The following is a 72,089-nucleotide window of genomic DNA, read 5'->3' as shown; positions in this document are numbered from 1 at the left end:
AGACTGGGGGGGAGAGACACTGGGAGAGAGACACTGGGGGAGAGATACACTGGGGGAGAGAGACACTGGGGGAGAGAGACACTGGGGGAGAGAGACACTGGGGGAGAGAGACACTGGAGGAGAGAGACACTGGGAGAGAGACACTGGGAGAGAGACACTGGGGGAGAGACACTGGGGGAGAGACACTGGGGGAGAGACACTGGGATAGAGACACTGTGAGAGAGAGACACTGGGAGAGAGACATTGGGGGAGAGAGACACTGGGGGAGAGAAACTGGGGGAGAGAGACTGGGGGGGAGAGACACTGGGAGAGAGACACTGGGGGAGAGAGACACTGGGGGAGAGAGACACTGGGGGAGAGAGACACTGGGGGAGAGAGACACTGGAGGAGAGAGACACTGGGGGAGAGAGACACTGGAGGAGAGAGACACTGGGCGAGAGAGACACTGGGGGAGAGACACTGGGAGAGAGACACTGGGGGAGAGAGACGCTGGAGGCGAGAGACACTGGGGGAGAGAGACACTGGAGGAGAGAGACACTGGGGGAGAGACACTGGGGGACAGAGACACTGGGGGAGAGATACACTGGGAGAGAGACACTGGGAGAGAGACACTGGAGGAGAGAGACACTGGGGGAGAGACACTGGGGGACAAAGACACTGGGGGAGAGATACACTGGGAGAGAGAGACACTGGGGGAGAGAGACACTGGGAGAGAGACACTGGGGGAGAGACACTGGAGGAGAGACACTGGGAGAGAGACACTGGGGGAGAGACACTGGGAGAGACATTGGGGGAGAGAGACACTGGAGGAGAGAGACACTGGGGGAGAGACACTGGGAGAGAGATATTGGGGTGGAGAGACACTGGGAGAGAGACACTGGGGGAGAGACACTGGGGGAGAGAGACACTGGGGGAGAGAGACACTGGGGGAGAGACACTGGGGGAGAGAGACACTGGGGGAGAGAGACACTGGGAGAGAGACGCTGGGGGAGGGAGACACTGGGGGAGAGAGATACTGGGGGAGAGAGACACTGGGGGAGAGAGACACTGGGGGAGAGACACTGGGAGAGAGACACTGGGGGAGAGAGACACTGGGGTAGAGAGACACTGGGGGAGAGAGACACTGGGGGAGAGACACTGGGAGAGAGACACTGGGAGAGAGACACTGGGAGAGAGACACTGGGGGAGAGAGACACTGGGAGAGAGACACTGGAGGAGAGACACTGTGGGAGAGAGACACTTGGGGAGAGAGACACTGGGGGAGAGAGACACTGGGGAGAGACACTGGGAGAGAGACACTGGGAGAGAGACACTGGGGGAGAGAGACACTGGGGGAGAGACACTGCGGGAGAGAGACACTGGGGGAGAGAGACACTGGGGGAGAGACACTGGGGGAGAGAGACACTGAGGGAGAGAGATACTGGGAGAGAGACGCTGGGAGAGAGACACTGGGAGAGAGATACTGGGAGAGAGACACTGGGGGAGAGAGACACTGGGGGAGAGACACTGGGGGAGAGACACTGGGGGAGAGAGACACTGGGAGAGAGACGCTGGGGGAGAGATACACTGGGGGAGAGAGACACTGGGAGAGAGACGCTGGGGGAGAGACACTGGGGGAGAGACACTGGGAGAGAGACACTGGGGGAGAGAGACACTGGGGGAGAGACACTGGGAGAGAGACACTGGGGGGGAGAGACACTGGGAGAGAGACACTGGGGGAGAGACACTGGGGGAGAGAGACACTGGGGGAGAGAGACACTGGGGGAGAGACACTGGGGGAGAGAGACACTGGGAGAGAGACGCTGGGGGAGAGATACACTGGGGGAGAGAGACACTGGGGGAGAGAGACACTGGGGGAGAGAGACACTGGGGGAGAGACACTGGGGGAGAGAGACACTGGGGGAGAGAGACACTTGGGGAGAGAGACACTGGGGGAGAGACACTGGGAGAGAGAGACACTGGGAGAGAGACACTGGGGGAGAGAGACACTGGGGGAGAGAGACACTGGGGAAGAGAGACACTGGGGGAGAGAGACACTGGGGGAGAGACACTGGGAGAGAGACACTGGGAGAGAGACACTGGGGGAGAGAGACACTGGGGGAGAGACACTGGGGGAGAGAGACACTGGGGGAGAGAGACACTGGGGGAGAGTCACTGGGGGAGAGAGACACTGGGGGAGAGAGACACTGGGAGAAAGACGCTGGGAGAGAGACACTGGGAGAGAGATACTGGGAGAGAGACACTGGGGGAGAGAGACGCTGGGAGAGAGACACTGGGGGAGAGAGACACTGGGGAAGAGAGACACTGGGGGAGAGAGACACTGAGGGAGAGACACTGGGAGAGAGACACTGGGAGAGAGACACTGGGAGAGAGACACTGGGGGAGAGAGACACTGGGAGAGAGACACTGGAAGAGAGACACTGGGGGAGAGAGACACTTGGGGAGAGAGACACTGGGGGAGAGAGACACTGGGGGAGAGACACTGGGAGAGAGAGACACTGGGGGAGAGACACTGGGGGAGAGACACTGCGGGAGAGAGACACTGGGAGAGCGACGCTGGGGGAGAGAGACACTGGGGGAGAGAGACACTGGGGGAGAGACACTGGGGGAGAGAGACACTGGGAGAGAGACGCTGGGGGAGAGAGACACTGGGGGAGAGAGACACTGGGGGAGAGACACTGGGGGAGAGAGACACTGGGAGAGAGACACTGGGGGAGAGAGACACTGGGGGAGAGACACTGGGGGAGAGAGACACTGGGGGAGAGAGACACTGGGAGAGAGACACTGGGGGAGAGAGACACTGGGGGAGAGACACTGGGGGAGAGAGACACTGGGGGAGAGAGACACTGGGGGAGAGTCACTGGGGGAGAGAGACACTGGGGGAGAGAGACACTGGGAGAGAGACGCTGGGAGAGAGACACTGGGAGAGAGACGCTGGGGGAGAGAGACACTGGGGGAGAGAGACGCTGGGAGAGAGACACTGGGGGAGGGAGACACTGGGGAAGAGAGACACTGGGGGAGAGAGACACTGGGGGAGAGACACTGGGAGAGAGACACTGGGAGAGAGACACTGGGAGAGAGACACTGGGGGAGAGAGACACTGGGAGAGAGACACTGGAAGAGAGACACTGGGGGAGAGAGACACTTGGGGAGAGAGACACTGGGGGAGAGAGACACTGGGGGAGAGACACTGGGAGAGAGAGGCACTGGGGGAGAGACACTGGGGGAGAGACACTGGGGGAGAGACACTGGGAGAGAGACGTTGGGGGAGAGAGACACTGGGGGAGAGAGACACTGGGGGAGAGACACTGGGGGAGAGAGACACTGGGAGAGAGACGCTGGGGGAGAGAGACACTGGAGGAGAGAGACACTGGGGGAGAGACACTGGGGGAGAGAGACACTGGGAGAGAGACACTGGGGGAGAGAGACACTGGGGGAGAGACACTAGGGGAGAGAGACACTGGGGGAGAGAGACACTGGGAGAGAGACGCTGGGAGAGAGACACTGGGGGAGAGAGACACTGGGGGAGAGAGACATTGGGAGAGAGACGCTGGGGGAGAGACACTGACCCCCCCTCAAATGTGACGTCACAAAGCTCTGCCCCTTCTCCCAAAACCATAAAACATGCTTCAAATCGCTTTAAACTATTGTCATTGTAGTGCGTATTTAATGTGGCGCTGCACTCCGCTCCGAGCGACTCAGCACCCAGCTTAGTCGCCCTCAGCGTCTTCTCCACACAAGAGGCTTGCACGCAGCTTCTCACACTCCCTCAGAGCCACTCACTCGCCTGTCCCGGGGCGAGGGGATCAACCATCGCCCGCCCGGCGACTCGTGAGGGTTGAGGTCCGTCGGCGGCTTGAGTCGCAGCGGCGAGAATTTCTTCGCTCTTGTCCTCAGCTGCAGAGGTCAGTGTAAAGGAGATCGGTATTACCTCCCCTGCTGTCACATCTCCCAATGCCAAACGAATTTTGTTCAGGGCTGCATTGGCCCCGATCTCAGGGAGAATTAGACTGCTCCGTACTGAACTAGATCATGTGGACAAGGCATTCTTGAAATCACACGTAACATTGACGGGAAAAATATCTGCATCTAATTGGGAACATGTAGATGACATGACTGCTTCATCAGCCTCTACAATGTCAGCTCAATGTAAAGATAACCTGATGTCCAAGTTCAACCTCCTTTCCAAGAAGAAACCAGATCCACACGTTAAAAGGTTGTTATTAATCTGAGTAACAGTCCAATTTCGGATGGTCTAAAATCAGTTCTGGCTAAAGGGCTGAACTTCGCAGTCACCCCCAAACACATACCCGTGGATGACATTATTGCCTAGGTCGATGTAGCCCTTAAGGGTTTGGGACACCTCACCGCAGACGTAACAACATCTGAAATCGCTGCAACCCTCAAAAGCGCTAAGATACCAGTCAGCAACATCTGTAAGGATGAGCGTTTTGAGTTATTTCAATTGAAAAAAAGGGATGATATCGTCATCCTCTCAGCCGACAAGGGCAACGCCACGGTCATCATGGACAAAACCGTGTACAACAACAACATTCAGGACCTACTTAATGATGGTAGCTACACAAAAATAAAAATATATCCCACCAACAACCTCGTTACAAAAACGAACAGTATCATCACTGAATCAGCTTCATTAATTGAACAGACCAAACGGGGTTCCTTAAAACCTTCTGCTGATAGACCACCCAGACTGTATGGCTTACCAAAAATCCATAAAGAAGGTACACCCGTTCGTCACATCGTCTCCACCATCGGCTCACCCACCTACAAACTGGCCCGATATCTGTCTGAGACCTTACAGCCATTCACTGGTAAGACCACCACTTCTGTACTTAACTCAGCTCACCTGGTATTGTCAATTAAGGAAATCTCACTGTCCCCAGGTGATTTGCTCGTTAGTTTCGATGTAGTTTCTATGTTCACCAAAGTCCCTGTGCCCGATACCATTGCAATCATTGAAGATTTGGTCCAACAGTGATTGAATGTTCATGTACTGGCCTTGGTGAGACACTGCCTCACCAATACATACTTCACCTGGAATGGAACATTCTACAAACAAACTGATGGCACCCCAAAGGGTTCTCCCTTATCTCCGGTTGTAGCCAATGTTTTCATGGAAAAATTTGAGACGGATGCCATCCAGGCATCCACTCTACGCTCGTCCTTGGTGAACAGAGAAACTACATCAAAGCTGATGAGAAAATAATCTGGGGACAGTGAAATGTCCTTGATTAGAGAGACCAAGTGAGCTGAGTTAAGTACTGCTGAGGTAGTCTTGCCAGTGAATGGAAGCAAGGTATCAGACAGAAAGCGGGCCAGCTTGTAGGTAGGTGAGTTGATAGTGGAAACGATGGGCCGAAGTGGAGTACCTTCTTTATGGATCTTAGGAAGAATATAGAATCTGGGTGGTCGAGTAGCAGGTTTTAGGGAGAGCCGTTTGACTGGTTCGATAACAGAAGTCTAACTGGTAATGATATTGTTGGTTTTCGTAGCCAGGCTGTTAGTAGGATCTTTGTTGATTTTGGTGTAGCTGCCATCATTAAGAAGGTCCTGGATTTTGTTGTTGTATGTGGTTTTATCCATGATGACAGTGGCATTGCCCTTGTCAGTCAAGTAACTGGAGATGCGGATATGAAGGCAAACTATAAAACAGTTAAGGTTTCTCCAACCATGGAGAAACAACCCCTTGAGACGCTGATCAAAACCATCACGTTACCATACATAGCAGGCGTTACCAAAAAGATTGCCAAAATCTTAAACAAACACAAGATCCAGGTCCGATTCAGTACAGTACACAAAATCTGTGATCTAATCCCATCTGTGAAGGATGTCATTCCTGACATGCAATATCCGGGAGTCTACAAACTAAGTTGCTCCTCTGGTGATTGTTACATGGACCGTGTTCGCGAGCACAAGGCAGATCTGAAACACGGCAGAACTAATACCGCTGCCGTGGCTGACCATTGCTATAACGCTGTGGGCTCTAATGATAGTTTTTTTCCGAGACCAAGGTGCTCTGCAAACCTTCCGGCTACTATGAAAGGTTTGTTCATGAAGCCATCCAGATATATAAACACAGACATAACTTCAACCGAGAAAATGGATATTAATTGAGCAATCATTGGAAGGATGTTATTAACCAGGTAAAAACTTAACTGCTTCATAGTTTGCCTTCATATCCGCATCTCCAGTTTGTTCAGCATCCTACCCCCCCAGCCCCGCTCACTTCCCAGCCCCGGCATTGTGTTGTACTCGGTGTTGGAGCATGTACTTCTCCAGCCCCCCTACCCCACACCCCCCCCCCCCCCGCCTCTTACTGATGTAGAGGTGTTACGGGAGGGTGACACGCGGTTGTATAACGGTGGCCACAAACACGTCCGCTACGGCCACCCACCCTGGAGGGCTGTGGGGGGATGCTGTGATCCCTCCCAGCCCCGCCCCTCAGTGAGGGACAGTATAAAAGGTGGAACCCGGGGAGCTGAGGGGGAAGTTCGACTCAGTCAAGATGAAGAGCCAGTGAAGAACGAAGACCGACTAGCCAGACCCTGGAACTCCTTTAGGCCCGCTGCCCTTCTGAGGGCCGGGCAAGGCAACCCAGGGGGTGCGACACCGGAGCCGCGAGGGCCGATGTCCTTCTGAGGGCCGGTCTCGTGGGGCTGGTGGTCGAGACCTGTGCCGAAGCTGGGCCAGGCCAGAGGGCCTCTCCAGAGAGGACAGAGGGTTAGAGGGAAGTAGGGAGCTAGCGGGGGCTGAAGCTCGGGGAACGTTTCCCTCTGCGAAGAACGGGCGAAGAGGCCGTTACCTCTTCGAGTGTCAGGGTCGCGACTGTAATCGAGATGTCTGTAATAAATACGTGTTGCCTCAAGTCAACAGTCTCCGTCGTCAATAACGCCACGGCACTTATATAGCCTCTTGTTACAAGCAGCCCGATTCAGCAAATGTTTCTTGCTGTGGTTGTTCCACCTGATGACGGGCACGTGTGTTGCGCCCGAAACGTCGTGATTTAATTTATTTTCTCACCTACGTGACTTTACCGAAAGAACCAAAGAGTATTGATCCCTGCAGTCACGAAAGCTTCAAATCGAAATGTTCGTCAGTACCACCGTGTGGCTCTAACACACAAAAGAAGCAATGAATGCTCGAAAGAGTGCAACGTTAGGCACAGGCCAGGGTTTGAGATGCAAATGGGCGAGATGCTACATTCTCTCTGTGGAGAGACACGCTCACTCTGTGTGGAGAGACACGCTCACTCTGTGTGGAGAGACACACTCACTCTGTGTGTGGAGAGACACACTCACTCTGTGTGGAGAGACACACTCACTCTGTGTGAAGAGACACACTCACTCTGTGTAGAGACACACTCACTCTGTGTGGAGAGACACACTCACTGTGTGTGAAGAGACACACTCACTCTGTGTGGAGAGACACACTCACTCTGTGTGGAGAGACACACTCACTCTGTGTGAAGAGACACACTCACTCTGTGTGGAGAGACACGCTCACTCTGTGTGGAGAGACACACTCACTCTGTGTGAAGAGACACACTCACTCTGTGTGGAGAGACACGCTCACTCTGTGTGGAGAGACACGCTCACTCTGTGTGGAGAGACACACTCACTCTGTGTGTGAAGAGACACACTCACTCTGTGTGGAGAGACACGCTCACTCTGTGTGGAGAGACACACTCACTCTCTGAGGCATGCGCGCTCCCGGGCCGCGCTTCCAGCAGCGGCTGGCGGGGTCGTTTGTGAGGGGGCTGAGGGAGCCGATGGAGCCGACGGGGCCGACGGAGCCGGGGGGGCCGACGGGGCCGGGGGAGCAGGGGGGGCCGACGGGGCCGGGGCTGACGGAGCGAGGGGGGGGCCGACGGAGCCAGGGGGGGGCCGACGGAGCCGGGGGGGGGCGATGGAGCTGAGGGGGAGCCGACGGAGCTGGGGGGGGGGGTGACGGTACCAGGGGGGGGCCGATGGAGCTGGGGGGGGCGACAGAGCCGGGGGAGGGCGACGGAGCCAGGGGGGGCCGAAGGAGTCGGGGGGGCGACGGAGCAAGGGGGGGGGGGGCGACGGAGCCGGGGGGGCGATGGCGCAAGCAGAGGGAGCCGACACTGACTCACTCACACATCATACACTGACTCACACATCATACACTGACTCACTCACACATCATACACTGACTCACTCACACATCATACACTGACTCACTCACACATCATACACTGACTCACTCACACATCATACACTGACTCACTCACACATCATACACTGACTCACTCACACATCATACACTGACTCACTCACACATCATACACTGACTCACTCACACATCATACACTGACTCACTCACACATCATACACTGACTCACTCACACATCATACCCTGACTCACACATCATACACTGACTCACTCACACATCATACACTGACTCACTCACACATCATACAGTGACTCACTCACACATCATACACTGACTCACTCACACATCATACACTGACTCACTCACACATCATACACTGACTCACTCACACATCATACACTGACTCACTCACATATCATACACTGACTCACTCACACATCATACACTGACTCACTCACACATCATGCACTGACTCACTCACACATCATACACTGACTCACTCACACATCATACACTGACTCACACATCATACACTGACTCACTCACACATCATACACTGACTCACTCACACATCATACACTGACTCACTCACACATCATACACTGACTCACACATCATACACTGACTCACTCACACATCATACACTGACTCACTCACACATCATACACTGACTCACTCACACATTCATGCACTGACTCACTCACACATCATACACTGACTCACTCACACATCATACACTGACTCACTCACACCATGCACTGACTCACTCACACATCATACACTGACTTACTCACACCATGCACTGACTCACTCACACATCATACACTGACTCACTCACACATCATACACTGACTCACTTACACATCATACACTGACTCACTCACACATTATACACTGACTCGATCACACCATGCACTGACTCACTCACACATCATACACTGACTCACTCACACATCATACACTGACTCACTCACACATCATACACTGGCTCACTCACACATCATACACTGACTCAATCACACCATGCACTGACTCACTCACACATCATACACTGACTCACTCACACATCATACACTGACTCACTCACACATCATACACTGACTCACTCACACATCATACACTGACTCACTCACACATCATACACTGACTCACTCACACATCATACACTGACTCACTCACACATCATACACTGACTCACTCACACATCATACACTGACTCACTCACACATCATACACTGACTCACTCACACATCATACACTGACTCACTCACACATCATACACTGACTCACTCACACATCATACACTGACTCACTCACACATCATACCCTGACTCACACATCATACACTGACTCACTCACACATCATACACTGACTCACTCACACATCATACAGTGACTCACTCACACATCATACACTGACTCACTCACACCATACACTGACTCACTCACACATCATACACTGACTCACTCACACATCATACACTGACTCACTCACACATCATACACTGACTCACTCACACATCATACACTGACTCACTCACACATCATACACTGACTCACTCACACATCATGCACTGACTCACTCACACATCATACACTGACTCACTCACACATCATACACTGACTCACACATCATACACTGACTCACTCACACATCATACACTGACTCACTCACACATCATACACTGACTCACTCACACATCATACACTGACTCACACATCATACACTGACTCACTCACACATCATACACTGACTCACTCACACATCATACACTGACTCACTCACACATTCATGCACTGACTCACTCACACATCATACACTGACTCACTCACACATCATACACTGACTCACTCACACCATGCACTGACTCACTCACACATCATACACTGACTTACTCACACCATGCACTGACTCACTCACACATCATACACTGACTCACTCACACATCATACACTGACTCACTTACACATCATACACTGACTCACTCACACATTATACACTGACTCAATCACACCATGCACTGACTCACTCACACATCATACACTGACTCACTCACACATCATACACTGACTCACTCACACATCATACACTGGCTCACTCACACATCATACACTGACTCAATCACACCATGCACTGACTCACTCACACATCATACACTGACTCACTCACACATCATACACTGACTCACTCACACATCATACACTGACTCACTCACACATGATACACTGACTCAATCACACCATGCACTGACTCACTCACACATCATACACTGACTCACTCACACATCATACACTGACTCACTCACACATCATACACTGGCTCACTCACACATCATACACTGACTCACTCACACCATGCACTGACTCACTCACACATCATACACTGACTCACACATCATACACTGACTCACTCACACATCATACACTGACTCACTCACACATCATACACTGACTCACTCACACATCATACACTGGCTCACTCACACATCATACACTGACTCACTCACACATCATACACTGACTCACTCACACCATGCACTGACTCACTCACACATCATACACTGACTCTCTCACACATCATGCACTGACTCACACATCATGCACCGACTCAATCACACATCATGCACTGACTCACTCGCACATCATACACTGACTCACTCACACATCATACACTGACTCACTCACACATCATACACTTACTCACATCATACACTGACTCACTCATCATGTGCTTACTCACTCACACATCATACACTCGCATATCCACTGACCCATTCACTCATCATACACAGGTTCACTCATCGTGTGCTGGCTCACTCACACATTATACACTCACACTGCCGCTGACTCGCTCACACATCATGCACCGACTCGCACATCATACACTCACTAACGCTGCTGCTGACTCACTCACACATCATACACTGGGAGTGTCGTGCTGCCAGCTATGGCTGCAGTTTTTTGTCGTCCGTGTTATATATGTCGTTTATTGTTAAATTTAAAATCACAGTTCCTATGATTACTGTTGTTACATTGTTTTCTTAGCTTCATTTTGGTGATTCGAAAACATATGGTTAATCCAAATTGTCTTATGGTTGTTGTTGTTGGCTTGCACCACATTGATTTTTGCACACAGCGTTTTAATACGTTTTTTTTGTGTGGAATATTTGCTGGTTTATTCCAGAATGTTTCTGTTACGCGTTGTCGCTTTAAGATGTTCTGTGTTCAAATTTTGTTTGTTGCGGTTGCACCCGACTTAAGAGCCGCATGGCTCACAGGGCTATACCTAATAAATGAAACTTGAATGAAACTTGAAACTCTGTGTGGAGAGACACGCTCACACTGTGTGGAGAGACACTCACTCTGTGTGGAGAGACACACTCACTCTCTGTGTGGAGAGACACGCTCACTCTGTGTGGAGAGACACTCACTCTGTGTGGAGAGACACACTCACTCTGTGTGGAGAGACACGCTCACTGTGTGTGGAGAGACACGCTCACTCTGTGGAGAGACACACTCACTGTGTGTGGAGAGACATACTCACTCTGTGTGTGGAGAGACACACTCACTCTCTGTGTGTGGAGAGACACGCTCACTCTGTGTGTGGAGAGACACGCTCACTGTGTGTGGAGAGACACACTCACTCTCTGTGTGTGGAGAGACACGCTCACTCTGTGTGTGGAGAGACACCCTCACTCTGTGTGGAGAGACACACTCTGTGTGTGGAGAGACACACTCACTGTGTGGAGAGACACACTCACTCTCTGTGTGGAGAGACACGCTCACTCTCTGTGTGGAGAGACACGCTCACTCTGTGTGAAGAGACACGCTCACTCTGTGTGTGGAGAGACACACTCACTCTGTGTGTGGAGAGACACACTCACTCTGTGTGGAGAGACACACTCTGTGTGTGGAGAGACACACTCTGTGTGTGGAGAGACACACTCACTGTGTGGAGAGACACACTCACTCTCTGTGTGGAGAGACACGCTCACTCTCTGTGTGGAGAGACACGCTCACTCTGTGTGAAGAGACACGCTCACTCTGTGTGTGGAGAGACACACTCACTCTGTGTGTGGAGAGACACACTCACTCTGTGTGGAGAGACACACTTACTCTCTGTGTGGAGAGACACGCTCACTCTGCGTGGAGAGACACGCTCACTCTGTGTGGAGAGACACACTCACTGTGTGTGGAGAGACACACTCACTCTGTGGAGAGACACACTCACTCTCTGTGTGGAGAGACACACTCACACTGTGTGGAGAGACACGCTCACTCTGTGTGGAGAGACACGCTCACTGTGTGTGTGGAGAGACACACTCACACTGTGTGGAGAGACACACTCACACTGTGTGGAGAGACACACTCACTCTGTGTGGAGAGACACACTCACACTGTGTGGAGAGACACTCACTCTCTGTTTGGAGAGACACACTCACTGTGTGTGGAGAGACACACTCACTCTGTGTGCGGAGAGACACGCTCACTCTGCGTGGAGAGACACGCTCACTCTGTGTGAAGAGACACGCTCATTGTGTGGAGAGACGCTCACTCTCTGTGTGGACAGACACACTCACTCTGTGTGTGGAGAGACACGCTCACTCTGTGTGGAGAGACACACTCACTCTGTGTGGAGAGACACACTCACTCTGTGTGGAGAGACACTCACTGTGTGGAGAGACACACTCACACTGCGTGGAGAGACACGCTCACTGTGTGGAGAGACACGCTCACTCTGTGTGGAGAGACACGCTCACTGTGTGGAGAGACACGCTCACTGTGTGGAGAGACACTCAGTGTGGAGAGACAAGCTCACTGTGTAGAGAGACACACTTACTCTGTGTGGAGAGACACACTCACTCTGTGTGGAGAGACACGCTCACTCTCTGCGTGGAGAGACACTCACTCTGTGTGGAGAGACACGCTCACTCTCTGCGTGGAGAGACACACTCACTCTGTGTGGAGAGACACGCTCACTCTCTGCGTGGAGAGACACACTTACTCTGTGTGGAGAGACACGCTCACTCTCTGCGTGGAGAGACACACTCACTCTGTGTGGAGAGACACGCTCACTCTCTGCGTGGAGAGACACACTCACTCTGTGTGGAGAGACACGCTCACTCTCTGCGTGGAGAGACACACTCACTGTGTGGAGAGACACGCTCACTCTCTGCGTGGAGAGACACACTCACTCTGTGTGGAGAGACACGCTCACTCTGTGTGGAGAGACACGCTCACTCTCTGCGTGGAGAGACACACTCACTGTGTGGAGAGACAAGCTCACTCTCTGTGAAGAGAGACACACTCACTCTGCGTGGAGAGACACACTCACTCTGTGTGGAGAGACACGCTCACTCTCTGCGTGGAGAGACACACTCACTGTGTGGAGAGACACGCTCACTCTCTGCGTGGAGAGACACACTCACTGTGTGGAGAGACACACTCACTCTGTGTGGAGAGACACTCACTCTGTGTGGAGAGACACGTTCACTCTCTGCGTGGAGAGACACACTCACTCTGTGTAGAGAGACACACTCACTCTGTGTGGAGAGACACACTCACTCTGTGTAGAGAGACACGCTCACTCTGTGTGGAGAGACACACTCACTGTGTGGAGAGACACACTCACTCTGCGTGGAGAGACACACTCACTCTGTGTGGAGACACACTCACTCTGTGTGGAGAGACACATTCACTCTCTGCGTGGAGACACGCTCACTCTGTGTGGAGACACACTCACTCTGTGTAGAGACACACTCACTCTGTGTGGAGAGACACACTCACTCTGTGTGTGGAGAGACACTCAACTCTGTGTGGAGAGACACACTCACTGTGTGGAGAGACACACTCACTCTGTGTATAAATATGAACAGCGGAGCACGACCATAAAGTGCTTTGGAGGCACGCGACTCGCAATGCCTCATCAATGCGTGCCCCCCCGCCCCCCCCGCAGAGAGTTACCTCCGAACTATCATCCGCAACACCACCACCGGCAGGGCACGACGACATTTTGATGCACTTTATTTTACAAAGTCCCGCCAAGTAACCTCGCAACAAACCACGATCCCTACAGATCAACAGCTCCACACCAAAAGGCAATCGCCGTCGTACGGAATTGGGATTCACCCCCCCTCCTCCTCCTCCTCCCGAAGGTACGCCGCTCGTCCGCTTCTCGTCCAGTGGCCGTTCATCTTCGTCGGCAAGGAGCCATGATCAGCGCAGAGTTGGGAGCGGTGGGGGGGGGTGGTGGTTCAGCGGATTTACTCCCCACCCCACCCCCGGCACCTCGCTTGCTCAACGCTTCATTCAAAGCGAGGTCACAGAGGTCAGCCGAAGGCCTCCTCCGATCCTCCACGACCTGTGATCTCCCCCCCCCACCAACCACCACCAACCACCACGGCTTCATTAACACCGCGCACATGTGTTTTGGGTGCAAGGGTGAGGGGCATTGTGTGCGCGCGCAGTCATCCACGGTGGGGGCCCGTCCATCCCCGGCAGCCGATGACCGGTCCCCTGCCAAAACGGGTGGGGGTGGAAACCTGCAGCTTCCCCCAAACAAACTGAACCACCAGTTTGGAATAAGTCCCACAGTGTGAAACAGAAATAGCATTTACAATACTTGACAAGATGCTCCACACTCCCTACTCGAACCCCACACGTCAGCCCCTTCATAGAAAACCGAACATCTTGCACATCTATATTCCTGTGGATGTGTGTGTTTTGTTTTAACGAGTCGCTGTGGGTACTGTATGCGTCACAATGTCGACCGATCTCGCGCCCATCTCAAACACCGACACTTGGGGAGAACTGTCTTTTGCTATTTAAACGCGCCTTTAAAGGTTACTTTGTAAAGATTACAACAGGTTCAAGTAATTTTCATCAATTAACAAAATACACAAGTTAAAGTTGGGAAGGGCGGCACGGGGAGCGGTGCGCGCTGACGATTCCTGTCGGCATGAACTGCCAGTGAGACGCTGAGAGAGGTAAGGGGATGATCGTCTTCATCACCTCCAAGAGTCGTAGTAGTATCATCACAGAGACGTACGATACAAATCAATCGGCAATTGCACGTCGGCAGGATTTAAACCGTCAGCAGCTCAACCCCCCCCACCCCCAATCCCGTGCGTGAATTTGGGCAATATGGGTCCTCGACAAAGGATCACAAAGACATTGGTGGACGTAACAAAAAAAATACTGGGACACCTCGCCAGGGAAAACGGCGGAGAGGGGGAACGGGTAATAATCCAGACAGGGAGCCAACGCGCCAGATGGCATGAGGAGTGAGAGAGCAAAGGCCGGGGCAGGGAGAAATATGAACACAAAAATACGGAACAGAAACTGATCGAGTAAACCTCCACGTCAAAGGCATAAAATCCAACATACATGTGCTTACAAATAAAAAAAATGACATCGCCATCAAGAGATTCAAAATATAAATGGTTTCAAGTAGAGCTGGACGGAGTCAATGCCACAGCCTCGCAGCTCCCTCCTCGGTCTCGTCATCATCATCATCATCGTCGTCGTCTCCACCAACGCCTCCAGGTTTCAACCACAGCCGCGGTCCCACAACTTCTTCAGACACGGCCGTCATTACGGCAAATGTAACATTAACATTTGACGAGACTTATAAAAAAGGCGATAGAATGGGTACACTCTTGTGGAGCCAGAGAGATCAAGGGGCAATTTGAATTCAAAGGGTCGACTATTTGAATAGGCCTAATGAATGACCCAGCCGTACGCCTGCTTGTTAACGAGGAATTGCATTGTCCCATTCCAGCGGCTGAAAATATTTGACGCCTTCTACTTTTCAAACGCAGGATTCGCATAATCTCCACGCTCTGTAATGCCGACATCTGGAAAGGCTCGAGCTATCCCACCTGGCCACCGGTGTGGGGAGGTTGCACGCACATATTGGACACTCGCTGGGTTTACATTACGAGTCACTTCGCGTGAACGCAGACGGCAGTCCGTAGCGCAGGCGACCCACGCGAGGCAGCTTCACTTTCTGCACGTGCAGTTAAAGATTGAAACAAATATTTCACCCAACAGCCGCCACGAGCCTACTTGAATCCGCAAAGTGCCAATGAGAATCTCTGTCGGAATATGAATGTGTGCGAGTGGCCAGATTAAAATGCGCGCGGTCGATTGCGGACAGCGAGACACGGGGGGGGGGGGGGGGGTTGCAGTCAATAATACAAATGTGGACTTAGGAATGTGGAATGGCCAATGAAGCTATGTACGTGGATGGCAAGGATTTAAAGTGTGATTAGGTGTAAGGGGCTCGGGCCAGGGCAGAGAGATGTGGCACACGCGCAAAAAAACAAAAATCACACACCGCAGCCCCTATTTCGATTCAGAAGGCGACGTGGCCGTCAGGGCAACGTAGCTGCGGCGTTGTTCGTTTAAAGAGGCAGCACATGGTCAGCCAAGTCGCAGCGTGGTCACACTCTACGAGAGCAGTCGGGCGTGATTGGATCAAGAGCCACTGAGCAGTCAACGTGAAGGAGGAGGATCCGTGCATATATTAGACATCCGACTGCCGGCAAACCCAACGAAGCCGCTCCCATTTTCAAAAACCACTGCGGTGCACAGCCCCAGTGGGGGGAGGGGGGTCATTGTAATGTGAGGGGCATTGTCCTCACTGCCCAATCGTCCCAGTGAAGCCGTGAGTCTGGCAGAGGGGGCGATGCGACTCAACGGTGCGACAAACCAAACGCCGAGGGGTTTCTTAGGCGCGTGCGTGTTTATCCACACGCTGACGTGAGCTCCATGAATTAGATGCAAAATGCAATCAATTTCTCGTCCCAATAGCACATGAAGCTTTTGCGCAAAGAATCGTAGCGGTAAATTCACGACTCTTTTTTTTCCCCCCTCTCAGTGAGAAAATAATTGTGTTTCTTTTCTTCACCTGTTACATGGCCATGAATGCCAGCCGCTATCCGGACAGGATCACTTATGGACACACACTTTGGTTTGCTTGGCATTCACCGGTAGAGAAGTAACCATGTTTTATGTGGCCTTGCAGAGAAGACTCTCATTCGAAGGTGTACTCAAGTAACATGATTGCAAAATCAAACTTTGGGATGGTCTCAACGAAATAAAAAAAACGTTTATTTCTGGTGGCAGAAAAGTGGATGTGCAATTGCAGGGATTCTCGCAATGGCACATCCACTTACAAACCCTTTCCTCCCTCGAACAGACGTGTCCCTCACCAAAACTCGCTTCCCTCCGCCCTAAAGGCAAGAACGCTCCACCCACCCTTCAATTTTGACTTCACCAAACTCATCCCCCTGGACCAATAATACCACTCAAACTGTGGCTCGAGCAGCCTTGGGGGAGCTGCCCACCGGTTGTAAAGCGCTCTGGCACCAGAGGTACTCTCCCGCGTGGGACTTGCGACCTGGTGCAGCTGTTCCCCACTGCTCTGATAGGAGTCGATATGTTAGTGCAGTCATATGTGGCATCATTTACATCTTAGTGCACACCTGAAAATCAAAGCCTACGACGATGCAAGTCTGCGCATGTCAGTGGTCAGAGACTGCACACATCACTCCAATGTTCAAAGGGAAACATTTTGGTTACATCCCAGCGGCTAAGCTGCTCAAACCAAACACTGCGAATCCATGTGCGGCGCCATCACGGTAATCGGTTATGAGCAATGTCAGTGTAAGACGTCCTCTGATCGGCTGTTGGCGGTCCGGTCCGATGCCTCCCGACGGAGTTGCATAACGTTTGTGCCCCCTCGCGAATAACCAGGTCGGCTGTATCGTCTTCACGAGCGGAGCCGTGTCCCGGTTCACGAGCGGAGCCGTGTCCAGGTTCACGAGTGGAGCCGTGTCCAGGTTCACGAGTGAAGCCGTGTCCAGGTTCACGAGTGAAGCTTGTGTCCAGGTTCACGAGTGAAGCTCGTGTCCAGGTTCACGAGTGAAGCTCGTGTCCAGGTTCACGAGTGAAGCTCGTGTCCAGGTTCACGAGCGGAGCTTGTGTCCAGGTTCACGAGCGGAACTTGGGTCCAGGTTCACGAGTGAAGCTCGTGTCCAGGTTCACGAGTGGAGCTTGTGTTCAGGTTCACGAGGGGAACTTGTGTTCAGGTTCACGAGGGGAACTTGTGTCCCGCTTCACGAGCGGAACTCATGTCCCGCTTCCCGAGTGGAGCTTGTGTCCAGGTTCACGAGCGGAACTCGTGTCCAAGTTCACGAGTGAAGCTCGTGTCCAGGTTCACGAGCGGAACTCATGTCCAGGTTCACGAACGGAGCCGTGTCCAGGTTCACGACTGGAGCTTGTGTCCCGGTTCACGAGTGGAGCTCGTGAACCTGGACACGACCAGAGCTCGTGTCCCGGTTCACGAGTGGAGCTCGTGTCCCGGTTCACGAGCGGAGCCGTGTCCAGGTTCACGACCGGAGCTTGTGTCCAGGTTCACGAGCGGATCTCATGTCCCGGTTCCACAGACTCCGTTGGCCGTCACTCGCAAATCAAAAGAGGTTTTCTTCAAATGTTGCCATGAGGTCCTTTTGGAAATTCATATCAATGGTTCCTGCCAGCTGCATGCACACACAAACACACGCACGTAAAATTAATTAAAAAAAACAGGCCGCCGTAGCATCGCGGGTTTTAACTCGTGCAATTGACAAGTTTTCTCTGGGGCAAATGAAACCGTTCGAACGAAGTGCAATAATTCTCACCGCCTCTCTCCTTCGCCTCTCCTGCTCCCGCTGCCTCGCGATCTCCCTCTCCCGCTCCTTCGCGGCCTGCTGCTTATGCAAATCATGTGGAGCCTGCTGCTGCTGCTGCTGATGATGCTGCTGCATGTCCATGTCTGTGTGCATGGCCTGCACGTGGTGCTCCAGTTCAATCTTCTCGAGCTGTTGCTGCTCTTGCCTCGTCACCTCCTGTGCCCCACGTGGACACTCCATAGACTCCTCCTCATCCCGATCTCTGCGGAAAAACCGCGTGCGCGCACATACGGATCAGCAGGAGGGAACACGCAGGCCAGAACATGAGCGTGCGCACACGAGGGTACGGCAAAACGCATAACGCCACAAGCACGGCGCGCAGTTAGCCTAGCTAATGAGGAAAGACTCTGATAATTAGTTCTCTTTAATATCGACGTTATATATCTTTAAATGGCTACATCACGATGAGACCAATTAAGAGAGAAGCTTCCTGTTACATATTACAACTGCCTAATCTGCAAGGTACTGAGCATTTACAATTCTAACTCATCTTTAAAGCACAGCGGGGAAATTGTTAGTTTTACAATTGATAGTTTTAGGCAATGTATGTATGTTTAACTTCTTTCGCACTGCGCGCAGCCGTAGCCAACTGTGCTAATCGGAGGTGCGGGGAAAGAACAACAAACTAAACACAAGCAATGCACACTGCCACTATAATTGCTGACACTAGCCTGCCATTGTTGAACACACCGCTGTAACGGTGGCAATGGACAACATTCAGATTTGACATGGTAGCACCATTTTAAGCATACTTTCCCAGTCTCCTGAACAAGGCCAAAAAAACGAAATCGCCGTCACTGTGCCCAATCTTGTAAATTGAACAGGGCCAAGCCTGATTAGTACTTGAATAGGAGATGGCCCGGGGATACTAGGTGATAACAGAGCGCCGCAGTGACGAGATGTTAACTTTCTCGTCCGATATACAGGAGGTTGTGGGTCCGATCCCAACCCTGACACCTGTATATTTGGAGTTTGCACGTTCTCCCCGTGGTTGCGTAGATTCTTCTCCAGGTACTCCGGTTTTTCCTCTCCACATTTAGAACACATTTAACACGTCGGCTTTTGCGACCAATATCTGATGAAGCTAGCTGTAATTACTGGCGAAACGTCGTACTTAAGATTGGAAATCTTGATTTGAAGCTTTCGTGACTTGAGGAATCCACACTCTCTGGTTCTTTCGGTAAAGTCACGTAGATAGAAAAAATAATAAAAGTAAAAAACGTTTCGGTCGCAACACAATTGGCCATCTTCAGGTGAGAATTTTTTTCTTGCTGTTGTGGCTTCATATAGGCACGGGAGGGGAGGGGGAAAAGAGTTTGGCTGTAGGGGTTCGGCACGGGGGGGAGGGAGGAGTCTAACCCCGACAGCCAAACTCCTCCTCCCCCCCCGTTCCTAACTCCTACAGCCAAACTCCTCCTCCCCCCCACCACCTCCCGTGCCTATATAAAGCCACAACAGCAGATAATGTTTCTCACCTGAAGACGGCCGTTTGTGTTGCGACCGAAACGTGTTTTCTTTTATTATTTTTTCTTCTATCTACGTGACTTTACCGAAAGAACCAGAGAATACAGATTGTAAATGTTGTTGATTTGCTCTCCAACACACCGGTGTGCTGTACTCGTAACAAATTGGCATGTTCTGTTTACGTGATAAACTTTACTAATTGGCTGTGTCGGGTGGTGGCGGGTTTAATGACATTTATATTTTCGCAATCCAACCCAAAAAACACTATATTATGGATTTATAATCAACTTGCATTCAAGAATATTTGGCTGCTACTATAAATGTCCACATGATAAGCCACTTCGTTGGGCTATCATTTGTAGCCAGGTCACTTCTGAAAAAAGAGCTACATAGCTAAGTGGGCCTTACCTGCTAAAATAAAAAAAATAGTTCAGTTTGAGTTGAGCATAGGCTTTGGCTGCAAGGTGACCTAGGATGTGGGAGCACAGCGAAATGTTTTTTGAAACTGCTGAGAGCCCTCGGTGTCACGGCATTGCGCACGTGAGTGTCCTCCGGGTTTACGCACCAACACGCATGCAGGAACTCGCGAGCCGCGTCTTGAGATGCAGCGGTCGTGGCTCTGTAAATGAAATCTGTGATGCGGAAGTGGCAAATTCCCCCCCCCCCCCACCTCCCCCTCCATCACCTTTGTCGCTGCTCCTTCTCAGAGTGCTGCAGTTGCATGCGCTTGTACTCCCCCCTCTCACGCTCCCTCCTCTCGCGCTCCTCCTTCTCCCGCGCTGCCCTCTTGAACTGCTCAAAGCTCTCGTTGGCCGCTCGGCCTCCTCCACCGCTTGCCCCGACTCCTCCGCCGCCGCCGCCGCCACCACCGCCGCCGCCGCCACACGAGGCCACCGGGGCAACCATCTTCACCAGGCTGGCCCAGCCACCCATGTTCTTTATTTTCACATCCTGATGACCAACAAATATGGCAACACCACAACAATATTCACGCGGCGCTAAAACGCTGCAACCAAACGACTCCAAGCGCTGCACAACTGCAAGAGTAACAATCGGACAGCGAACGGAGAAAAGGGAAAACTAGTTACACACACAGAGACGACACGGAGAGACCAACCTCCCTCAGTCACACACCGACAGCTCACACTCCGAGCTGCACATCCTCATCCAAGCAAACGTCTCGTGATGGAAGCGAGTTGGTCTCGTTCTTATTGGTGGAAGTGAGTCAGTCTCACTCCGATTGGTGGAAGTGAGCAGGTCTTACTCTGATTGGTGGAAGTGTCTCCAGCATCAAGATCAAGAAGCTTATACCCACAATTCAGTGGTGCATGCAGCACAGGCTGGGAACCACAGCTCTAAATCAACACATGGAGCCACATACTCTCATGAGCAAACAGAGATCCACCGTGCAGCCTTCAACAGACCGTTGGGGCAAGTGCTGTCAGCGAGCACATATGAAGGCCGGCAGGGAGTATGAGCTGGTGGGAGACCAGCACCACGCCCAGCCGTCTTTGTCTTCCCAGTGGCAATGTTTGACACACCACACTCGGGTACTAATTCAAGGCTGAGTTGACCTAGAAGGAAACCCAGTACTGGTTAAGATATCAATCACCGACGTTGGTCATGATCAAGAATGGAACGCCGGTACCCGAGGTCGTAGGTGCAGTGCGGCAGTAACCACCACACTCTTAGCACTGCCCACGCGCATACACTTCACACACTGCAGAACACGCACCTTCTGGGGCTGACCAGGAGGAGCAGCAAGCTTTGGCTTTTCTGGCTCCGGGACTCCAAATAAGAACGCTGTGTCCTCTGCATCCACACACACACATACAGCACGGGCAGCAGCAGCAGCAGCAGCTTGAGTGTCACTGAGCACACCCAAAGACGTAGAACGCCCTGCCACCAGGCGTCTGAAACATGCCGAGTGTTTCTCAACTCCGTGGTCTGTGCACGACGCACCTGTTCAGACTTGACATCAAAAATGTTGGGGGAATTTTTTTTCCCCTTTACTAATTATTCATTTAATTAACTTCTTATTTTTCTCATGCTAGCCGTCGCTCACAGTTGCACTTTACTTAGCGCGCGGTTGCAAATTACTTTGCTCAGTCGGTGGTCGCCGCTGAGGTCGTGACGGGTTTATTTTAATCCTTGTTGCTCTATGCCCTCTGCCACCACCTCCTGCACCGTTCCCGTTCTGCTATACTGTGCAGTGAGGTTCACTTTATTGAGGGTGATATTGCTCAATTGAAGAAACGGGTTAGCTCTTCACTTTTGCAGCGTTGGAGGTGCTGTTTGTTGCTGGCTGCTTGACGTTTTGGGACTTTGGGACTGTGCTCAGCAACTGTGTTTTTTTACACTCGGTAATTATAATAATAATAAACAATCCAAAACGCACAATGTTCAATCGAGAACTCGGAGTGCAGCCAGAGCTCAAAGTCCCACGTACATAGCCTGAACAGGCGGGAGCCTGAACGGGGTGAGAGTCTGAACAGGCGGGAGCCTGAAACGGGGTGAGAGTCTGAACGGGTGAGAGTCTGAAGGGGATGACAGTATGAACGGGGTGAGAGCCTGAACGGGGTGAGATCCTGAACGGGGTGAGAGTCTGAACGGGGTGAGAGTCTGAACGGGTGAGAGTCTGAAGGGGATGACAGTATGAACGGGGTGAGAGTCTGAAGGGGATGACAGTATGAACGGGGTGAGAGCCTGAACGGGGTGAGAGTCTGAAGGGGATGACAGTATGAACGGGGTGAGAGTCTGAAGGGGATGACAGTATGAACGGGGTGAGAGTCTGAACGGGTGAGAGTCTGAAGGGGATGACAGTATGAACGGGGTGAGAGTCTGAAGGGGATGACAGTCTGAACGGGGTGAGATCCTGAACGGGTGAGAGTCTGAAGGGGATGACAGTATGAACGGGGTGAGAGTCTGAAGGGGATGACAGTATGAACGGGGTGAGAGTCTGAAGGAGATGACAGTATGAACGGGGTGAGAGTCTGAAGGGGATGACAGTATGAAGGGGATGACAGTCTGAACGCGGTGTGCAGCGCTGCCTCTGTTCGCAGTGTGCGGCGTCTCACCGTGCAGGCCTGACGGCGACGGAGTGCGCACGTGCTCATCCAGGATTCTCTGCAGCCCGTCCTGCGCGGCAGAGCCACATCCACGCACACGCACACACACTCAGCGAGACCGAGCCATGAGGTGCCCACACATCATCCGGACTGTCAGGCCAGGTGGCTTGGCGGCAGAGCGAGGAGCGTCTCGCAGTCGGAAGGAAGGTCACGAGTTCAAAATCACGGCTGGGGGATTGACTCGGCCAATTTTCCCTCTGGCGTCAATAGAACAGGTGGGGAAGTCAAAAGCGGTTGTCCTACGGGCAGACTGCCCCCAACCATAGGACAGTGGAATTCCCACCACTGGCTCAGGGCTGTAAGCAGATGGGCACCGATGCCTCACCGTCCGTTTGAGCGGAAAGTCAATTTGACTCTGACCTGTATACTGTGCGTGTACGTTGAATTTCTTTCGCACGGTACTTAGCCAACCATGCTAATCGTAGGTGCGGCATACTTTATGGGTATACTTAATGTATACCAAGGGCATACTTTACACATTACTACTATTGTGCTTGTTCACCCAGGGAAGCCTCACCAAGCCTCGAGAAAGCCTTTGTCAGGAGGATCCTGACAAAGTTTTCGCAGGAGGGTGTGATGTTGCTGCTGTGCGCGAACAATCACGCATCGTGCTTGGCTGAAACGCGGTTCTTCGGTCAGGGAACACTTTACGTAACACGGCGGAATGCAAACCGTTGTAATGTCGTTTCGGAGTGGTCGACGACAAGCTACTTTCTCCAGCTGTGCGGCTGGGTGGTATCAGAATTCTGAGTATACACACGGAATGACACAGTACACGGAATGATAGAGTAAGTGGCGACGTACCCTCGTGCCATATCTTTGTCTCACCGTAGCATGGCTACAGGCTGATTTTAGAGCGCAAATGTGATTCAAATTTCCATTTTTGTATTTATTTCCTGTAATGTATATACATGCAATTCCCCGCTTAATGCGGCACCTTTCAAGAACGCATTCAACCGCGTTAAACGAGGAATTACTTAGTTTAGAGGTAATTCTTCGGCACTGGGATGTTTGGCCAGTTACAGAGTGTGTCAAGTATGTATAACTTATTTCGCACCGTACGTAGCCAACCATGCTAATTGAAGGTGCTTCGGGACCAAACTGGAGCACACAGAGGACACCGGTTTCGAGAACACAACGGCCCGGCCCACAAGCCCCGTCGCCCCGTGCAGCACTCACCAATCCCGGCGAGGACTGTGGGGAGCTGAGGCTGAGGGGCGAGAGGGCGCGGCCGACCCCGAAAGCGTCGCCGGACAAGGCGTCGAAGCTCATCCTGTCCTGCGAGCCGCCCAGCACGCCGTGCGAGAACGGCCCATCGCTCCCAAACTCGGAGAACTCGGACGAGTCGCGCAGCGGGGAGATGACGCCGTGCGCGCCGTCCTGGCTGGACGCCGCGTCGTGCTGCAACTCGCTCTGGGAGAACGTCTGGTGAAACGAGTGTTGCGTGAACGGAGCGCTCTGCTGCGGTGGCTGAGGCAAGGAACCCTGGGAATAGTCCTGTTGCATGTGCTCCATCGAAGCGAAGACGGGCTGCTGTTCCAAAGGATTGTGGGCGTACGCCTCTTGATCTTGATGCTGGAGCACATCTTGAGAGGCCAGGCGCTCCGTCTGGTCGCCCTGGCGAGCGTGCTGCCGCAAGGCGTCGTGCGTGACCTCCGACGCGTGACAACTCGCGCCGTGCGCCAGCATGCTCTGCGCATGCTGCAGCTGCGCGCCGGCCGCGTGCGGCGCGTGGAGGCCCTGGTGCTGTAACTGCGGCGCCACCGTGCCGGGAGAGAGCACGCGCGGCGCGTCCGAGCGCGCAGGGCGACCCTGGGAGAGCCGCAGGTCCGGCGAGAGTGCCGCGTGGGAGCTCGCCGCCATCGCCGCCGCCGCCGCCGCCGGACGCGACGCGCCGCGCTGCGGCTCGTCGAGCTGCTGCGCGTGCGCCGGCGGCGCGCCGGGCGCGAGCGCCGTGGCGTGCCGAGCGTATGGCGCCGCGGGGGGCGCCTCGGGCAGGCACGGGGGGGCGGCGGCGCGAAGAGAGGCGGGCGGCGGCGGTGCCGCCGCCGCCGCCGCGGGGAGAGGGACGGGGCTCTGCGTGTACGGGGCCAGCGAGCCGGAGCTCTGCGCTTTCGGAGGTCGGGGGGCGGCTTTCGTGCTCGGTCGCGAGGGCTGGGGCGGAAGGCTGCTGTGGAACGCTGGAAAAGAAAACGCGAGCGATGGCCCCGTTACAACCACCACGCACACCACGGGGGCTCAGCGTGCGCGCCGGAACCTCTCCACGCTGGACTCGAGTAAGCCAGAATTTGGGGGCAACAAAATAAACAGAGCTACGAACCCCCCCAGAAAGAATATTGTCCACACGCTCGTGAAGCTGCACACGGTAGGCGACGGCGCAAAGCTCAATGCAGATCGCGTGTGGGAAACATGAGCTACGACTTTCGACGGCAGCAAATGCAAGACGACGTCGCCATGCAGCGGCAATTATCGAGCTACGTGCTTATCTGTTCACGGCAGTCAGTGGACCTGTGCCCTTGGGACACCCTCGGTCGTCCACGCTTGAGCTACCATGGGTCTCCTGTCTCAATTATCGTTAACCAGCGGCCCACCGGGACACAGCAGCTACGAACCCCCCAGAATGAACGACCAAGGCACGAGCGTGGTCCTGCACACCTGGAGTGACGGGGAGGGTGGTTGCCGTGGACACCACGTAGGAGTGCGGGAGCCTCTCGTTCGATTCTCCCGGTAACGCGGTCATCTGCAAGGATAACGATAAGCGCGGTTAGCCTCGGCTTTACGCTCTACGCTTCGGCCTGTTGCCTCTGAGACGGCAGCCTTCACACCAACGTTTAGCTATTGCCTCTTGAGCATTGAATGCTGGCGTCTGCCCGTGTCGGGTCGAGTTGATTTTTTTAAGCAAGTGAGAGAACTCCAAGAGACCAGGATAGTCTCATTTGTTCGAGTGACCTGGGTCGCCAAACTGAACAAAGGAAAAACTAATTATGCACAAGTACAGTAGTAGTTCACTGACATCGGTTAACAGTTTTTTCAGTTAACGTTTCGCCTCCCGTAGACCTCCCCTGGTTTCGACTAACTGTAAATGTTGGTTCACGGCACGTTCACGTTATGCACGCGGGCGCCAATTTCGGCCAATCCGAGAGCTCGGAAGTGGGGCTAGGCCATGCCCTCAGCTGTCTATGAGCGTTTAGACCTCGACTGGCTTTGTTTACATTGTTTTTTGTTTTGGCAGTCGGAGAAGCTCTCTTGCCGACGCAGTGATTTTTACAAATTTTTCAACTTGAGTATATTCGATGACCAGTTATTTTGGTCAACAGCAGTTTTCGTGGAACAGATGACAAACGTTAACCGAGGGACCACTGTACAGCGATGAAAACAACATATATCAGTGCAAAAACAAGCGTGTCACCTGATAAATGTAAAATTATTGCACAAATATGAATCAATACTAAATAATAAAATCCCTGTAGCGGTCAGCTGGGGCAGTTAATTTTTACACTGATCACAACACAATTATAACGACGCTACAGAGCCATGAAACAGACATAGGATGATATTCTTTGGTCCTTACGGTAAAGTCACGAAGATAGAAAAAAAGAATAATAAAAATAAAGCGAATGAAAATAAAAATTCGAAAAAATACAAATACTGTAGCCTGGTTCTTAATTGGAGTGTGTACTGGCAGTCTATCATGTAGACTGTAGCCTAGTTATTAAGTTTGTTGAGTGTACTGGCAGTCTATAATGTAGACTGTGGCCTAGTTATTAAGTTTGTTGAGTGTACTGGCAGTCTATAATGTAGACTATAGCCTGGTTTTGAACCTCGGTGAGTGTACTGGCAGTCTATAATGTAGACTGTAGCCTGGTTCTTAACCTCGGTGAGTGTTCTGGCAGTCGAAATTGTTTGTGTGTGTAGCTACCATCATTAAGTAGGTTATTGTACACGGGGTCATCATGGACAAAACCGTGTACAATAACAACACATTCCAGCGGAGGGAGCTGGTAGGAACGTTGGGTTGCTCGGTCAATGGCCAGGGTCAACGGCGGCACCACGTGGTGTATTCCACAAATATGCCCGACTGTGAGGGCAGGCACAAGCCGGCGTGAGTAGGTTAAACGTTGAGTTTCATAAGGGCACCACGGGGTGACCAGCCCCTCCCCACCCAGCCCCTCCCCACCCAGCCCCTCCCCACCCAGCCCCTCCCCACCCAGCCCCTCCCCACCCAGTCCCTCCCCACCCAGCCCCTCCCCACCCAGCCCCTCCCCACCCAGCCCCTCCCCACCCAGCCCCTCCCCACCCAGCCACTCCCCACCCTCCCCTCCCCACCCAGCCCCTCCCCACCCAGCCCCTCCCCACCCAGCCACTCCCCACCCTCCCCTCCCCACCCAGCCCCTCTCTCCCCACCCTCTCCTCTCCACCCAGCCCCACCCCTCCCATGTTTGGATGCACGACGGACGGACGCAATAATCCCCCGTGGGCTGGTGGTGTAACCAGGAGGTTCCCACCAGTAAAATTCAGGACCTATTGGCATTAGCTGGTGCTGCTGAGACACTTGGGCTACGCCCATCTCCCAACCTTTATAAACAGTTTGCCTTTAGAGGCTAACCCCCCTTTTCCTGATGACGACCGCTTGTGTTGAGATCAAAACGACGTGGCTTTTTGTTTGTTTTAAATTTTTCAGGCTACAGTATACATTATAGACTGCCAGTACACTCACCGAGGTTAAGATTTTAGAAGAGATGTAATTCCAGGTCTTTGGGGCATTGACAAAGAAGCGAGTGTTTTCGCCCTCGGCACGGCTGTACGTGTGTGTGTGTGCGAGTGTGGTGGAGAGCGGGAGTGCAGCAGTTAGCGCGCTGTGCTGCGAACCGGGCGACCCGGATTCGATTCCCGCTCACGGCCAACACCAGTGACGATTAACTGAAATGGGTCCTGGGACTTCCCAAGGTCGACTCAGCTTCAAATGAGTACCTGGCGCGGTGTATAACCATTGCTACTGGGGAGACAAAGGCGGTGGGGCGTAGTGCTGGCCACCCACCCCATTGTGTGCCGCGCCGGCCTTCACAGGTGCTTGCTAACACAGCACTTGCCCCAACAGTCTGTTCAGGCTATATGGGGGGGATCTCTGTCTTTGTTTGGTGCGCGTGTCCATGCATGTTGAACTTATTTTGCACCGTACGTAGCCAACTGTGCTAATCCATGAGGGCCATACCTGCTCTGTTGACACGTTGCTTTCATTCGCATGCATGTGGGTACTGCTCTCCACCAGAGGGTAGCTCACGCGCCCTAGTAGACCCGTTCACGCACGCACACACACACAGTTTTGTAAGTTATTCCTATACACTCAAAATAACGGTAACAGCAGCTCACTAAAAAAACATTCCAGTCGCCGACAAAATGTAAGCGCACGTAAGCTTCACACGACACCAGACTGGTGGCAGTTGACGTGCACAGCCAATGAACTAGCTCAGCCATGGACTGTAAATGACGGTTGCAGGTTGCAGGTTACACTTCCCTTCGCAAGTCAAACATGTCGTTAGTTTCCATTTTTAATATTTAATATTTATTGGTCTCATTAGAAATGTCTATTGCCAGTTCACTAATGGCAATAAGAGATAAAAATTTTTTTTTTAACTTGAACAATCTCAGGCCAGTGCGATTTGTGTCCGAGAAAAGGCTCACAAGAGATTTTCGCAGCGCCTCCTCTCATCGGCAGTCAGGCTTTCTTAAACCCACGCTGGTCAACCACCAGATGTTTATCAGCAAATTTGTACGTGTAAAGATAAAACACGCAAAAGGGAGATGATGTCATCCGCTTTGCTTAAACTGTTACTTGTGATGTTCTCCACAGCGACGCTTTGCGGCTATTCGGCGCTTCCTGATCACGTGCCGAGGCAACGGAACGAGAGGCCTCACGGGTAAACGTGTGTGTGGGGGACATTACCGATGGCGCTGCTCTCGCTTTCCGATTCCGACTCGGACTCGCAGGCAGAACTGCCGCTCTGCACAGATGTCTCCTGGGGCTCGGGCACCTCCGCTGAACACGAGGAGAGACGGCAGAACGAGGGGGTCGTGAAAAAGTAACCCAAGTTATGGGGGGGGGGGGGGGGGGGGGGTGGCACAGGAGGGGAGGAGGCAGAGGCAAATCACGAGAGCAAAACCTTCAAGTGGATTCACATCACCCTCCTCCGTTGTACGATGTTTAACAATGTTACACCATTGCGGTGCCTGCTTGTAAAACCAAGTCATGGGAAACGTTACGCCTGGTTAGAATAAACATACGCTGCATTGGGTTTTAACTGTTAACATGTAGGCTTCGGGCCCAATATTATTCCTAATAAAGAGTTTTTTATTGGGGTTAGATCGCTTAAGCATAAATGTGTCGTTAAACCAACCACCACCCGACAGCCAATTCGGAAAGGTTTGTCATGTAAACAAAACGTGCCAATTAGTGACTACTTCAGCACACCAATGTGTTGGAGCATAAACCTCGATTTAAATCTGGTTATTGTCTGAAGCTGGTTGTAATCACCAGCGGAGCGGCGTACTTAAATTGTAAATTTCGTGGATTTACAACGCACCGGTGTGCTTAAGCAGTAACTAAATGGAGCTAACTAATTGGCACGTTTTGTTTACGTGACAAACCCTACAAACCCTCCACATTGGCCATGTCTGGTGGCGGTGGCTTGTTTAACGACACATTTATACTTACACAATCTATAACCCACCCCCCAAAAAAAACCTCAATCATGGATGTAACGGTGAGGTCGCGCAGGTGACCAACGTTTACCGCAGAGTAGCGGCCCATTGCGTGTTCGCAAAGCACATGCCGCCGACACCCTGGACACCCTCGCACACGAGTCTCCTTGGCGAGGGATCATCCAGGTGAATCAGTTTCACAAAAATGTAGGCAACAGCGACAGTTCAGCCGAATGTCCACTTCATAGAAGTGCTCGGGTGTTAATACAACTGCCCCTTGTGAGAGTTGACATTTTTACGTACCCCCTACGCGCTTTTACCAAAAGCCGATGATATTGTGCAACCCTACAGGCGTGCGCTCCCACAGGGAAACGACACTGACGTGTGTTTGAACGCGAGGGTTTTGTCGGCACCTTTCTTCACAGCGGCTGCTCGGTTCGGCGGTTTCCGTTCGCCTGAATCTCCGCGCGCCTTCCCTTTGCCTGTAAGGGGAGAGCAAGTCAGAACGTGCCGCACGTTGCGAGCGTGGGAGGTGCAACCTTCAAGGCGGTAACAACGCAGATTTTCGAGCACGCCACACGCAGGCCCAAAAAAACGCGCGAAACACGTGAAAATGTTCGCGTATCGGTCCTTACGCATTAAAAACATACATCCCCATAAGGCACAAGCACAGTCATCTGGGAGCGCACCGTACCAGCAGCATTGGATCAACACGACCCGGTTTGGAATTCATTGCCTCATCATTCCTCTCGAGACAATGCTGGTGAACTGCCGGACGCTTATCGGCAAGGGGACCTCCGTGTGTCGCACACGGGCTCTTGGCTCGACGCACGGGCCATGTGATGCACGTCGCAACGTTAAGCCGAGCATTACCGTGCTGCTGCTGCTGCGGCGCGGCGCGCTGCGCCCGCTTTCGCAGGCAGGCGCCCACGTATCTCTGCAGCTCGCGCAGCGTCGACACCTTGAGCGTCTCGAAGTCGATCTCGATCTCATCGGGGTTGGAGCCGCGCAGCGACGGTTGCCGTGCCTGGATGATGTGCACCACGCGGCCCAGGCGATCGCCCGGCAGCTTGTTGATGTCCAGGCTCAGCTGCCGCTTCTCTTCGTACGACATTGGCGACTTGCTCTGCGGCAAGGAGGGGGCATCGCTCGCCGGGAAGTCGAACAAGTCATCCGACGCGCGGCCCTGGTTGTGGTGCGGAGGCTGCGAGAGTGACCCCCCGATCCCCGCACCTCCCAGGGCCCCCCCGCCGCCTGCCACGGGTAGAGTCGACGAGGACGTGGAGGTCGGCGTCAACGCGCTCCCCGAGGACGTTACGGATCGGCGCGGTTTCCGCAGCGGCCTTCGGGAGAACAAGATCCCGTTACGGGGAAAGGGCGCGCTTGCACGCAAGCAGGCTTGCACAAGGCACGTTGATAAAACAGGAGCTGGGCACGCGCATCCCAGACGGGCATCTTAGTTAAACCACCACGCTCAAGAGCCCGCGACACGTCAGTGACGTCATGCATCTTCCTTAACAGCAGGCCCAAGGGCCAAAAACGTCAAGCAGCCAGCAAAAAAACTGATTCTGCAGATAATTATATTCACTTCAAAGTACTTCTGAGAAGAAATGTATAAACCTTCAAAAGGATAAAGATCAATCTTCTCTAAATGCATTTAATATTTTGCACAAAAAAAAACAAGTTAAAACTACCGATAACTTTCATAACTAATCAAGACTTTACATATAGCACCATATAAAAGCAATGCTTTATTATATGCAATTGTAACAGAAGAAGATCTTTGTACTTGTGTAGCGAGTGACTTCCGAGACACTTCGAGAAGAAGGTTTCTTATTTGTTAAGAGCACACTGGGCGATGCATTGTGTAACGCAGCTACACATAGGCGATCCTAACACGTAGCCCCATCTCCGGCTTCGCTACGCAAGCTGTTCGACCAGCGCAGCGACGGCGAGAGTCTTCAGAAGATCAGCCACGTGGCCGGAGATGAAGAGATGACGACGAACAGCGACGCAGCCAGGACCCAGGACCCGTAACAGCCACGAACCTCTGGTTCGGTCCCCCTTATATCTGTTCCGGCGTGGCCAAGCTCCACCTCTGGCCACGCCCCCTTTCCAGAACCTTCGAGCTGGTTCCCAGATCGACTGACTCCGCCTTTCACCTTTACCCCACAGTTACGCCGCCCTTATAATAAGGCATTATGTAATGCAGCTATGACCGTAATTACCACTCCCGGCCGACAGGTGTCACCCTGGCATTACACTTGTATAAATCTGTTTTTGACGAGTGAGTAGTTTTGATTTAAAGCTTTCGTGACTGCAGTAATTCATATTCTTAGTTTTTTCGGTAAAGTCACGTTGAAGAGAAACAACAAAATAACAAAATGTATATAAAACAATAAAAAATTCTCACGACGTTTCGACCATAACTCAAACGTTTGAGTTATGGTCGAAACGTCGTGAGAATTTTTTATTGTTTTATATACATTTTGTTATTTTGTTGTTTCTCTTCAACGTGACTTTACCGAAAAAACTAAGAATATGAGTGAGTAGTTATTTAAGTTAATTGTGCTTGTGCACCACTGTCAATGCAGCATCACCAAATCATTTTTTTTTAAAGTGAGGCTTTCCTGGGGTAAACAAGCGTGTTGACAAAACACGTTTTCGCAAACGCTGTTCTTCCATTAGGGAACACGTTTCACACAACGCGAAACGTGTCCCGTTATAACGCGGAACGTACACCACTATAATGTGGAATGTGTCCCGTGATAACGTGGAACGAACACTGTTATGAGGAACGGTCCCGTTATAACGCATGCTGTGGTTTTCCCACCTGATGATGATTGCATGTGTTGCAATGGAAACGTCGTGATTTACTTTATTTTATACCTACGTGACTTTATCGAAAGAACCAGAGTATGGATTCCTGCAGTCACGAAAGCTTCAAATCTAGACAATGCACACTGTTATAACGTGGAACGCGCACCATCATAAAACGGAATGTGCACCGTTATAACGCGGTTTCTGAGTGGTCGACGACTAACTACATTTTGGAGCGGTGTGGCTGACAGGCATGAGAATTCTGGGTCTACGTGTGATACAGTACGCGGCGGCATACCCTCATCTCAGTTCTCTGTCTCGCCATGGGATGACGGAAGGCTGATTTTACAGTGCAAATAAGATTCATATTTGCAATGTTTAATTTACCTATTTATGCCCCTACATGTATACATGAATTACTTGCTTAACACAGAACTTTTCAGGAACGCATCTCCTGCGCTAGCAGCCGCCTACCATTGCGATTTAGCTGGTCTGGCCTATGCCTTCCAAACACTGCTGCTAAGTGCAAGCATCATTACCGACTCAGCACTGCCTGGACTTCTGTGGAACACAGGAGGTGCGTTGGACGTGTGCTGGAGTGGATAGTCCTCTACTCAGGACCGGAGACCATCAAAAACAGGGAGTTGCTCGTCTTGTCAACACATAAATGAACAGTATATGGGAAACAAAGCGGTGAGGTGTGGGACGAATCGGGTCCCAGGCTGCAATGGGCTCTCTTTCCCATCAACAGAAGGCGAGAAATGGTGGTAGTGGCGGCTTATGCCCCCACCCAAGATGAACATCAGTGGAGTGATGAGTAGGCTGCTTTCAATGACCTCTTGTTAGCTAAAGTGACCCCGAGGAATGGAGTCACTTTATCGAGTAACGTGAATACAGTGATGCATATGCGCCCGCACACACACGGACAGACACCGTGAAGCACTTACTTTACTGGGAGGCCGGCAGTTCCTCTTTTCAAGTGCTTCTTAGATGCCGCTACCTCTCGGCCCCGTTCCCTCTCTCGTCGTCGCCCCTTCCTCTCCCGTTCCCGCTCCCGCTCGCGCTCCCTCTCGCGCTCCCGCTCCCTCTCGCGCTCCCTCTCCCGCTTCTTGTTGCGAGGCTTCACGAGGGGCGCCTGGGACAGCGCGGCCAGCTGCTCGTGCACGGCTCGCAGCTGGGTGGCGCGGGCGGGCGACAAGGGCGGCAGCGCGAGCGACGGGAGATGGCACGACATCCGGCAACGGAAAAACGGAGAAACACAGAGAGCAGCGGTTGAGGTGGAAGAGGACGCATGGCACCGACATGGCCCGGCGGTAGCCCCATTCGCCACTTGTCGTCAAGGATCACGGTTCGAGTCAAGCGGGCGCCCCGGTTAATACTGCAGTGCGTATTAACCATGAAGATACCACACGCCGTCTGCTTCACGCCGGACATTAAAGATCCCGCGATGACATTCACAAAAGTGGCTTATTGTGTGTCGCAGGATAAATGTGATAGGGGGAATTGGTCACAGCGGGCAGAAAATATCTTTGGAAGTGAAACATTTGTTGTCGTTAGAAAGCAACAGAAGTGCAATGTAGTGATGCGTCAGTTTTGAGGTTTGCCACTGTACACAAGCTCTTTGTATTTGCATATTCGCATGTGGGAAGAGGAGCACTGTTAGCATCACCCGTGTAAGTGGTGAAGATGACATCGCAGCAGCTTAAAAGGTTAACGTTGAAGCCGGTCCAGTTCTCTCGTGTTTAACCAACGCTGCTCAATAAATGCACCACAAGAAGGACATGTGGCTGGCAGGATGTGCAAAGATTACTAATAAAATATTTAATGTGGAGAATGCTATGGTAAGGCATAATCTGCATATTTGTTATTTATAACGTGTATGATTATCGCGCGTTATCCGTTACATAGTTCTGTTGTGAACTGGGAGCCATATGTAATAGAAGAGGGTCGTTGCCTATAAATATCAGGCAGTTCATTAACATTGGTTTTAGGCAAGCGTGACTGCTGATGAGGCAATGAATGTCAAAACCAGTGCATACTTTGTATTACACCAATGGTGCTGAAGAAATGAACTCCCAGAAGGCCGTGTAGCTGACGAGATATGTAAATAATATGTAGTCCCTTCTCCATTAATTCAGTAGTTGCGTTCTTGAAGAACACCAGTGTTATGGAAATATCGCGTTATAATTAACCGAAAGACCCAAAGAATATATAATATGTAATACAGGCTAAAGCACAGTCCCCAATAACAAGTGAGATGCATATGCAGACTGAACAAAGACTGAGGCACGTGGGTAGCATCTCGAAGCATCCCGCTTTGTGATACTACGCCGGGGCAGCCGTATAATGGCGTATTCCTACTCACAATGTGGTTCTGTTCACTCAATTGCATTAGATCCAATTCGCATCTGCGTTATAAAAAAGACGTGATCCCTAAAACATTAACCATCGCGTTATATAGAATTCGCGTGATGAAAACACGAGTTACAGAACATTTGTTTTCTTATGTGGGGGGACAGACATGGGAAGGAGAATTGTCTGCTTATTAATTGTGTTACGTTGGTCGGAGCCCAGATTTTGTGCAAGACCAAGGGTGCACGAGGGTCAGGGGCATCGCTGTGTGGAGACCGCGGGTACCTGCTCCTGCAGCTGCACCAAGCGGTGAGTCCGGTCTTCCTCGCTGCCCGACTCCACGCTCCCCGAGCTCTCCCTGGCTCGCACCACTGGGAACAAAACACCCACATATCCGGCACCAGCTTCCACTTTCAATCCACTCCCTTCTTGCTCGGTCGATTTTCCACGTCAACGTACGCGGAGATTCCCAACTCATGATTTTGCTGATATTTTGCGGAGTGCAAGGATCAGGTCAGGCATGAAGCCAAGACTGCACAATGCAGCTCAGCGACATTGAAGAAGTTAACTACCTCACCTGGTATACAGGCAGTTGTGGGTTCGATTCGGAGCTTGACGCCTGCTGCTGTATATTTAGAGTTTGCGTGTCTCTCTCCCAGTGATCGCGTGGATTTCTCCTCGTGTTCTCTGGTTTTTCCCTCCATATTTAGAAACATGCATTCAGAGTATTTGGCCGCTATAAATGTCCACATGATGAACCACTTCGATGAGCTATCACTTGTGGCCAGGTCACTTCTGAAAAAGGCCTATATATGTCTCAGTGGGCCTTACCTGATAATATAAAAAATAGTTTATAGTTTAGTCGTAGTTTACACCGAGCACTACAGCCGAGCGATTAACGCGACCGTGTATCTGTTTTCAAATTACATGACACACAAGAGTTCCACTGAATACCCAAGGAAGAAATTATATGCACCATTTTTAACGATGCTGTTGTGATCATCAATGTCCTCATCCTCCTCATCAGAGGCGATGCTGCTGCCGTCTGCGGAGCTGTTTCCGAGCGAGCATGTGTCGTTGGAGTGGTTCACGTGGCGACAAATGCCGGGCGACAGGCTCCGCACGGCCGCCGGCATCCTGGCAGGCTGACCGCTCGCCGAGGGGGGCGGGGGGTCGACTGGGTCATCGGGCATCCTCGCAAATCGCATCTCAAACACGTCCTGCATTCACACAAAGACAATGACGGTGCAGCCTTAACAAAATGTTGGGGCAAGTGCTGTTAGCGAGCAGCACCTATGAAGGCCGACACGGTACACGAGGGGGGGTGGGTAGCCAGCACCACGCCTGTCCGTCTTTGACTCCCCCAGTGGCGACGTTTGCACACCGCACCAGATACACTTTTGAGTCGACCTACGGGAGGAGGCCCAGGAGCGGTTCAGATGATCGTCAATGATGTTTGGCGATGAGTGGGAATCGAATTCGGGTCGTTGGGTTCATGGTGCAGCGCGCTAACCGCTACACTACCGCTTCCCACACACACACCCACAAACACAGTCCTCAGTCTCAGCAGACCATCTATCGGCATGCTCAATTCTGCTTGTGAATTTATTGGCATGTGCCACAGGTCTAATCGGTAAAGTTGGTTACAAAATTAAATGATTGAAGACTATTTTTTGTTATCCCACCAATGTTGCCAATTAGATAACATACATTTTCTCTACATATTTCAAAGTAAACTTTCACTTTAAGGGGTTATTTGTAAGAATTACAACATAATAATTAAGGTAGAGGTAAAAGTTAATTTTACAAACGATGCGTAATGTTTATTGCTTTGCTTAATTCCTCATTGTATATACGTTAAATAATGGAATGTACACAAGCAACAACATGCGCAAACCAGCACTGCACATTGCGTATGTGTTGAATTGCGTATTGCTGCGTGTTTCGTGTGTGTGTTTATGTTTATTGCTGTTGTGCCATGTTCCTCACATAATTGGCAAAAACGAAGATCCTGCTATTTTTCCTACTTTTGAGCTCAAATGAAAATTTGAACCGGTTTAAAGCAGCTGTCCGAAACCGAACCTTCGGAGAGAACTTTAGCTCGAACCCCAAACCGTCGCCAAAAGTGAATCCGTTTGACCACGTGATTAGCACTCTTCCCAGTCGTGTACAGTTACAACATGCAGCACTGCATGTGTCGTCACGGGGTACTGCAAGGTCCGACCATGTCCGTCCAGTGTTGTTGTCCTTCCCCCGCATCTCCGATTAGCACGGTTGGCTACATACGGTGCGAAAGAAGTTCAACATACATACACGCAGTGCTCGCTGAGCTGCATTGGCTTCCAGTTGCCAAATGAATACATTGTAAGATCACACTCATTACACACAAAGTGCTTTCCACAACTCAATCGCAATTCTTTGCTGATTTCGTCAAGGAGCATGAATCGTCACGCAAACTCCGGTCATCCTCGCGGCGGGTTTTGACTCTCCATCGAACAAAGACGGTGTGTGACCGCATCGCGCGCTTCCAGATGCACTTCTGCAGCCGTCTGGAACGCTCTTCCTTCCGATATTAGGAAGCCCACCGTTAGCTATGCACTTTTAAATCTAGATTGAAAACTAGTTTCCTTCTAACTGTTTTTGGCGTTTAGTTTACAGTCCTTTCCCCGCGCCTCCGATTTGCGTGGACGGATACGTACGGTGCAAAAGAAGTTAAACATACAAACAATGCTGGGACATTCCAGGCACAAAGTCTGCTTTGCTGTTCGGGGCCAACCGCACTGTGGCACTGTGGGTGAAATGCGGGACGGCATGCGCCCCCCCGCGTTTGACCCATCCTTGCAGACGGTCCGACGTCGTGAGGTGCCGTGTGACCTCTGACCTGCAGTTTGCGGGCCATAGCCACCACGTCGTGCTCGGGCGGATTGTATTTGTAGCAGTTGGAAAACATGAGTCGCACGTCGCTCGCAAACTCTTGACCGCTTGCGTATTCGCGGGCTTCCAGCTTCCGCTATAACACCACACACACACGCAGGAACATGTCAACATTGATATTAGTGAGACATTAATCGTATATACGGCATGCCTGCCTCCATATGGCCATCCAGCTTATTAACATTTGACAACTGCAAGGTCTTGCATCATCTTTATCAAAGTTGTGTTAAAAAGTTAACATTTATTTGGGCAACTTCAATACCAGCAGAAATGAAACAGATGAAAATACTTTGCCACCATGAACAACAATTATCCAAGACATAATAATCACTTTCAGTTCTTTGGCAATCTACTGCTGGATCCCCATGCCATATGGAGATTTTAGACCATACTTCACCACGCTGGTTTGTGCAGGCTCTGCACTAGCCCAACATATAAGCCACAGATGTAGCAGCCAGCAGCCTCCATTGCAAAAACAAATTGACATCGGAGAAATAACCTGGCTACACGGTGCTCCAAAAGAGAAATAAATAACACATTCCTGCGGAGGGAGCTGGTAGGAACGTTGGGTTGCCCGGTCAATGGTCAGTGTCAACGGCGGCACCACGTGGTGTATTCCGCAAATATACCCGACTGTGAGGGCGGGCACAAGCCGGCGTGGGTAGGTTAAACGTTGAGTTTCATAAGGGCACCACGGGGTGACCAGCCCCTCCCCACCCAGCCCCTCCCCACCCTCCCCACCCAGCCCCAACCCTCCCATTTTTGGATGCACGACGGACGGACACAATAATCCCCTGTGGGCTGGTGTAACCAGGAGGTTCCTACCAGTAAAAAGTACAAATATTAATTGTGTTCTATTCGCAGAGATCAGGTAAAACAACTCCATAACCACAGTTACAAATTGATCAAAAGTTAAGCATGCAATGACTTATATTAGGAAATAAATTACGACGACTTACAAGTTTGACCACTGTCAGGTTTGTTTGTTACTCAACAGCTCCTATTCATATGCCAATTTAAAAAAACTGTTCAGTAGGAACATCTGTAACATGCAATTCTCATGGTGTTATAGTAGTCTCCAACTCACCCTGATGGTGCCCAAGTCCATGGGATGCTTGATTATATCATGGTAGTCGTGGAGGCCAAGGGCACGCGCATCGACGGGGTTGTAGAAGGGCCAGGCGTACGCGGCGTGGTTCTTGCTGATGAGCTCCTTGAGCAGCGAGCCGCAGTAGCGAAGCTGCGCTGACGGGCGGCTTCTGCTGCAAAGGCGTGAGGGCACACGACGCCACGCGAGTGAAACGCACGCACGGGTCACGCACATAAGTGCGCGCACATTTACGAGGCACGGTATTCATCACACGTGCCCATGCACAACTTTCCCTGTGTACTGAAAAAAAAAAGAAATAGGCAAATATATCTGAGCAAATGTACACAAACCAACACACACGGCACTAACAAGCACCTCTGCTCATCCCGTGATCCAATTATCCAATTACAATCGGATTAAGGATTTTTTTTTTAACTTGGTTTAGAGACATGAACACACACTAACGTGTGCAGACAACACAAGCGCAAAGTAAAACATTCCCCGTAGAGCCTTTAGCAGCCTATTGGGGCCAGTGCTGTTAACGAACAGCAGCTATGAAGACCGGGACGGCACATGAGTGGGGAGGGTGGCCAGCACCACGCCTGGCCGTCTTTGTCACTCCAGTGGTGATGTTTACACACCGCACCATTTCATTTAGTAGCTGGTAAATCGACCTAGGGAAAGCCCAGAACCAATTCGATATTTGTCATGGATGTTGGCCGTGAGCGGGAATTAAACTCAGGTCGCCGGTCTTCGTAGCGCTGCGCACTAACCAATGCGCCACCGCTCCCCACGCACGTACGCAGACGCGCGCGTACATACCTGCGCTGGGTACTGACGTGCGTGCCCCCTACTCCAACTCCTGCGCCCGCGCCCGCGCCCGTGCCCGCGCACGCGACCACCGCCACGTTGGCCATGGATATCTCTTTCCGCGGGGGCTTGATCACTCGCGGGCCACCCCGCTCCCGCTTCACGCAGCCCTGGGCTGCCCCCGCCGCCTCCCTCTGCGCCCCACCAATGCCAGGAGCCGCCACGGGGGTCGCAGCAGGCAGCGTGCTGTGTGCCACGTTCGGGGAGCTCTCCTCGCTGTTGATGCCCGGCGCCGTAAGGCATCGCCCTCCGGATGCCGCGGGCCCTCCGGGAGCCGGGAGCATGCTGGGCGTTGTAGTGTCCGCTTTCCTTTTGATGCCTTTCCTCACCTGTGAGCGCGGTACCAAGAGACAGCGACGGCTTCCATTACTATAATTTACTTCGTTACGCTTGTTTATACCATTTTTAAGGAGGGTACGGACTAGTATTCGGAGCAATAATCACCGTGTATCTTCCAAAGGGGACATTTTTTCAAATTTGAACCACAATGGGCCTACTCTTGTGAATGACGTCACCGGATCTTCACCGTCCACTTGTCGAAGCAGACTGCTGTGTAGTATTTGTATTTATTTTGTTAATCCACCCCCGCAGCATTAACCAGGGTGGCCGCTTGATTCGAACCGTAAAGCTCTGCAACAAGTGGCGAACGCACTACCGCTGGGCCACGTCACCACCCTGTGAGACTGCGTGGATACGTACAGCATACGAATGCTCACGCAAAGGGGACACCTGTGATTAGGTGAAGTTATTAATTCAGACTGCATCAAGAACTGTGCTGCAGACACACGTGCACACACACACACACACAGTCGTGGCTGTGCACTCATACCCTGGGTATTATGTGTGTCGCAGTGCTGGGGTTGACGCTGGTTGCTGTGGTAACTGGTGGCCCATGGACCAGTAATGGAGGAGGAACCCCAACCAACTTTGGAGCTGCTGTAAGAAATCACAGAAGTATTCACACGCAGATGTTTGCAAATTAATAGCGGACACTCAATGCCTCGTATTGTAGCGGTTTGCCCAAAAAACAAACATGCTACGCCGCACCACTATATGTTCATTTAACAAAGTTATTTAAAATAATTAACAGGACTATACTTTGATTCATAATTGATTTCGGGTTAGGCCACGGAATGACCTGAACAGATCTGTGTCGTTAAGAACCTTCAGATCATTATGTGGCCGAATCCCCAAAAAATTATTTATTTAGAATAATTTTTGGATGCCAAAACTTAGGCATTCAGATAACCGTATTCTACTGATCCTCTATATATAACTCGTAGTTGCTCGTGGGTAGAGGCTCCTAGAGGGCCTGCACAGGGTAGAGACCATGCCTACCACAGGGGTGGAACCCGTAAGGGTCTCTCTTGACTGAGGTTCCACGGCGGTGCCGTGGGAGGCTGGGATGCCACCGAGTCACAACGATCGCCCGCTGCACTAGTTACGTGTGGTAGAGGAGCGCCCCAGAAAGTGACGGCGTACTCGACTGCATTTCTAGCCCTTGATCTAATAAGACAATGGCCTGTTCATATGGGCATGAACATGTGGGAGATACGCGTACCCATCCGTAGCTTGCATCACCTCCACCTCAGTGGTTCTCAACTTTTTTGGTACGGCGATCCCCCACTCAGGACCAGAACTTGAATGGACTCTTCGGTGCAGACATTACTTTTACGAGAGATGATGCGGTGAAAACTGCGATCAGCGTGTGTGTGCTCATGATTATCCTGCATGGTCGAAATGTGAATGTAGAAGCGCCAGTATTAAAACGTATTTGTCCTACAGCTCATATTTACTGATAATCACAAAGACAAAGACCCCCCCAGTATAGACTGTAACAGACTTTTGGGGCAAGTGCTATTAGCGAACATCTATGAAGGCCAGCATGGCACATGAGGGGGTGGGTGGCCAACACCACGCCCAGCCGCCTTTGTCTCCCCCAGTGGCGGTTTACACACCGCACCAGGTACTCATATGATACTGCATCGACCTTGGGGAGGCCCTGGACCGGTTAAAATAATGGTCACTCGGTGTTGGCCGTGAGCGGGAATTGGAATCATGGTATACTCGGAATAGGAACCGTTTTGAAAAGTGTCGCTGATACACGTCTGGTGTTCTGAGTAGTGCCAGATTGACATTCTGTCGTATACCGACACGTTTCCATGGCCACCGATTGTTCCTGAATGCCCATGAGGGGCCCAACCATAGGTTGAGCCAATGTGAGAGGTACCAGGTTTTCGCCCCCGTCCTCTGGCGGCGCCTGTAGTGACAGGTGTCTCCTCCACTGGCATTTCTGTGATCTTCTGGAGGAACGCCTTTTCAAGAGCTTGAGCCATAATCGCGATGTCATCACCAGGCTGAAAACGCACACAAACACAGCAATACATTTTTTTGGATGTCCCCAGCCCCAAATGCCTCGGTGTCCTGGAGTGTTTAACATTGTATCTCATCTTAAAACATTTGAAAGGGCACACCCAGTGGCAACTGTCCCTGTGGGCACAAGGTGACACGGCACTTGGCCTGCAAGCGGACATTAGTCTGCCAGTAGGGCGGCAATGATTGCGATAAAGTATAATCCCAATTGAGCAGTTTGCAGGTAATGTTCAAATCCAGCAAATGTGCACACACATTGGGGATTGTTTTACACGTTATTTATATGTTTGTTTACTCAGGAAAACTACGCGGAGACTCACGACTCTTTTTGAGTCGGGTCCTGCCAAGCTTTCATAGATTCTAATTGGATAATCTATGAATACGATGTGGGAAACTGTCAAATGTGCAAGAAAGCTACTTGATGAACGCACGATAATGCACGACATATGAAGACAAAGATCCCTGAATTAGCCTTAACAGACTGTTGGGGCAAGTGCTGTTAGCGAGCACTTTTTAAGGCTGGCACTGCTCACAAGGAAGTGGTTGGTCAGCACCATTCCCGGCCACCTTTGTCTCCCTCGTGGCGATGTTTATATACCCCACCAGGTAATCAAATTATTTGAGTCAGAAAATCATCACTGGCGTTGGCCACGAGCGAGAATCAAACACTGGGTCGCCGGGTTCGTAGTGCAGTTCGCTAACCATTCCACTACGGCTCCCTAAGCAATGGGCAGCACATGCGTGTTCACGCACACAGCCCCACCTTATTGTACACGTAGCAGTTGTTGAACATGGTCTTGAAGTCACTGATGCACTCGCTGGCACTCCAGTAGTAGCTGCTTTCCAACCGCTGCTTGATGGTCCCCATGTCCATGGGTTGTTTTATAATCTTGTGGTAGTCCTGTAGCCAAGCGCGCATTGCCACAATTATAATCACCTTCGAAATCACTTGCGTTCAGATCAACGTGTGGGCATCTTTTGAGTGCGTGGCACGCTTAGTGACTTGATACCGGATGGGTATGAATGGTACCGATCCCACTTCTGGACCCATAGCCACAACCCATACCTCAGAGCGGGTCGCTGCCTGAAACATCCGGCACTTCAGATCAGGATCAGAAGATTTATTTACACTGGAGGAATCCAATGAGCTATTAAGCTCTTTTTCACAGATTTCCAGTAGGGGCGAGGAAAAAAGTTACAATAACAAACAATACAAAAACATGATAGTAGTGCAAAGTACAAGAAAGGTAAACAAACCAATCAAACACATCCAAATAAAACTAAACCATCCCCATCCTACCAGGCATAGGCCACTGATGAGAGACACTGAATGCCTAAATGCTCCAGAGTTTTGCTTGTCTTGAATCAATGCAGGTGAAATGACGTTCTCCCAGAAAGCCCTGCAGCCAATGCGTTGTATAATAAAGACTTTTAACATTCATGCAGAGGGATCGATAGGTGCAGTAGACGCATAGTCTACTTCTCAATTTTTTTGTTACACCGAGTCCGTTCGTGGTTGCTTTGGGTACCGGCAAGTTGAGTGCAGCCGCATCCACTGGCTGAAGGAAAGGCCAGGCGAAGTGATGTCTCCACAAGACCTTGAGCACGCTGCGCTGCATGAACTGCAGCTGGTTGGTGAGCTGGTAGGGGGCCCCTGGCCGCGTGGTCTCGGGGGGAGGAGGGTTCACGATCTTTCCCGGAGGGTTTGTGGTCATTGTCGGTGTCGTCGTCATGGTCGATGAGCCTGCGAGAGTGGCAGCAACAGCAGCAGTGTCACAGGAGCTCCGCATCACACAAACACACCCACGTTCCGCATCACACATGGAGCTCGCATCACATACAGTGAGGGAAAAAAGTATTTGCTCCCCTGCTGATTCTGTATGTTTGCCCACTGACAAAGAAATGATCAGTCTATAATTTTAATGGTAGGTTTATTTGAACAGTGAGAGACAGAATAACAACAAAAAAATCCAGAAGAACGCATGTCAAAAATGTTATAAATTGATTTGCATTTTAATGAGAGAAATAAGTATTTGACCCCTCTGCAAAACATGACTTAGTACTTGGTGGCAAAACCTTTGTTGGCAATCACAGAGGTTAGACGTTTCTTGTAGTTGGCCACCAGGTTTGCACACATCTCAGGAAGGATTTTGTCCCACTCCTCTTTGCAGATCTTCTCCAAGTCATTAAGGCTTCGAGGCTGATGTTTGGCAACTCGAACCTTAAGCTCCCTCAACAGATTTTCTATGGGATTAAGGTCTGGAGACTGGCTAGGCCACTCCAGGACCTTAATGTGCTTCTTCTTGAGCAACTCCTTTGTTGCCTTGGCCGTGTGTTTTGGGTCATTGTCATGCTGGAATACCCATCCACGACCCATTTTCAATGCCCTGGCTGAGGGAAGGAGGTTCTCACCCAAGATTTGACGGTACATGGCCTTGTCCATCGTCCCTTTGATGCGGTGAAGTTGTCCTGTCCCCTTAGCAAAAAAACACCCCCAAAGCATAATGTTTCCACCTCCATGTTTGACGGTGGGGATGGTGTTCTTGGGGTCATAGGCAGCATTCCTCCTCCAAACACGGTGAGTTGAGTTGATGCCAAAGAGCTCCATTTTGGTCTCATCTGACCACAACACTTTCACCCAGTTGTCCTCTGAATCATTCAGATGTGCATTGGCAAACTTCAGACGGGCATGTATGTGCTTTCTTGAGCAGGGGGACCTTGCGGGCGCTGCAGGATTTCAGTCCTTCACGGCGTAGTGTGTTACCAATTGTTTTCTTGGTGACTATGGTCCCAGCTGCCTTGAGATCATTGACAAGATCCTCCCGTGTAGTTCTGGGCTGATTCCTCACCGTTCTCATGATCATTGCAACTCCACGAGGTGAGATCTTGCATGGAACCCCAGGCCGAGGGAGATTGACAGTTATTTTGTGTTTCTTCCATTTGCGAATAATCGCACCAACTGTTGTCACCTTCTCACCAAGCTGCTTGGCAATGGTCTTGTAGCCCATTCCAGCCTTGTCTAGGTCTACAATCTTGTCCCTGACATCCTTGGAGAGCTCTTTGGTCTTGGCCATGGTGGAGAGTTTGGAATCTGATTGATTGATTGCTTCTGTTGACTAGGTGTCTTTTATACAGGTAACAAGCTGAGATTAGGAGCACTCCCTTTAAGAGTGTGCTCCTAATCTCAGCTCGTTACCTGTATAAAAGACACCTGGGAGCCAGAAATCTTTCTGATTGAGAGGGGGTCAAATACTTATTTCCCTCATTAAAATGCAAATCAATTTATTACATTTTGACATGCGTTTTTCTGGATTTTGTTGTTGTTATTCTGTCTCTCACTGTTCAAATAAACCTACCATTAAAATTAAAGACTAATCATTTCCTTGTCAGTGGGCAAACGTACAAAATCAGCAGGGGATCAAATACTTTTTTCCCCTCACTGTATAAGCCACAAGCAGGCCTATAAACGCCTCACGTGGAAACGATATTCTTTTCAGAATGGTCAGTCTACATCAGATTTTGAGAATGGTCACAATGTTCACTGTCGAAGTCAGATTTAATATGTTCTAACGCTGTATATAACGTCACCGCACCTCTGATCAGCACGGTTGGCTACGCACGGTGCTAAATAAGTTCAACATACACACGGCGCAAACGAAGTTTGACATCCATACATATCGGGGCAAGATGAGAAGTTATTTTTCCGTTTGTTTACCCAGGAAAGCCTTACCGAGCTCAAGACTTTTTCATGAGGGTCCTGCCAAATTTGCCCAGTTGGGGGTGATGTTGCTGCTGTGTGATCCAAATTGGATATGCCACAACCCATCACGTGAACTCCGCTCATCCTCACAGCAGTGGCTTTTGGCTAACCATCGAACAAAGACGGCCACTGATTTGTGCGCATTCAAATGCACTTCTGCGGCCGTCTGGAATGCTCTTCCGATATTAGGAAGCCACTGGGAGCTAGGCACGTTAAAATAATCGAGATTGAAAACTCATTTATATGGAGCTGTTTTTTTGTGTTGAGTTTGTTGTCCTTCCCCCCGCGCCTCCGATGAGCACAGTTGGCTACGTACGGTGCGAAAGATGTTGAACATTCAGTACATACACCCAAAGATATAGATTTTTTTTTTACTTACACAGTAGCTGTGGTGTGGAGGGGAGGTGGATTGGGTAAAAGGCGGATAAGGCCCATGGTGCCTCATTTGCACATCAGGCAAGCTGCCAACACAGCCCGGATCCCAGTGGTCATGGAAACGAGGCACTCATTAAAGCCTTGGCACCCTTCTCCTGCTGTGCCAATCCCAGAGTCACGACGTCACTACATTACCACAGCAATGAGACCACGTACGCTGCCACGTCGCTCACCTACTCAGCAGTGCGAGCGATAATATATGAACATGTACAGAAAACTAATGACGCAGCCTGCACTATTAAAACTGACAAATTAATAACATTACCATATTTTCTTACTTTCCCAGTTTAGACACTTGCCTAGAGGGGCTGTGGCCCTGCCAGGGGCAGTTGCTGGGTGGTTGTGGGTGGGGAAAGGAAGTAGGGAGAGAAACCCGATGAGGAGAAAACGAGAATTAGGTCATACTAGAGCTGCGAACTCTGGTTTGCAAGACAAGCCCGTGTACTCTCGGTCAATTAGTGAGCGAGGGTCCTGGTGTATGACCAGGCCGACACAGTGAGGGCTTGGGAACGCTGTGGTACAGTGGTTCTCAACTTGTGGTGAGCAGACCACTGTGTGGTTCCACAAGAGCCAGGGAAAGTGCTCCACGGAGCTGTTGCGGAAACAGTAGTAGCCTGGTTGACATCGGCTATGCATTCCCGAGAGGTGAGACAACGAATATCTAAACGACGTAACTCAAAGAGATTTTTTCCACGAGAGATAAACAAAGACAGATGAGGGTACATGGTGACGCTGCATTAATGCACGTATCTTCATCCTAGGCATACCCACATTACATTAAATTACTAATAATACTGTACTCAACACTAGTGTACAGCACTACACTTTTAACACAAAATGATAAGATACAGTATGCTAGAAGAATCACCAAAATACTGTACGTAAATAATATATTGTACTCTATAGTATAGTACATTTCTTCATGCCCGGCGCAAAGTAGTTTTTTTTACAGGGTAAGTGGAAGCGAAGGCCGATATGACGGACACGAGAAAGGACGGACGACGATGCTGCCAGCGACGTGAGTGTGGGGCTGAGGCGATGCAAATCAAGTCGCGGTATTAATAATAAAGTGACGACGTGTTTGCAAAAGACGTGGGGAAGACGTAAATCGGATATGTTTCACAGTATTTTTACTGTCCATTGTGCAACTATTTAAAAAAGTTTTTTTTAAAAGCGTCATCAATTATTTGCATGGCTGTTCAATTAACATTTTACGGGGCTTTAAATTTTGAAAAATGTAATTGGCACATGGTGGTCTGTCAAAATAGTTTGAGAGCTGGAAGCGGTCTGTTGGGAACAGCTGCTCGAGGCCAGGTCTCGTGAACACGTGGGCTATTATTGTCAATCTGTCAATTACAAAGAATTAATTATTTTTCATTGTGATTATGGTCAGCACACTGTCATCTCTACAGTGAAATCTCCGATTAGCACGGTTAGCTGCTACGTACGGGATGAAATAAATTAAACATACATACAGTCCAATCTCCTATTACCCGGTAGTTGCGTTTCTGAAGCTTTTCACATTATGGAAAAATCACGTTATAATAAATCATATATAATATGGGGGAAAGCACAGTCCGCAATAACACGTGAAAAGCATATGCAGGCCGAACAAAGAGGCATGTGGGTAGCATCTAGAAGCATCCAGCAGCATCCCGCCTTATGTGATGCTACGCCGAAGCAGCCGTACAACCGCTTATTCCTACTCGCGTGACGTAGATCCGTTCGCTCAACCACATTGCATCCAATTTGCATCCACGTTGCATCCAATTTGCATCTGCATTGTCAAAAATGTGTTCCCTAATACATTCAACACGTTACATCGAATTCGCGTGATGAAAACATGCAGCGTTATTGGGAAACAGACTGCGCATACAAGTTGTGGATTCATGTAGACAGCACCAGCCTATTTATAACACTGCTCAATTGGTGCAAGGAATTACACAACAGAACTGGCTATGCCTTATCACTCATGAAAACACACAGGACTGTGTACTCGATATATGCTTCCTTTCTTTAAATAGGCAGCAATAAATGCATGACATCACTGACAGGTTGAAGTCAAGTAGACGTGTCAGTCTAATTACAACTAAAAACCAGGCTGGCAAAATTGGTTTACAGAAATGGCCGTGACACAATCATGTGTGTTGGTGTCATGGCCAATATTTCTACATTTAATTACTCAAAACAAGTTTGACAAAATGAGAATAAGCGCATTACCAAGGTTATATAGCTGCCATAATGAATCACCCGGTAAAAAGCATTTAGACATCTAGTACTAGAACTCATATTAGCACCGGGCGGTGACGTGGCCCCTCTGTAACACATTCGCTCGCCACTTGTTGCAAAGGATCACGCTTCGAATCCGGCCTTTGGTTATTCCAGCGGGTGTATGGACATTAGGGTGAAGCGCCTTCTGCTTCACAGTGGACCTTAAAGTTCCCGTGGCAAGAGAAGGCCATTGTGTGCCAGCCTCATGGTCAAAATTTGCCATGGAAAAAAAACTTACACCGGCAAATAAGTCAATTGGAATCTAGATAGCAATCACGCAACCCCTAGTGCAAAGAATTGGCAGGACCCTCCTGAAAAAGAGTCATGGACTCAGCGAGGTTTTTACTGGATAAACAAGCGTACTCATCCAAAAGAGGTTTTTTGGGTTAGACCGCGTAAGCCTAAATGTGTCGTTAAACCCGCCATCACCCAACACAGCCAATTAGTAAGGTTTGTCACGTAAACAAAATATGCCAATTAGTTACTAGTTCAGCACACCGGGGTGTTGGGAGAGTAAGCCAACAACATTTACATTTCTAGTACCATGATGTTTCGCGTCATCATCATGACAACCTACCCATCAACCAAGACCTCAACAATGCACCTCACCACCGACTCAAGTTCTGATCCCCCTTCTGAGGATCACACACTGCTGTCACCATCCTAGAATCTCACCCAGATACAGAATGCTAGTTAACATTGGAACAAAACAGACGTCCAAAATAAACACCTATTTCAAGACCCAAACACAGCACGTCCTGTCTTTGACATTCCTCAAAGACACTGGTGTAACCAACAACCGCATCAGAACATCACCAGGCTGATGCGCACATCTCCTTCCACGAATGGAAACATTCAAGACAAGCCAAATCATGCGAATTTGGCCGTGCAACCCAAACTATGGATAATACCGTACAAGTAAACCAGTGGAGTCTGTGTTTCCTTTAAGGGAGGAGGAATAAAACAATGATACAAACTCTCTCCTGAAGCCCTCTCATCAGGGCTAGCAACAGGCCTCGACATTGGCATGTAGCTCCTGAACATATTGCCAGACACATCAATAGAAGAGTATGCTACCAACATTCTCGGGCCAGATTAATGTTGGTGTCACTGACCTGTACTTCACATTCATACATTACTTTCTTCTTTGATAAGGCCATACAGTCGATTGAAACTCCTTTCTTTTCATTTCCTAACATTATTTTATCCAGCGTCCTGTGAAAATCACTCTCAGATTATGCAATGAACCAATTGTCATCTGCAAATCTCAAGTCTTACATTTGACCAGCAACCTCGACTCTATGTGTTGTAAAATGCAACACCTAATATATACTTGGTTTTTTTACAAATGAAGACACGCACAGCTGATGCATACAGGATCACAGGCCCGCTGGAATGGCGTGCTAGCAAGAGAGGCTGCGCAACACAAATGCGGGAATGCCTGTTCCCCACCCCACCAAGTAACTCTGAATGGTCCTCCGCATAGTCATGAATTCGAGCACACAAACTGAGCCCTCCGCATTGGGCTGCGATTATTTTTCAAGAATCGTTTTAATATTTTGAACCAACTTTAAGTGTCGTAAAGACTAATAACACTGGCGTCATCTTAAGGATCAACTTTATGTAATACGTAGAGACCACAGTTGTTACACGCAGTTAGTACAATACCGTCAGGCGGCTCAGCGATAGGGTGGGGGATTCACAATCGGAAGGTAGCGAGTTCAAATCCTCGTTGGAGGTTGACTCAGCCCAGCATCTCTGCGGGGTCAACAGTGGATGTCCTATGGATAAACTCGCCCCCACGAAGGGCAATGTGGAATGTCCACCACTGGCTCAGGCCTGCAACCAGGAGATAAACACCAATGGCTCAATCCTGATTTTGAGCAGAAACTCACCCTGTTATATTTACTTGAAGCAACCGGGCTTAGACACGCACCCTCTGGCACACCATATGAGAAGAAAATACATCTTGAAGTCATTAACTTGCCAATGAGTCTATTTTGGGCAATGTTTTGTATAATCAAATAAACGAACCAATAATCGACTGAATAATTGATAAATACAGTCAGTTTCAGGTAGCTCAGTGGATGATTAGAGTTAAGCTGCATATGCGACTCCTATGTTACATTTCATGGGAATCAATCAAACCAAGATTTATAATGCAAAAAGCTGAGATAGAAGCACGGATGTCAGAGACAAAATGTAAACAACTGAAACTAAATAGACGAGAAAATACATGCACCGATTGTCACAGCTGACCAGACTTTAGTTGGCAAGTGGCTCACAAGAGGAACAGTGGTGAAGTTACTCACTGAAAGAGATGGGACACCCCAAGGGATTGAGGGGACCAACGGATGGGGAGTCCAAGCGAGTCCTATTAGTGGGGGGCACACCCAGGTCACTCATAGGAGCGGGGCCAACATGATTTATAGGTGGGGGGGGGGGAAAGGGTTCAGCCATTTCCAGAAGGGGACTGAGCCGTCTGTGGTAGACAGGGGGTCAAGAGACAGATGGGAAAGGAAGCCACCCCAAGTAACTGACGCACATCCCTCAGGGCCTCATTCACTGCCCGGGCACCAAACGCCAAGCACTCAACGTTACCACAACCCGACAGAACAGGGCTCTTATCCTGTCGGGTATGGCGGCCACCCGATCAAGAACACTGTTCCTCAATCAAGACCACCACGGTTACACTAAAGGTCACATTACACATTGGGACCACATTTCCACGTCCCTAGTCAAAGTGCTGTTAGTAAGGCATGCATTTCATGTTGTATATCAGCGAGTTGTGTAAGGCATGTGTGATACCGCACACACCGTGACACAGCGCACACACCGTGACACAGTGCACACACCGTGACACAGCGCACACACCGTGACACAGCGCACACACCGTGACACAGCGCACACACCGTGACACAGCGCACACACCGTGACACAGCGCACCCCCACGCACACCGTGATCCCGCGCGCCCCATGACCCCACGCACACCATGCCCCCCGTGATCCCACGCACACCATGCCCCCCGTGACCCCACGCACACCATGCCCCCCGTGACCCCACACACACCATGCCCCCCGTGACCCCACGCACACCATGCCCCCCGTGACCCCAAGCACACCGTGACCCCACGCACACCATGACCCCCGTGACCCCACGCACACCATGACCCTACGCACCCCGTGAAACCGCAAACACTATGACCCCCACGCACGCCGTGACGCCACGCACGCCGTGACGTCGCGAACACCGTGAGACCGCACTCCCCATGACACCTTTAACCCCGTGACCCCACGCAACCCGTCACACCGTGCAAACCATGACGCGGTGATACCGAGCACACTGCGGACACCGTGAGACTGCGCACACCCCGACACTGCGCAAAACCGTGAACCCCATGACACCGTGCACACTGGTGACGACATCTCCCACATAACGCGACACCGCACACACCAGCGACACCACGGACCCGTGACACTTCACGCACTGTGACACCATACCCACCGTGACACCGCACACCGTCTCACCGTGCACACCGTCTCACCGTGTACACCATGCCGCCACCGCGCGCAAAGGTAACAACACGCACACCGTAACAACACGCACACCGTAACAACACGCACACCGTAACAACACGCACACGCGCGACACAGCGTACACCGCCAGCCACTACCACATCGCCGAGAGGCAGCTCCACTCGCCTGCAAACACAACCCCGACACTGCGCCGCCGCAGGCCGCCCCACAACAACAGCACTGTAGGGAACTGTACGGAGCGAAAACCACATTTCAAGAAAACGAAAACCAGCAGCGCGCGCGAGACCCAACCCCATCAACCCTCCCCCCCAGTGCCGGGGCCCGTACGCCCCTTTCTTCCTGGCCGGGTCTAGGTTCACTCTACACCACCTTCTGCTGTTCCCTGCGGTGCGTTCCCTCCCGTCCCTGGCTGTCCCCCCGCCTCTTGCTGGCTTCGTCCCCTCTGCTCCGCGAGCCCTGCCCCCTGGGCCTGCCCCCTGGGCCTGCCCCCTGGGCCTGCCCCCAGGGCCTGCCCCCTAGGCCTGCCCCCTGGGCCTGTCCCCAGGGTCTGCCCCCTGGGCCTGTCCCCTGGGCCTGTCCCCTGGGCCTGCCCCCTGGGACTGTCCCGCGAGGCCCGCGCCCACTACTCCGTGCCCTCTGCGTGGTTCTTCATTCACTGGCGTGACCCTGCGCCCAGTCGCTCGCTGCCCGCCCCTGTGCAGAGGCTCTGCCCCTTCTTCCGTCTCCCCCTGCCCTGCCCCTTATGCACAGTGCCCCCTCTTCTATTCTATGTTCCATCTGCTCTGATGTGCACTTGCGATTAGCACGGTCAGCTACATCAGGAGCGAAACAAGTTAAACATACATCCTATTGACGTGCTGGAAGCTGTGTACTGTCCCCTGTGCTGTGAGTACAGTGCTGTCCCCTCTGCGGTGAGTACAGTACTATCCCGTACTGTGTACTGTCCCGTGCTGTGAGTACAGTACTGTCCCCTTTGCTGTGCATACTGTCCCGTGCTGAGTACAGTACTGTCCCCTCTGAGGTGAGTACAGTACTATCCTGTGCTGTGTACCGTCCCTTGCTGTGAGTACAGTACTGTCTCCTGTGCGGTGAGTACAGTACTATCCCCTGTGCTGTATACCATCTCCCGTTATGTGTACAGTATTGCCCCCTGTGCTGTGTGTACCGTCCCTTGTGCTGCGTACAGTACTGTCCCCTGCGCTGTTAGTACAGTACTGTTGCCTGTGCTGTGTGCCGTTCCCTGTGCTGTGAGTGGTGTCCCCTATTCTTTGTACAGTACTGTCCCTTGTGCTGAGATGTCCCCTGTGCTGAGTGTACAGTACCATCCCCTGTGCTGAGTGTACAGTACCATCCCCTGTGCTGTGTGTACAGTACCATCCCCTGTGCTGTGTGTACAGTACCATCCCCTGTGCTGTGTGTACAGTACCGTCCCCTGTGCTGTGTGTACAGTACCACCCCCTGTGCTGAGTGTACAGTACCATCCCCTGTGCTGAGTGATGTTCCCTGTGCTGTGTGTACAGTACCATCCCCTGTGCTGTGTGTACAGTACCGTCCCCTGTGCTGAGTGATGTCCCCTGTGCTGTGTGTACAGTACCATCCCGTGCTGTGTGTACAGTACCGTCCCCTGTTCTGTGTGTACAGTACCGTCCCCTGTGCTGTGTGTACAGTACCATCCCCTGTGCTGTATGTACAGTACCGTCCCCTGTGCTGTGTGTACAGTACCACCCCCTGTGCTGAGTGTACAGTACCATCCCCTGTGCTGAGTGATGTTCCCTGTGCTGTGTGTACAGTACCATCCCCTGTGCTGTGTGTACAGTACCGTCCCCTGTGCTGAGTGATGTCCCCTGTGCTGTGTGTACAGTACCATCCCGTGCTGTGTGTACAGTACCGTCCCCTGTTCTGTGTGTACAGTACCGTCCCCTGTGTTGTGTGTACAGTACCATCCCCTGTGCTGAGTGTACAGTACCATCCCCTGTGCTGAGTGATGTCCCCTGTGCTGAGTGATGTCCCCTGTGCTGTGTGTACAGTACCATCCCCTGTGCTGTGTGTACAGTACCATCCCCTGTGCTGTGTGTACAGTACCATCCCCTGTGCTGTGTACAGTACCGTCCCCTGTGCTGTGTGTACAGTACCATCCCCTGTGCTGTGTGTACAGTACCGTCCCCTGTGCTGTGTGTACAGTACCATCCCCTGTGCTGAGTGTACAGTACCATCCCCTGTGCTGAGTGTACAGTACCATCCCCTGTGCTGAGTGATGTCCCGTGCTGTGTGTACAGTACCGCCCCCTGTGCTGTGTGTACAGTATCGTCCCCTGTGCTGTGTGTACAGTACCATCCCCTGTGCTGTGTACAGTACCATCCCCTGTGCTGTGTGTACAGCACCGTCCTATGTGCTGTGTGCAGTACCGTCCTGTGTGTACAGTACCGTCCTCTGTGCTGTGTGTACATCACCGTCCCCTGTGCTGTGTGTACAGTACCATCCCCTGTGCTGAGTGATGTCCCCTGTGCTGAGTGATGTCCCCTGTGCTGTGTGTACAGTACCATCCCCTGTGCTGTGTGTACAATACCATCCCCTGTGCTGTGTACAGTACCACCCCCTGTGCTGTGTGTACAGTACCATCCCCTGTGCTGTGTACAGTACCATCCCCTGTGCTGTGTGTACAGTACCGCCCCCTGTGCTGAATGTACAGTACCATCCCCTGTGCTGAGTGTACAGTACCATCCCCTGTGCTGTGTGTACAGTACCATCCCCTGTGCTGAGTGTACAGTACCATCCCCTGTGCTGTGTGTACAGTACCATCCCCTGTGCTGTGTGTACAGTACCGTCCCCTGTGCTGATGTCCCCTGTTCTGTGTACAGTACTGTCCCCTGTTCTCTGTGTACAGTACCGTCCCCTGTGCTGTGTGTACAGTACCGTCCCCTGTGCTGCGAGTGCCGTCCCTGACCCGGCCCCGCTTCAACTCGGGATTTCTGACTGGAACACAAAGTGCAGGCCGCCCTTTATCCGCGAGCAACCAGGGGGAGACACGAGGAGACGTGGGGGGGAGACCCAAGGAGACAGGAGACTGTGAGACCCACTGAAGACACAGCGACACGGGGAGACGACGAGACGCCTGGAGACACAAGAGGCAGACACGGGGAGACAGAGAGCGACACGGGGGACACAGGGAGACTATAAGAGACACCGGAAGACTTACGAGAGACACCGGGAGACTATATGAGACACGGGGCCGGGCTCAAAATGGCGGCGATGGCGGCGCGGGCCGAGGGTCTCGGCCACCTCCGCGTTTCCCCTCGCCCCGCTTCCCCCCGCGCGATTTCAGCACAAAGGACGAGGGCTTCGCCTACCTGGAGCCCGGGCGCCGCGGCCGCGAAGCCGCTGCAGCTCGGATGGCGACGCCTTGACGCCCAAACGCAACGGATGCGATGCGACTCTCTCCCGGGCACAGCGCGACCCTGGCGGCGAGCGACTAGAATCCATACAGCGGATAGGCGCCTCCACAATACACACGGCGGATAGGCGCCTAGAATACATACAGCGGATAAGCGCCTCTAAAATCCATACAGCAGATAGGCGCCTTCACAATACATACAGCGGATAGGCATCTTCACAAGTACAGCGGGAAAGGCGACTAGAATCCATACAGAAGATAGGCTGTTCCACAATACACAAGGTTGATAGGCGTCTAGAATACATACTGCGGATAGGCGCCTCCACATAATACGTACACATTCCACATGAGCCCTTTCGTTGAGCTATTATTTGTGGCCAGGTGGCTTTTGAAATATAAGCTAATAGCTTAGTCGGCTTTAATTGGAAAAATATAATTTATTTCCATTTGTATTTTAGTGAATTGTTTACAGTTGCTATTATTTGCACTCCTACCGTGTTTTTGCATTGTCGTTTTGACGTTCTGACCCGCCCCTGTGAAAGAGCTTTATAGCTCATCGGATTCCTCCAGTACAGTATATTGCTTCTGATTCAGCGTACAGGATACTAGAATCCATACCGCAGATAGGCGCCTCCATAACACGGGATAGGCTACTAGAATCTAAAGAGCGGATAGGCGGGTCCACAATGCATAGAGCGGATAGCCGCCTAGAATCCATACAGCGGATAGGCGCCTCCAGCAGAATTTCCTGCAGTTAATTTCCATTTCCCCTATAATAGCTTTAGCCAATCTGAGATGGTTCATGTATTCACCATTAATATTCACGCATTTATTCTCTCCAATCCAATCTTTTCATGTCGCCGTGATGGCGAAAGCGTGTCCCCTTGCTCGACTCCCATTGCCATGTGTAAAATGGTCCTGCATATGCAGTCTGATGAGCACGGCTCTTACATTTATGTACATACATTTAATTAATTAAGTGTATATTTTTTGTGGACAGGCGCCTCCACAATAACAGGAATCTCATGATTCCAGACACAGCTTAAAGACCCAGATGGGTTGAACTATTTCAATTAATGAAACGTTAGTAATATATCATGTAAACGCAAGGCGACTCTAAACCAAGAGCGTTGGCTTCGAGCTGTACATCTATTTGCTGTTGGCTTCTGAACTCGCAGAGCCACGACCGCGCCTCAGCCCTTCCCACGTGTCGACTCTCGTCACGTGACGCGGCACCCCATCAGCTGTCGAGCGCTCCCAGCACGCGCGCCTCACGTGACCGCCCCCCCCTCTCTCACCCCCACGTGACCACCCCCCCCTCTCTCTTTCACCCACGACTCGTGGGTGTAAGAGAGGGGGGGCGGCACGCGCGCCTCACGTGACCGCCCCCCCTCTCTCACCCCCACGTGACCACCCCCCAAAGCAAAGATCCCCCGTGTAGTCTTAACAGACTGTAGGGGCAAGTGCTGTTAGCAGCAGCACCTATGAAGGCCAGTAACCACGCCCGGCCGCCTTTGTCTCCCCAGTGGCGAAGTTTACGCACCAGGTACACATTTGAGGCTGAGTCGACCTAGGGCAGGCCCGGGACCGGTTCAGATAATGGTCACTGGTGATGGCCGTGAGCGGAAATGGAAACATCCCCTTCACACAACAACAGCGGATAGGCGCCCCCACAACACATAATACGGCAAGAGAGTCGATTAGAATCTACACATGGGAAAGGCGTCTTCACAATCCGTACAGCGGATAGGCGGGGGGTATTAGAATTTGTAGAGTGGACCGGTCCCCTACCGCTGAGCCCGAGCACGGGGACGCCGTATGGGGGAGTCGATCCAAGATAGAATCGAAATCCGATTAATAAGGTCCATATTGGAATCGATTAGTTTTTGTTTAGTCAACTGCACCATCCCACGATCTCTTAAGAAATGTAATCGAAACGACACGCAGACAAAATTTACTTTCCAACGTACTAATTTGTTGAATTAACGGTCAAAATAAATGCCCCTTGTAGTCATGTGAGGTGCATTGAGTGCCCCTTATTAGGAAACGCCACGAATCTACAATGCACTTGTGGCACGTGGTGTCAGTGAGTGAGTCCCAATAGCTTCAGGTGCACGTAAGGAGAGAGGTTACCACCATCATCATCATCATCACACGAGGCCTCGGTTTGTAACCGAGCAGAAACCTGGAAATTAAAAAATATAACCTTCCATGAGATTAAAAAAGTGCTAAAATGTTTGAAGCAAACATTCAACTGTGTGGGGGTAGAATGCGACACGTGGTGTCGGTTTTAGTCGAAAAAAAAACACTTCCTCCAATCAAATGAAACTTTACTTAATACAATTTGTGCACAGAATGCAATATAACGTGCTTCACAGGACTACATGAAGGGATTGACTCATCAGGATGCTATTAAGCTGCATCCCCAGGCCAAGACATCTGATCAGAGCTCAATGCTTAACCCATGCAGGTTACCCACTCAGAAACGGGCTGAGGTCAAAGGGTACGGAAGCTGAGGGTTTGAGCTGGCGTCCCAGATTAAGAGAAACCCACCGGCAAGAAGCCTCCACGTCCATTGTTGTGCGCCCGTTGACATCTGAAGTCACTGATTTTCTTCATTACACGCTTTCGTTTAACTCACTCTGTCTGTTGTTGTCGTTGTCGTTGTTGTCATTGTTGTATCCTCAAATCTTGTAACTCAATTTGAAACCCACTTCTCAATGCGGTATCGACTGCAAACTTGGTATACTTATGTCAGACTGATGACAATACTCTATTCTATCATAAAAAAACATTATTTTTTATGTTATGTTTCGGCTTGGGTCTAATTGTCCACGCTCAACAGACGTTGGCTGTAATTGACCACGGGCCCCTTACGTTGTGGCGAGCTTCGGGGTCACTTCCTGGAGTTGCGGAGTTCTGCCATTACTAGTGTAGTGGAGTATGAAGGTGCATTGTGGGAACTGCGCGATCGCATGATCACACGGACAGTGTGGGTTATCTGGGATCAGCCTGTGGAGAAGGCGAAAACAGTGTGGGTCGTGTTAGGACAGCCACGTGCAAGGGCCGGGATGGTGAGGTAACGGTCGGGCCAATTAAGCCAGAGGATCAGCAACGGCTGTGATTGGTTGGTGCTGTAGCCGGGGCTGGAGAGGCGTCGAGAAGTCTGGCGAGAAACTGGTGCCGTGGTCACGCGGAGCGCCGGTTGAGACGCGGGTTAATTAATTGGGGGGTGTAATGAGAGCGGGTATAAGAGCGGGAGTCGGAGTCAACAGAAGGGAGGTTGTTGAATGGTGAAGAGCTTGGAGATGGGTTGAAGTTGAAGAGCTTAGGGGAGCTGGAGTGAGGAGTTGGAGTTGGGAGCTGGACGAGGAAGACGTGGAGTTTGGAAACAGAGTAGAAACAGAGTTTGGAAACAGAGTTTGGAAACAGAGTTTGGAGACAGAGTGGGAAACGGAGTTGGAACAGAGTGTGAAGCAAGACGAAGTAGTTAGCAGTGGAGAGAGCGTAGCGATAGCGGAGCTGAAGACGCTGTGTGCGGAGTTGCTGAGCGGGGAGTCGCTGAGTGCGAATCAAGTGAAGTGATAGTGGGGAGACAAAGGTGGTGAGCGAGACGAGCGGAGCACGGCGAGCGAGCCGTGGTGACCAGGATACTGTGGAGTGTGGAGGATTTGTGGAATGTTGTAAATAAAGCGGTGTTCGAGGAAAGACAGAAGTTGTCCGCGTAAAGTCGAACACTACACTAGTACGGTACATTTCATAAAAGTGTGTTTTAAAATAAAGTTGTTTCAAATAATACTTATTAAATTTTTAAACCATTAACGTGCAGCCAACGAACTGGGCATAGGCTCGACAGTTTGGAAGTGCTATATATTTTGGCGAGCCCGGCAGGCATGTTAAAGTGCGACTAAAGAAAGCGTAGCTGCTCACCTAAGCATTGGTACGCAATAACGGTCCAAGAGACGCTTCCAGAAGAAAAAAAACCTCCCAGAGTGAGCAGAGAGATGGACCACTTACACAAGGTCAGCCTTAGGTTGTCGACGCTGGAGATGGCTCATCTCATTCAAGTCTGCAGACGTTTGAAGTGCGCAGAAGAAGGGGATGAGGGCTTTCATGGGAAAGGTCGGCGAGCTCGGATAAGTTCATCTGAGCAGGTGTAGGAGGAAATTGAGGAGTGCCAGAAGAAAGAGGACATCTGTGTGAATCTCACTCGCCCAGCTGAAGCAGCTCAAGGACCTCCAGGGGACAAAAGAGGAAGCTCGCCAAAGTGTTTGAGGCAGAGATGAAAGCCCTCGAAGACAAAGTAAAACCAGGAGTTGGCAAGGTTGTCAGGGAAGTGGAACCAACCACAACAACAATACCACCAGCCAGACTAAATGAAGTGACACTGCGAAAAGAGTTCCGGATCTCTGGGCAGACTGGGGAAGGGGGACAGAAGGACGAACTGTCCTATACTACTTTGGTCCACCAGATGGACATGCTAGAGACCAAGAAAGGGCCCAACCTTCCCACACTGAGAGTAATCGTCGAAGGCCACTGAAAGGAAGATAATTCCTTCGATTTATATTACAGACTAGTGAGCATATCACAGGAACCGAAGGAGTCAGCTCAGAACTTCCTATTCCAGGCAATTGTGCTAAAAAAAAATGACGATGGAAGCTGACTGAGGAGGACATGGAGGGGCAATACGACACGGAACTAATCCTACGTAAGTTCCTGCACTCCATGGGAACCGGACTCTTAGGCGGCTTCATCAAATTTAATCTCAAGTCAAATCTTGACGATAACACGGTCACCAATGAGACGCCAATTTAAAAGATAAACGAGGAGGCGAACCTTGAAACGGAAAGACGGCAAAGGTGAGAAAGACTGCTAATGGGAATGGCCCACAGATGAGCACACTGCACATGGAACCGACAACAGGAGATCAGCAATGCTGTGGAAGCATATGAGAACCAAAAGGAGACCACCCCGACAAAGTAAGCTGGGGTTGGGACCTCTGGGAATTCCCACAAGGTGCCCCCATATCAGAAAGAACCAGATACGAATATACCAAAGTGTGTTGTATATGCCCCCCTTTCCATCTTAATATTATCAAGTAATTTTGAATACATATAGATACATATCTCTATTGTTTCTTTTAATTTTAATAATGAATAAAAACACCAAACCAGGCCTCAGCATGGCATGTGGAGGTCATATTTACCTTGACCCACTAACACGATTTTGACGTTCAGAGCCCTCCCAGGGTCAGAGGGAGCAGATAGAGAGCAGAGCGCAGCGGATTGCAAAGGGGCTGACGTAAACACAAAGCCAGGGTCACTGGGAGGTTGCGTTAGCCTAGATCTAGTTAAGTCAAAAAGCTGATTGGTTCTACATTACTATTAAAGTAACTTAAAATCGGAATTCAACGACAGGGTAGGCTAAAGTTATTGATCTTCACACCAACTTCAATTGAACCCTGCCAATAGCTACATCAATGTAACCATCAACCGTCTATTGGTTTAACTTTAAATGTATTTCCATATTTTAATAATTTCTATACGACTTGACCCGAAGCCTATAACAATCTGGTTTTCCTAAGTCAACATAAATGCTCTAGCCTCCACCCATACGCAAATAATAAGCAGGGTTAAAGTAAGAGTAGAGAGGAAAAGAAATGCAAGCGCACAGCAAAACTGCAACGTAAGCAAAGGGCGATGTTAAACCCAGGGTCGGAGAGAAAGGGAAATCCCGGCCGTCTTTGTATCCCTGCAGCGCGGGGTAGGAGTGTGTATACGCTTGGGGAAACACGAGTCAAACACCACAACGGGAAGCTGACCCAGACCTTGGATTAATACAGAATCATAACTGTGGAACTCTGATGAAATGAAATGTTAACTTAAAACTTTTTAACCATTTCTTTGTGCGTCGGTGAAAGTCGGAGGGAATATCGCCCCTCTCTCCAGGTTGTGCACCCAGACAGAGAGGCTCCTTCGAGACAATTTATAACATTTGATTGTTTTACTTGTGGGTTTTATGGTAGGAGTATGACAACGGAATATACCGTGGGTGATGCACAAGGACACACACTGACACACGTACGGACACACACGGACACAGATACATACGGACAAATCCTGACACAGCAAAAATCGAAAGAAACCCCGCCTTGTGGGCAGGATCCGAGTGAAGGGATTTTTGGGCATAAAAAGAGGATCCTGAGCATTGAAACCTCAGTTCGACTGGGGGGGGGGGGGGTCGGCTCACCAGAGTTCGACCGGGGGGTCGACTCTCGGGAGACAGTTCGACTCGGAGGGGTCGGAACGTGGGGAGTTCGACTCGGAGGAGGTCGGAACGCGGGGAGTTCGACCAGTGGGTCGGCTCAGGAGCAGTTCCAATCGGGAACGAGAGCAACAGGTCGCCAGCCGGCGAGCTGCAGAGCAGGGGGCGGCGAGCAGAAGCCAAAGTGGCCCCGTCGCTACCCACTGACGTTGGCAAGACTCGCAGGGTAGTGAGCCGTCACCTAGTGTGATTTCCAAGAGCTGAAAGACAGAGTATTGCTGATTCTACATTGAGTCCAGCTGCAGAGCGACCGACGCACCAAGCAAGAGCTTCTGCAAACCAGAGCAAGAGCACGTGCGACTTGAGTCATCCAGCAGTGGAGAAAAACCTGCTTTCAGCAAACCAGCAACGAGCACGTTCGAGTTCTCCACCCAGAGAGAGGGAGCGTGCCGATGCAGCTCATCCAACAGCGGAGAGAAACTGCTGTCAGCGAACCAGCACGAGCGTGATCGCGCAGCTCATCCAGCAGTGGAGAGAGGTGTCCACTGAGCAGAACTGAGAGCGATCAAGCAACTCTCCCCCGTGGACAGAGGCTGGCTGCTGCGTGGAGGAGGGCGGCGATTCGTATGACGCACAACTCCCACACACCTCACCGCTCTAAAGGGAGCGAAGCTACTTCTCCTACAAGCGATGCCAACTTCAGCGTATGGCAACGCAAATAATTAATTCCAAACACTGACTATTCAAAACAATTCATATCACTCAAACATACACGGGTCCTTAACCAGAAGCGAACACTCAAGTCCGTGAACCATCTGGCTGTGGAAGCATCGATTGTGTGATAACAGTCCGTCATTTATAAGTATATTCATAATTTCCCTCTTTAATATTTTGTTTTGGACTGTACTTCTAATCGCATAAGTTACCAACCGATCCAACAATACGAATTAACCCTTGGCACCTTCGCCACGGAGCTACGCTCCCGGGGAGGAATCGTGCTAAACCGATTTTCTGATCATACAATCTTATTCACGAATTAATTAATCTCCCGTGAGATAACACGTTCCGCCGCACACCCTCACACATAAGCCATTTCGGTAATCTTATATTCTGTCCGGTGGATCTGTTGTTACATTTATGCCTTTGGAAATAATAACTGTTTGATTGTCTTTTTATATGAATACCGTTGCATGTTAATCAATCGCCTGTGATAATGTGCTGACCATTTCAAGCATAATGATCGTTCATATTATAATGTATAAGCTTTTGTGTAGCATAGCATTTGCATGTTCTGACTCTCTCTCTCACTAACAGCAATCGCTTTATGCGGGGTGCATGTGTTATCAAAGTGAAATCGTACAGTCGTTGATGATACTGTCTTGATACCGTGTGGATACCGTGTTGAAGTTCCGAGATTGAGAGTCACATACATATTATAGTTAAGGTTTAATTAGAAAATAAATTGATTAATACAGAAGTGGTCGTGTGATTCTTTCCTAAAGTTTTTGCATAAGATCTGTATCCTGCGACGAGATATGAACTCGGGAACCTAAACTATAAGCACACCAATCCACACTCATTAAACTAAAGCGAACGATGTGAACATGAGATCTAAAATATGAACACTCGGGGAGTGTTAAAGCGAGAATCATTGTATTATGCTGATCAATAATACGAAGTTAGACAACGAGGCCGAATTGACACTAGCGTAACTGCACACGATTGATTGCGTTATCCTGATTGATAACCCCACCTCGTCAACGAGGCGGGACCTGATTATCATAAAGGCTATCATTAACACAACCACACCCACTCGTATAAATTAATACGATTACCTCTCTAATTAGCATAGTTACACGCATAATTACACGAATTAACATAATTTCGGATTAATTCTGCAAATTTCGAATTTCATTTTATTTTAATTATTTGTCATCAATTTTCACACACCCACATATACAACAAGTGGATGGTTGATCTGAAGGCCGACGTATTGAAGATGAAGAAACTGTTATATGCAGTGCTAGAGACAAAGAATGGGCGAGCAGAGAGACGGAGTACCGAACCACAAGTGTGGAGGAGACAAATGAGTTGTAGGAGATGTCAGGAGGCTGGGACAGGAGGGATGTGTAACCACTGCTACCAATGCAGGCAGGCAGGACATCTGTCCAGGGGCTGCCGAGTGGCAAACCCATCGTTGGGAAATGGAAGTGGGATGCTGGGACAGGACCCGCAGTAGCCTTCCACCAAGTGTCCCGCAAACATGGGTACCCACCACCAAGAGACATGGTGAACAACGGGCCGGCAGGTGACGACAACCTCCAACGCTTGAACGGGAGAGCAGAGTTACCCTGGTGATCCACGGTGATGTTGCTAAGCAGTGAGGCAGTGAGAAACCGGCTGAAATAAAAGTATTACTTCTTGTGTACAGGGGCTGAGGGTTTGAGCTGGAGTCGCAGATTAAAAGAAAGCCACCTGCAAGAAGTCTCCACTTCGATGGTTGTGCGCTCCCGTTGACATCAGAATTCACTCATTTTCTTTATTTTTAAACAATGTGCAGCCACCGAACTGGACATACGCTATACAGTTTGGAAGAGCTACACACCTAATCATAGGCGCAGTCGAGTGTTGTTGTAATGTTCTGACTCGTCCCTTCTGGACAGGTGTGAAAAAATAGCTTTATAGCTCATCGGCTTATTCTAGTCTAAATAAATATTCTGATTCTGTCTTGTGTTTTCTCTTGCGAGTCAAGAGTAAACACAGCAATATCGACTATGGTAGCTGTGTGGTGTTCACTTTCGTTTGTCGACGAATTTAATAAGAAGCTGAATCGTGGCATTTCCAAGAGACATTGCTGCACACATTAACACACGGATGTCGCCCACGTGGAAACACTACGGACTTTCCCATACGTGTCAACCCATACGGTTTACCCGTATTATTGTACAGAGAAATTGAGTCAAAACACATTTTGTCTATTTGTTTGTGTTTCTCCTTTGTAATGAAACTTTGTAGGATGAACATTGAGATTTATAAGGGCACGTGGTGACCAATAAGGTCTGAATTGGCCTGTAATAGGGTAGGCCCTGATAAGGGGTTGACAGGTATTGTTTCCCATCGGAGAGAAAAATGGGCACGAATAAAACCAAATAACATGAAAGCATGTGATTCACCCAGCATCTGAGTCATAACACTATACCAATCCAATTACAATATCATTTTACAACGGCAAAGTATTTTTTAATGGACAATGCAGAGACCTTGTGTGTGGCGTAAGGTGTAAGGCAGGAGACTGAGAGAAACCCCCTCATGTATAAACACTCTGTATTTGGCTGAACAAAAATCTTGAACAAATATATATTTTTAAATACAATGCAAGGACCCCCTTCTAAAAAGTCCTACGACTGAGTGTGGCTCTCCTAGACAAGTGCCGTACTCGGGCCCCTGGAGAGATCATTTCAAAGAGACGCTCAACAATGAAGTCCAAGCAGGTCAACGTGACTCGCCCTGCGCTACAATCTGTAGAAGAAGCAGACACTATTGGTGTAATTGTTTAAATGCATGCCGAAACAGGTCACCATAGTTCTGAAGTGACATAGAATCGGTCACGTATCAGCACAGCGCTCGCTGTGTAGCGATGTCCCTCAGAGAGTTTTTATTTAGCTTTTTTTCAGTTTTATTTATTTTTGGTATAGCCCTGTGAGCCATTCGGCTCTTGAATCGGGTGCAACCACAACAAACAAAAAAACCAAAGACACGAACAAGAAAAACATCTTACAGTGACTATGTGACTGTGCAAACAGAAAATCCAAGAAAAGAAAACCAGCAAAATATTCCTAAAAAAAAACACCGTACACCAACGCTGTGTGCAAAAAAATCCCAGTGGGATGCAAGTCAAACAACAACAACAACAACCACAAGAAAACTTAGATTAAGGCCATCAGTCTAACTCCGTACTACAATAGACAAAAACATGTCCAAACCAAAAAAACTTTTCCAAATCACCAAAGAATAAAGCCATGGCACTGGTGCGGGGAGGGGGGCGATCATTCGATCGGCGGGGGCCCGGCGAGAGGCGGCCGACGACGAGGAGGAGGTTGGAGGATCGGAGGGGGTGGACGTCGGGGAGCATGGAGGTGGGCCTCGTGGCCCCACAGACACCCATCGTCATTTATGTGCATTCATGGGCTCACAATTGACGTCACCACATCTACCCCTCTATTTGAGGAAGAGAAAACAGGATTCCTTCACAAATCTGGCTGTCGCCTGATGACGCAAGTTGTAATTACTGGCGAAACGTTGCATTCAGATTGTAAATGTTGTGGATTTGCTGTCCAACGGACCGGTGTTGCCGTACTCGTGACGAATTGGCACGTTTTGTTTACGTGACAAACCTTACTAATTGGCTGTGTCGGGTGGTGGCGGGTTTAACGACACATATTTACGCGATCGAACCCACAAAAACCTGTAGTATGGATGATAATGGGCGCGAAAGCCTACAACGTGTTAATAAACTGTGATGAGGCGCTTCAGACGTAAATATTGTGAGACTTGGATGGAATCGATTCCGAAATCGACACCGCAGATCCCAGGGATTGGAAGTCCCCACACTGAGCACGCGGAGCAGGCGGCTTCAGAATCCCTAGCGCGGATTAGCGCCACCGCGCTGAACCTATTAGAATCTCTAGTTCGGATAGGCACCCCATTGCGTAGCCGGACAGACGCTGTGGAATCCCCAGGGTGGATAGGAGCCCCGGTGTCCACGAGTCTCTGTGGGTGCCGCGAATTAGTCCAGCCTGTGCTTCTGTCTCTCTCTCTCTCTGTGCGTCCCTCTTTGTCTGTCCCTCACAAAATTCGGTCACAGTCCCTATGATAACTGTTACGTTGCATTTATGGCTTTATTTTGGTGATTTCGAAAATGTTTTTTTGGTTTGGCCATGTTTTTGTTTATTGCAGTACGGAGTTAGACTGATGGCCTTAATCTTAGTTGTCTTGTGGTTGTTGTTGTTTGACTTGCATCCCACTGGGATTTTTGCACACAGCGTTGGTGTACGGTGCTATTTCAGGAATATTTTGATGGGTTTTTTTCCTGGATTTTCTGTTTGCACAGTCACACAAAGTCACTTTAAGATGTTTTCTTGTTCATGTTTTTGTTTTTTGTTGCGGTTGCACCCGATTCAAGAGCCGAATGACTCACAGGGCTATACCAAATAAATGGAACTATGGAACTAAAAATAAATGTAACTATGAAATGGAACTATGAACTGTCGCTATGCGCGCTGTGGCCGCTGTTGCTTTGGCGACGCGGGATTTCGATTCGTTGCGGGCTGTCACTGGCAAAGGGATTGATGCCATAGTGCAGGTTTGAGGTACCTCGATTGTTGACGTACAGCAAGAACAGGCTTGGAACAAGTCATGGGCCCGAGCGGTTGGAACCGGTCAGACCACGTCGGTGTGCATCTCGTCGATTGCACACTTCTGAAACATGGAGGCATTCTAAGATTTGTGACATTACGTCATGGTCCACAATATCAAATGATTTGGACAGGTCGAGGAACAGGATGGCACAATGGTCATGACATTCAAGCCTGGCGAAGATGGAGTCGAGGGTTTCAAGTGCTGCATTATTCTCTTCATTCAGATGGCTTGGGATGGAATGCATTTAAAGTTTATTTTGATTTGTTACACGGATGGTCCCGTTCGGCCAGTTGCTTGGATATTTAACAAGGGAAGATCCGTGGTGTGTGAAGACAGCAACAATAAATCAAAGACAACAACAACAACGTGAATATTGCAGGGGACACGAGTGCAGCAGGGGCCTCGAGGGATATTGCAACAACTAACAAAACGAGGTGGTGAACAGGTTGTAAATTAAACACGCGCGAATCGGAAAAGAAACGCAGCGCAAATATAATGAGAGCACGAGGCACCAGAAGAAAAGACGGGGTGTCAGGTGTAAGCTGTATTATTTTGTTAAAGTATAACAGTGACATAGGCACACCCGAATAGAAAACGACAGTGGAAGCATGTCGGGGGGGGGGGGGGGGGGAAGAAAAAACACGTGAGGTGCACGTACGCCCTCCGTTGCTGTTTAATAGTGGAGTAAAGTGGGGGGGCGGAGGGGGGGTGAAGGGAGCGAATAGAGCTAGAGATGAGCAGCGACGGGATTCAAAGACACGTGGAGAAGCACCACGAAAGGACTTTTCTTTGACCAAACAATGTTTTAGCAAATGTAAGTTTTCGTAGGACTAAGGAGGCACTTGGTGGAAAATAGTCTTGAGACTCATTGAAGCTGTCCCGGGTCACCAAGCGTAACCTCCATGTATATAAAAGGCAAAGTTGTGATTGTGTGTGTCTGTTCAAAATGTTTAGCCTACTTCCCGGCATGCAACAAACTTGAAATTTGCCATGTGGGTACTTTCCAGACTGTACACCATGCAAACATTATAAAAATACACTTTTTTTTAGGGGGGGAGCTCAATAATGCATTTATTTTTTTATCGGCAAGTGAGCTGTGACGTCAAATCTATCACGTGACCCTCGCACGTGGAAGCGTAACGCATTGTAGTGTAGCGGTTAGCGCGCTGTGTATGTGTCTTTTGTGTATGTGTCTTTTGGTTAGCGCGCTGTGTATGTGTCTTTTTGTATGTGTCATTTAGGTTGGCCTGCCTACGATCCATCCTGGGTTTAACCAGACTGGATTGTGTGAGGAGCTCACAAATCCTTGAAAGATCTGAGCAGGGTCCCATCGGTGAGCTCCTCCGGCAGGCAAGGCTGCGATGGCTGGGTCATGTAGCCCGCATGCCCAGCCACCGCATGCCGAAACAGCTTTTGTTTGGCCGGATTGAGGGGGCTAAGCGGGCGCAGCACGGGCTAGAGAAGAGATGGAGTGATGTGGTACAGGAGGACGTGGAGCTGAGTGGACTTGCCGATGACTGGTACCAGCGGTGTCAAGATCGGCCTCTGTGGAGGAGGCTCGTGAAGGATGCTACTGGGCAGTTGGAGGCAGTCGCCCTCCAACAACAACGGAGGGCGGAGGAGCGACGCACAGAACAACGAGCGGAGCGCCGGGTGGCTAAAGCATAGCAGGTTGGCACAGTAGGGGGCACAGGTGGTGCATCAGCCAGTCATCTCAGTCAGTCGACCCGTGGCACCTGGGTCTGCCCCGTGACCTCCTGCCAGCGGGCGTTCGACACTTCACGTGGCCTCAGGGTGCACATAGCCTGGCACAAGCGTCGTGGTGACGTCACCGCCACTTAGTGGCGAATGGCGGTTGTTGTCTGTGTGTGTGTCTGTGTGTGTGTGGAAGCGTAACGCATTGTAGTGTAGCGGTTAGGGCGCCGCGCTACGAAACCGGCGACCCGAGTTCGATTCCCGCTCACGGCCACCACCGGTGACGATTATTTTAACCGGTCCTGGGCCTCCCCTAGGTCGACTCAGCCTCAAACGAGTAACTGCTGTGGTGTGTCAACATCGCCATTGGGGAGACAAAGGCGGCCTGGCCAGCTGCTGGCCAGGCCACCCCCTCGTACATTATAAAGTGGTTCTAATGATGAATTGACGAACAACAACCTATCATTCACATATTCGATCCAGACCCTGAGTTTGCATGTCTCTCCCCGTGGTCGCGTGCGTTTTCTCCGGACCCTCCGGTTAGCCCCTCAACATTGAGAAACATGCGTTTAGAGTATTTCACTGCTATAAATAGCCACATGATAAGTCCCTTCATTGAGCTACCGTTTGTGGCCAGGTTGCTTCTGCAAAAGAGCCATAGAGCTCAGCGGGCCCTACCTCGTAGGTGCTCACTAACAGCGATCACCTCCATGCTCACTATTCACCACTCACCAGACATGATTCACCACTGACCTGAGACACTCTCCAGTCACCAGATACCATAACCTGACACACCAGACAGATTTATCTGACACAGCTGATACACTCACCCCTCATTAGACACACCAGGCACACTCCATAGTTCCATAGTTCCATTTATTTGGTATAGCCCTGTGAGCCATTCGGCTCTTGAATCAGGTGCAACCGCAACAAACAAAACATGAACAAGAAAAACATCTTATAGTGATTATGCGACACACAAAGACAAACATCCCCCCTATAAGCATTAACAGACTGTTGGGGCAAGTTCTGTTAGCGAGCACCCATGGTGCGATGTTTACGCACCGCACCAGGTAATAATTTGAGGCTGAGTCGACCTAGGGGAGCCCCAGGACTGGTTCAGATAATCGTCACTGGTGTTGGGCGTGAGCGGGAATCGAACTCTGGTCGCCAGGTTCGTAGCGCAGCGCACTAACCGCGACACTACCACTCCCCACCACACACACTCACTCGACACATTCACCTCTCACGAGGTACACCCACTACCCTCCAGTGATGATGAACACCGGGGAGCATCAAAACACACTTTTTAATGTCACACTTCACATGAGCATCTCCCAAACAACGCATCACATTCCCCACTCCACGTGCCCATGGCCGGCTCAGACATCACCCGCCACTCATGATGATGATGGCAGCCGTGGCCTGGAATCGAACTCACGTCGCCGGGTCCAACAACACCGCGAGATCACCGTGGTCCCGCATCTCCTCGTCATGTCAACATCATACCGGGCCAATCGATGTCTGGAGCATAACAACCGGGGGTGTTGGGGGGAGGTGGAGAGTGGGGGGAGGTGGTCTGGGTGCCGAGCTGGGCTAAGGGAACTCAAGGTCCCGGGTTAATGTCGTCTCGGGCAGGCGTCACGGCGGCTGCCAGGCGTTTCTCTAGCCACGGCAGCCACATCCACGTGTACGTTGAACTTATTTCGCACCGTACGTGGCCAAGCGTGCTAATCGGAGGTACTTCTGGAAGGAAGTCCGCGAACTCCCCTCTTGTTCTGTGGCGGCTCGGGCGCTCCTGCCAGGGAGGCGAAGCGATGCGTCTCGCTGCAGCAGAGCGGTCGACAAGGAGGCTCGTGGCGTCTCCATGCGGCGAGAATGAAACATCATTGAGTGTTTCTTTAGTCAGGCATTCTGGTTCTGCTGCACTCACAACGGTTTACTGCCGAGTAGCGATATCACCTCCCGATTGGCAGCACGAGGGTGTGGCGTCATTGTGATCATCGTCGTCGTGTGTAGTTTTATATATCGCGACCTTCATGCAAATCACATCTCTCACAATCGCTAAGGAACCGCAGTCAGGCGGTGAGCCGGCGCTACCAACAATTGCCAAAGCTCTGCTGTCCTCTATATATTAAGATGTTTGCAGCCAAGTAACGAGTGTTTATACATGTGGGTGGCAAGTGGAGCACCCGGAGAACATCAACGTACACGAGGGGGCAACACTCTATCCCACACAGAAGGAACAGATGGAGATTAGTCCGCACTTTGCTGTACTGTACTACTTTATCCTGGCGCGCCAGGGTATGCCACATCGACACCCTACGGGGAAGGGAGTTTCACGTTTGTGTGCGGTGATCCGCCAACCCCTCTCTGCTGTCTCCACAGCGCTGAGTTACAGGCAGCATCCATGTGCAGCATAGCCAACACCGCCACCCGACTGTTGAAATCGATTTCATTTAAATACGTCGCGACAGTCGAATACATTCCTTCCATTCGTGGGCATGTCCAACCAGTTTGCTTGTAGATTTGCATTGCTCCGCAGGGGGAAATATTTACATTTGAGCAATTTCCCAATACCGCGCAGCTTGACATCGAAAAGAGCAACAGCTTTGTCAATCGCACCTCCGATTAGCGCGGTTGGCTATGTACGGTGGGAAAGAAGTTCAACACGCATATACACAATCACCAATGATT

The 72,089-nt window shown here is 50.7% G+C and overlaps 1 protein-coding gene across 4 annotated transcripts; it reads right to left on the bottom strand.

The window, feature by feature from the left end:
- Positions 1-14,163: 14,163 nt before the first annotated feature.
- On the bottom strand, positions 14,164-56,128 carry LOC116938941 (uncharacterized). Of its 4 annotated transcripts, none has more exons than XM_032946695.2 (23): positions 55,972-56,126; positions 55,538-55,597; positions 44,151-44,365; positions 43,385-43,522; positions 42,479-42,605; positions 41,078-41,181; positions 40,201-40,577; positions 39,376-39,550; positions 38,236-38,364; positions 36,331-36,574; positions 35,640-35,725; positions 33,950-34,176; positions 31,056-31,525; positions 30,596-30,664; positions 29,428-29,520; positions 28,696-28,769; positions 26,139-26,223; positions 24,663-25,663; positions 23,433-23,493; positions 22,091-22,167; positions 21,041-21,306; positions 18,841-19,093; positions 14,164-18,699 (listed from the first exon to the last, which is right to left on the bottom strand). In XM_032946695.2, the coding sequence occupies exons 1-23, from the start codon at positions 56,102-56,104 to the stop codon at positions 18,631-18,633; spliced, it is 4,533 nt and encodes a 1,510-aa protein (XP_032802586.2). In that variant the 5' UTR covers positions 56,105-56,126; the 3' UTR covers positions 14,164-18,630. The 4 variants fall into 4 exon arrangements, with proteins under 4 accessions (XP_032802586.2, XP_032802585.2, XP_032802587.2 ...); XM_032946694.2 differs by having other exon boundaries at positions 41,078-41,184; positions 55,972-56,119; XM_032946696.2 differs by lacking the exon at positions 55,538-55,597 and having other exon boundaries at positions 41,078-41,184; positions 55,972-56,128.
- Positions 56,129-72,089: the final 15,961 nt, after the last annotated feature.

The sequence above is a fragment of the Petromyzon marinus genome, chromosome 5 (genome assembly GCF_048934315.1).
Source record: "Petromyzon marinus isolate PM22_M1 ecotype Great Lakes invasive population chromosome 5, UKy_Petmar_22M1.pri1.0, whole genome shotgun sequence".
Lineage (NCBI taxonomy): Eukaryota > Metazoa > Chordata > Hyperoartia > Petromyzontiformes > Petromyzontidae > Petromyzon > Petromyzon marinus.
This window is presented reverse-complemented; position numbering and strand designations above follow the sequence as displayed.

What these genes read in the sequence shown, in the direction of transcription:
- LOC116938941 (XM_032946694.2), bottom strand. Translation starts at nt 56,104, where the DNA reads ATGGATTCTAGTCGCTCGCCGCCAGGGTCGCGCTGTGCCCGGGAGAGA. An exon ending in ACTGCCGGCCTCCCAGTAAA is followed by an intron (nt 31,526 to 33,949) that starts GTAAGTGCTTCA and finishes GTTCTCCCGAAG; the next exon opens with GCCGCTGCGGAAACCGCGCC. An exon ending in AAGCGAGAGCAGCGCCATCG is followed by an intron (nt 28,770 to 29,427) that starts GTAATGTCCCCC and finishes CGGGTCTACTAG; the next exon opens with GGCGCGTGAGCTACCCTCTG.